Source organism: Porites lutea, chromosome 1 (assembly GCF_958299795.1).
Source record: "Porites lutea chromosome 1, jaPorLute2.1, whole genome shotgun sequence".
Classification (NCBI taxonomy): domain Eukaryota; kingdom Metazoa; phylum Cnidaria; class Anthozoa; order Scleractinia; family Poritidae; genus Porites; species Porites lutea.
Window position 1 is genome coordinate 41,297,398 of NC_133201.1, and position 71,683 is coordinate 41,369,080.

General features: G+C 39.4%; 4 protein-coding genes across 6 annotated transcripts in view; all 4 read left to right on the plus strand.

Moving 5' to 3' along the window:
- Positions 1–7,678: 7,678 nt before the first annotated feature.
- Positions 7,679–25,935, plus strand: LOC140951045 (transient receptor potential cation channel subfamily A member 1-like). Its single transcript, XM_073400270.1, has 11 exons — positions 7,679–7,812; positions 9,110–9,494; positions 11,318–11,658; positions 14,138–14,411; positions 15,111–15,438; positions 15,758–15,960; positions 16,309–16,644; positions 17,482–18,313; positions 19,162–19,371; positions 22,473–22,648; positions 24,629–25,935. The coding sequence occupies exons 1-11, from the start codon at positions 7,764–7,766 to the stop codon at positions 24,840–24,842; spliced, it is 3,348 nt and encodes a 1,115-aa protein (XP_073256371.1). The 5' UTR covers positions 7,679–7,763; the 3' UTR covers positions 24,843–25,935.
- A 3,345-nt stretch (positions 25,936–29,280) lies between these two features.
- Positions 29,281–43,807, plus strand: LOC140951055 (transient receptor potential cation channel subfamily A member 1-like). Of its 2 annotated transcripts, XM_073400282.1 has the most exons (11): positions 29,281–29,429; positions 31,425–31,806; positions 32,713–33,050; positions 33,677–33,950; positions 35,107–35,437; positions 36,105–36,307; positions 37,021–37,356; positions 38,626–39,439; positions 40,645–40,830; positions 41,718–41,893; positions 42,904–43,807. In XM_073400282.1, the coding sequence occupies exons 1-11, from the start codon at positions 29,378–29,380 to the stop codon at positions 43,121–43,123; spliced, it is 3,312 nt and encodes a 1,103-aa protein (XP_073256383.1). In that variant the 5' UTR covers positions 29,281–29,377; the 3' UTR covers positions 43,124–43,807. The 2 variants fall into 2 exon arrangements, with proteins under 2 accessions (XP_073256383.1, XP_073256389.1); XM_073400288.1 differs by lacking the exon at positions 29,281–29,429 and having other exon boundaries at positions 31,625–31,801.
- A 3,887-nt stretch (positions 43,808–47,694) lies between these two features.
- Positions 47,695–61,611, plus strand: LOC140951072 (transient receptor potential cation channel subfamily A member 1-like). Its single transcript, XM_073400298.1, has 11 exons — positions 47,695–47,821; positions 49,537–49,915; positions 50,977–51,314; positions 51,724–51,997; positions 52,853–53,183; positions 53,700–53,902; positions 54,518–54,853; positions 56,463–57,276; positions 58,472–58,657; positions 59,488–59,663; positions 60,582–61,611. The coding sequence occupies exons 1-11, from the start codon at positions 47,770–47,772 to the stop codon at positions 60,799–60,801; spliced, it is 3,309 nt and encodes a 1,102-aa protein (XP_073256399.1). The 5' UTR covers positions 47,695–47,769; the 3' UTR covers positions 60,802–61,611.
- Positions 61,612–63,601: 1,990 nt separating this feature from the next.
- The window catches only part of LOC140951105 (transient receptor potential cation channel subfamily A member 1-like), a 29,750-nt gene continuing 21,668 nt past the window's right edge, over positions 63,602–71,683 (plus strand). For both annotated transcript variants that reach the window (XM_073400342.1, XM_073400334.1), the window contains exons 1-3: positions 63,602–63,775; positions 65,365–65,728; positions 66,347–66,684. In XM_073400342.1, coding sequence (XP_073256443.1) covers positions 63,733–63,775; positions 65,365–65,728; positions 66,347–66,684 — 745 coding nt within the window. In that variant the 5' untranslated portion in view covers positions 63,602–63,732. The remainder of the gene's footprint in view (positions 63,776–65,364; positions 65,729–66,346; positions 66,685–71,683) is intronic.

The window sequence follows — 71,683 nt, forward strand, 5'->3', positions numbered from 1 at the left end:
ATCAGGTTTGTCAGTTGAAGTATACGAGTTACAGAGGTCTGAATGATAAGGACCTTTTACCTTAACAAATATTTGGAATCAATATTAGAGTCTGTCCAAGTTTTGCACTTAAATTTGACAGCTTTATCAACTTTCAAAGATATTCACCGCGTTTGATCCTTTGTTTTAATGGCTAGCTTATATTAATTAATGATAAACGTGCGCTGCACAGCTTGAAGTTACTCCTGAATGGAAGCAGCAGAAAGCAGTATATCATTGACAAATAACAACAACAACAAGTTTATTCAGTATTACCATTTTGTACAGGTGTTATCGATTAAAATAACAATAATAAACAGCTAAGTTTAAGGAAATGTAGATATGATGGAACGGTAGAATTAACTATGTTTCTTTCGTCTTTCAAATGCTTGAAAGATGAAATTAGCAGCTAGCCTGCTGATATGTGAATCAGTATATTGTTAAAAAGAAAACAGACCTTATCATGGATATTGTAATGTGTAAATAATGTATTTCAGTCGTTGATTTTAATAAAAAGAGTCTTTCTCAAATCATTGTATTGATCACAGTGAAATAATATGTGCAGTTCATTTTCAACCGAATTTTGGTTGCAATGATCACAGATTCTAAGGTCTTCAGGAGTTTTGGGGATTGTAAATCTTCCAGTTTCTATTTTGAAATTATGATTTCCTATCCTAAATTTGGACGCTACACGCCTATGTTCAGGATTTCGGATATGATTGATGAATTCAGAGTGATTTGTTTCATTTTTAAAGATGGAGTAGAATTTTATTTTTTTATTTGTTCTTATCAAATTTAGCTGGTGGTTTTTCAGATGTTTTGACAAATTATTCTCAGCTTTGGACAGGAAAGAACAAGGGTTTTTGAAGTTAACTGACTGTTTATGAATATATATTAAGTTGTGTACTCAAAAGATTTATTTTATTTATTAGACCTGATTTATTTTCTTCGGCCATTTTATCCGATATGTTTAAGCAGAGTTTAGCAATGCTGTCAGGGGGTTGATTTTCAAGGTGAATCCAAAATTTGAAAATGTTCATTGTTATTTGTAAATTTAGAGATAATCTACCAAGTTCATTTCTCGATGCAACATTCGGTGAACGTTAGCTAACGTTTGTTTAAACCTAAACACATCTTACAAAAATGTATATGCGTTTTCTCAATCGAGTCTTTATCCCACCGGCTATAATCACTTTTATCATACTTCCCCAAACTTCAGAGCAATACGTTAAAATTGGGAAAAATAGTGTATTGAACAGTTTGTTGATGATGTGAATTGGCAATTTTAGAAAATCTAGATAACGACGACAAAAAAGGATCTCTTTGTTTTTTCTGTTAAGTTTTCCTACCAAGTTGTTTCTAGCAAAAGGAGGTCCGTACTAATACGAAAAAAAATCATGAAAGGCTTTATGTTACATGCTGGCTAAAGGATTTTACATTTATACAAAATCATCTGATGGCCGATAAATTCTAAATCTAAATCTAACTTGAGTGTTTACATCGGGATCAAATTTCTGCAACTAAGAAGATTATGAGGAGGGTCTCAATGGGGTTCACAGTCAGCCGTCAAACGGCCTAAAAATTAACCGCCAACCGTCAAAAAAGGTTATTTTATGTCGTCAACCGTCAAAAATGCAGATTAAGATTAACCGTCAAAAAGTTTCACGGTATTTCAAATCTCACTATTACGGGATTCTGGCTTCTGAATAATCTCTATAAACTGGAAAAACCAGTTTTTTTTGATATCTGAAAATACTCCTAAATTATTTCAAGTGAAAGGCCAAGAAAACCTCCAAAACACAATAGCTGATTTTAATCAAGAGGATTATCCTCACTTGTTTTAATTCCGGCATAGATAAGTTAATTATGTCCTCTAACATTTGGACTACATTCCCATTTAATTAGCAATTAATGAATGAGGCTGAGTAGGATATGAAGAATTAAGCGGATCGAGGAAGGTGTTATCCACCGAGGCCGTAGGCCGAGGTGGATAACACCCTTCCGAGATCCGCTTAATTCTTCATATCCTACGAAAGCCGAATTCATTAATTGTTTTATTATTTATCAAAATATTTTCAAACACTTAAAGGAGAAAATGAGCTTTATTTTCACAAATTTCACACCCTCCAGCAATATACTGAGAGCTAAAGTTATTTTCACTCCGTAAATTTTGATGAAATGTATAAATAAAATCTCTCCGTCAGAAATTTAACAGACATCGAGGTTTAAAAAATCAAACCTGTTTACGATAATTTAATGCGATGTTTACAGAAATGTTACTGTGCGGTTGTAGAAATTAAACTGCTTTGTGCTTTGGTTGCAATGGTTGCGAGTTTGAACGTTCAGATCTCGTAAAATGAATTCTTCTTGGGAATTTGTTAGCAGTCCAAGTTCCTCATTTCGATCATTTTCGCCAGCTTCAGAAGCCACGACATTGTTTTTGTTGTTGTCAATTACAGCCATAAGGCTGCCCGCCATGTTTGTTTTTGTGTTTGTATCGGTTTTGCTGTAAGTTTTTATGCTGCTTTCGTTTCTGTGTCCGCTTACCGACATGATGTGTCGCGCTTCAAATCCACTTCTGTCGAGTATAGTTATGGTCGTCGCTCTGATTGAATGATTTGTGTATATTGTTGACAACTCCGCTTGGTGTGAGATGACTTTCATCTTCTTGCCGAGAGTGTTCTCGCCGACAACCATGTTGTCATACCAAATTTCTCCTTCACCAGCTGACTTTTTTGGTCGCTGAAAAAGGTATTCATTCATTGGATTCAAGACACTCAAATATTTTTCAAAGGACGAGACCGGGCAAAAATTAGGACCATCGTTTGCTATCATCATTCCTCCTTCTTCAGCTTGAACGTCGTGTGCTCTGTGATTTTTTGTTAGTTCATCGGTTGTTTTCACAACACAGCGTTTTCCTTGCGAGTTGACTTTTATTTCGAAGTCAGTCTTTTTAAGCTGGCGAAGATTTTGCCGACCACGCCGACAGAAAAATAACATTATTTCAAAGAAAACCTTGTTTTGAAGAGTGGTAGGGTTTTCAGTATTGAAGACACCGCATCGATACAATTTCTTTATGTCTTCGTCAGCAATTGGAGGTTTGTGTTCAGTTTTCGCTAGTCCTTGCTTCTTCAGCTCTACGCACTGTGCTTCATAAATTCGCCGCGGTTGGCTTCGTTAAATTCCGTATCCTTTATAATGTCTATATTTAGTTCTTGTTTGAAGTGTCTACACAAAGCAAATCTGATGGAACAGAGGGAGTTTTTTGAGTACATCTGTCCATCTTTCTTTCTCGCCTCGGCGTAAAACTTTCGTAAAACTGTCGCTAACTCCACTGCAGTTGAAGGATTTCTGATGTTTTTCTCCTTGAGGTATGACTCAAAAATTAAGCGATGGTGTTTCGTCAACTTTTTGGTATTCTCACTGTCTTTATCATTGAGTAACTGGGTGATATTTTCTTCGCTCAAACTTGTAAACCTACTCGCAGCCATTTCTGATGTTTGTCTGCCAAAAATAACACAAGCTCGTCTCCAGGTCTTCTCGGTTAACGGTGCCTTAACCTGCGAAAACGCTGCATTTTTGACGTCATTTCCTCGTTAAAGTCAAAATTCTTCCAAATTTAGTCATCAGTAACTGGTTATGGTGAATTAAACGTGTGCTTTTAGCCAATCAGAATCGAGGAAATATTTTGAATGAATAATAAGACCACTTAATAACCGTCAACCGTCAAAATTGGAAACAATTTACCGTCAGCCGTCAAAGCACCCCATTGAGACCCGCTATAACTTGGTGGCTAATTTTACATCGTTTTTATCGTAGGCCGTTTTTCAAAATTACCTTTGTAGTATTTACAAAACCTTTTTAGTAACATGAAAGGAGACGGATCACATTCTTTAATACCTGCCGCAGAAAGCAAAGATCATAACCAGCGTTATGGGCTTGAATTAAACACAGGAAATCTACTCTCTTAGCACGCCTTAGTCCTTCCTTCCATTTTTTCACCAAATAATCAGAGTTTCTTGAGAGATATCAGCTGAACCGCAAACTGTATTATAAATTAAGGTTAGTCTTTTGCGTCGGCGATGTTCTGATCTATTGAGGAGTCCGATTTTTGCTTTACATCAGGCATAGATATCATTTTTAATTGTCAGTCACCAGAAGACCCTGGCTCCAGAACTCCGGTCTTAAATTACTTTGGATGAAATAATCCAAGCGCACGGTTTGATAGTAGCATGGGAACGCAGACGTATGTCCGGTCGTCGCTTCTCTCCGTTTGAAGGCTAGGCTTGATAAGGCTTCCAAGACTTTGCACCCAGAGTTAGTCACCGCATGACATCTCTCACACACACGGAGACGTTTCGAGCGAACCTTAGTAGTTCATTGCCTTGAAAGGTCTGCTGCAGATCACCATGCCGCAACGACGAATTAAAACAAAGCTCAAGTGATCGGTAGAATATTTTGGAAAATATTCTTAATCGTGAGGCGAATTTGTTTCATCTTCCAGCTGTAGATCAGAGGATTTAGAGATGAATTCAGCCACGTCAGCGTCAAAGTATATCTAACTAAATGTCTTACCAAACCATCTAAACTGTAAGAACCAGTTATAACCCTGGAGACGTATGAACAATTATGCGGCAGATAACAAGCAAGAAACACCAGGTATATGTAAAATGCTGCTATGGCAGTCTTAAATCTCCCCCGATATCCAACGGTTTCATTTTGTGCTTGCTGCTGTATCTGAAGGGCTTGAATCTGCCTTTTGTGACGTTTTACCGCTAAATAGATCTTGCAGTAAAGGAGTGTTGTGGTCAAAAGGCAAGCTAACTCAATGGTTAGATAAATAGCGTCACGAATGATATCAGTTGCTATCCAAAAGTGAATAGAAGAAATAAATGAGCTTGAAATCCATATTGAAATCACAACAGCAACAACACGCTTGTGGGTTACAAGTTCCTGGTATCTAAGATGAAGATAAATAGACAAAAATCTGTCTACACTAAGAGCTAAAATGTCAAAGAAAGTAGCATAATAAAAGAGATTTACAACGACCCTTTGCACATAGGCTGTGATCTTGTAGGTGGGGTGGCTTTCAGCGTTTGGTCCCATCTCCATGACGAAAAATGCAATGTTTAGAGGCTGTACCAGTAGACCAACACCAAGATCAGAAAAAGCTAGGCTTAGGAGCAATATTCTTAGAGTATTTGGCAAAGCGGAAGTTTTTCTTATGGCATGGATCGTGATACCATTCAGAATGATCGCATTTAATGCAGCACAAGAAACCGTTTAAGACGCAAAGGGCGATGTAAGACGAATAGAAATTTCTAGCTTCTGTCATCGTGTATCTTCCTTTAAGACTGAGAATTTGTAGCCGGTAACAGAAGAAAATATTTCTTTGAAATGAAAATGCAACGCCAGTATAACTTGAGTAAGTTTAAAACGACCTGCAGACAGGTGTGTTTGGTTCTGTCCATACATTAAGAAAACGATGTTTGGATAGGCTTAACTCAAACAAGCAATTTAATGTTAGCGCAGGTGCCTCTCTCGATTCTCCAGAAAGGCTCCCCCTGGGTATTCATTATCCCCTCCCTCCGGCCTCGCACTTTCTTTTTTCTCTCTCCCCAGCCTCCCAACGACACAAAAAGGCCTCTGCGGAGGCAGGAGAGAGCGCAGGTGCTGCCATTATGTGTTGCACTATACTGGGAAATAAATTAATGAGGTCACACGGTAAAACATGTGAAGCTTACCTCAAGGTGGATTTCTACTGTCGCGAAATTTTTACGTGTGAAACCACATAAATTTTACGCGAGTAAATTAAAAGAGGCAAGGAAATGTGGCACTTAAACGTAAAAGTTCACCGAGGTTCGTACTCTTAGGTTTACGGGCGACCTTTCATACATTGCCCCTAGCCGGACCTTACACTGGCCATGAGGATGGCTGATTTTGCTAGTCATATCACCAGCCTTGCATTCAGTAAATATCAAATACGCTTCCACACGCAGCGTATTTGAAATGTTTTCTCCCGTCCACGCAATAGCATTCCTTACGGAGCATGCGAAATGCATGACATCATCGTATTCGAAATGACCTCTGTTTCTTGTGGCGCTTTACCGGGTTCAAAATTCAATCCCGCGAATTTATCGAAACTTGTGAATTTAATTTATCAAAAGCTGTATTTGTACAGCCCCCGAAATGATACCCAGTTCAGGGTTGGGGATCATTTCGGGGGCTGTACATATTCTCCAAGCAAAGGTTTGAATTCATCGAAAAATCGGTTAAATTCATACAACACTCTAATTTGGCATTACATTAATTTTTTTACATTAAGTTATCTGATACATAGTCCATTTTTAAGAAAAAGATAAGGCATATAATATTTGTTGCCTAATCGGGCAGGACAGTAGCTGTAGCTAGCTAATTGTTTCCTTTGTCAAAACTAGTGTAGGTCTTGTATCAGTATTTTTATAACTTTTTAGTTATGACTTAATAACCATTTTTAGCATTTTATGTTAAATGTCATTGGGCAATAGTTTTTAATGTTATTTTAAATATTTTTTGGTGTCATATTTTTTTAGTGCCAACCGGGAAATCGTTTTTGACTTTATATGTTTATATATAGTTTTTAATGCCACCGGGCAATAGCTTATTTTAGCCATTGACGTTGTAGATGTAATATGCAATTGAGTGTATATATATATATTTTCTATCATATAGTGTCTCCAATCAGTGTGTTAACACTAGAACGACTGACACTTTAATAAAGTTACTTGCTTACTTTTTTTACTTACGTATCTACCGCGGCCGTCCAAATGAATTAAGCTATAAGCCCGCGTTTTCAAAACATTACTACACTTCTGGGACCGTTTTCGAAAACCTGTGTTACGTTTTCCGAAAACGCCGCTCACATGTGGACAGAGGGCTAAAACATAGAAAAAAATCTCATTTTTCAAGGATATTCGGATGTGTGTACGTTGCCTGAACTGAGACTGCGAGTCATTACAATGCTAATGATGCTTTCGCACCAGGTCTCGTTGCTTAGCAGCGTGTCAATCAATACGCAAATACGCAACTTTGCGTGACACAACTGGAACATCTTATAAATCGATGACAATATTTGGCAACTCTGGTCTGAAATCCGCGCCATGGAATCCTGTTCACCTACTGAAGGCACAACGGCTTATTTTTTTTAGTTGAAGTTGATAAGACAGTCGAATAGAAATATGTGAGAGCCATCCCGGCAGATACACTTGTAGCGGACTCATATTCTTCTTTCGTCAAGTTGCTGTAGTAATATTGGTACGTACACCGTGTAAAGCATACGAAAATGGCATTATTGATAGTGAAAAATATCATTCCATGATATCCTTGTCGTAATTAATCCTTCTTGTGTTTTAGCGACTTTTGTTTATATGTTTTTTGCCGATGCCTTGCGTTGTAATTAGCGATCGATTGCGATACGGTTGATCGATTCGCCAGCACTCATTCTTGCATAGTGCTTTCATAAACTTTCCTCCCAAATCCGTGAACTTAGTTTTCCTCTCATCAACTCGATGAATTACGTGAGTTTCATTGAAAAAATAAATTTTATCTACTGTTGAATAAATCGATTTTCCATGCTAATGTATGTCGCCAAAACGTCGTTCTTAAATTTACATACGTGTAGGTAATATTGCGCAAATGAATGAAATATTACTGGTATTGTTTTTAGTTTGCGAGATGCAGTGAAAGCTTCATTATCGCCTTTGAAAATGGCCGAAAAAACAAATATTTCTGAGGACAGCTACGTGAGATTTACAGGTACCAATTTAAACTTGTAATTTAAGTGTGAACTAGCTGTAACTAGTGCATAAGGAACGATATTCTTGGTTTTCAACCACGTGAGAAGGCGGCCATGTTGGAGGTCAAAACAATAGATGTTTTCGAATAATTTACATGAATTGAAGTTAACATCCCAGAGGAGAGAGATGCTTTTGTTCTTGACCACCAACATGGCCGCTGTGACATCATGTGCAAACCAGCAATACAGAGGTTATGGGCTCCTGACCCTAGGTACCACTACTTTTTTTTGATGTGCGTTGGAATGTTTAGTTGTGGCCGCAGGATGGCAGTTCTTAGGATGAAGCCATGAGTGGTGTAGTGGATAGCTATAAAGACTTGACCAAAACCGGAAACCGCGCATGAAAAGTCTCTGGCCCCCATGGTTGAAGTGACAATGTAACTGAGAACCTTATTTTGGGGCATTTTAGCCTGCAAATGTAGACGTCAATTATCATGGGTTCTCTGTACCTGAAAATGGTGGAGTAAAGTGATGACCAAAAGTACGTCTGCTTTCGCAGGAAACTTACTTCTTGGTTGGAGAGAAGCGATGAGCGGAAATACTTCTGGGTTGGCAGGCTAGAGGTAGACAGCATTTCTCAACACCCTTATTTATTCCCTTAGGGTTTCAAAGCTGGGGAATAATCCAACTGAGCTCATTGAATAACTAAATACAAAAACACATAGGAAAGTGACCTTGGAGCACTTATTTTTCACTGAGTTCTCCAAGGTCACCACTTTACTATGAATTTTTATATTTAGTTGTTCAATCGGTTCACTTGGATTATACTTATGTCCAAACCAAACTGTCACCTTTTATTTAATAATGTTTCTACATTGCTCATTATGAAAAGACTGGCTGGGCAGTTTTGTTCTTATACAGCCAACTCCCTCTTAGGGAACGGCACCAAGTGTAGCTAAGTAGCATCTTTGAGAGGTGACTGTCTACTGAAGTAATAAAGAGTGTCTTTTGACCCTTTTAGCCCAACATACAAATCCTCCAGACTGATCTCCATACATTTCCTAAAATCATTAGTTGAGAGAATTTTTTGGAGGGTCAAAGCATTTTGCCTCCGATGATTATATTTTATTATTTTATTCTCATAACCCAATCTCGTGATTATCTGTTGATGTCGTTGGGAGGAAAAAAATTGATGTTGGTTGCTCTTGGGGCTTAAAGAGTTACGAGAGAGAGTTGGCTGTATATCTTGTATCTTGTATCTTTTCATTTCCTTTTGATTTCATAAAAGAATTGAAGTCGTTTTCTTTATAATTCCAGACAGTCCAACAATCAGGACAAAACTATTTCCGTCAGGCGCTACAGTAACCCCTCTCAACCTCGGAAAGGGCGACGCAGCCATGGAGCTTAATCCTTCGAAGAAACATCCTGGAAAATTTAACGAGAAGTTTCAGCAGATGTTGTCACAGGGAAAGGGCGTCAGCGTTTTTGAAACCTTAAACCCAGAACGTCTTAAATTAGAAGGCCTACAGCTACCACTGGCAGACGAGAACTTTTTATGTAGCAAAGATTCAGATGGCTTCACGGTGCTGCACCACGCTGCGCGATGTAATCAAGCTCATGTTGTTAAATTTTTAGTAGAAAAAGGTGCAGGTATTGATTTGGTGGAAAATAATGGATACACTCCCCTTCATGTCGCCGTAAGGTAGGCTATGTTATTGTGTCTTGCAGTAGAGTAGAACCCCGATATAAATCGAACTCCCGGCCGCTAACAGTCCGCTAACTCGAACTAAATCTCCTTTCCCTTGATTAAAATTTCACTGACATTTACCCCTATAACTCGAATTCTGTTTCCTGTCATTCCATTCGGATGCCATCACATTAGCTCCTCTGGCTGACGATGTTGCGAAAAAATAAGGGACAACAGTTCGCGAGTTACCGGGGTTCTACTGTAAAACGTTGCGTTTCTCTATTACTTTGTATTCGTTTCATCTTTCATAAAATTTCGAATCAATTTTCTTATGTGAATACGCTCCTGCGGTTTGTCCATTCAAATCATAAAAAAAGCCTGAGCTCAAATCAGGTGGTACGTTGACTTCCCGCGGCGCTTTTTGGACCTCGGTTGTTAAGGAAACTATTTTGCTTCTTTGAAACTATTACACACGAAAGTTTGTCTCAGGGGCACCCAACGGCTGTTTTCTGTAAAATATCTGGTCGGAGAAGCGTAAATTACCTAGTATTTTCTTGTACTTGAGGACGGCTAACAATTTCTAGACGACCTTTCCATTCATGTGCAATCGATTTTCCGAAGTTTAATTTTTCCACATTTCAGATTAGGTTATGTCGAAAAAGGAAACCAAACATTTTCGGATTGGAAAAGGTGATGGAAAGAGGACTCAGAAAAATCCTCACTTTCGTAATACGTTAAATTGCATCTAAAATATTCGGGAAAGTAATACTGAAGCCCATGTAATTTCGAAAATGCTCAATTTGCCCTGTGTAAGGATGAACGAAAAGATACAAATTTATAACGCCGGTTAGAATGTATTTCTAGAGATCTTAAAGTACTCTGGATAGCCTTTAAAGTGTTTTCAATGTATTTTGAAGGAAACCGTCGTTGCGTGCCCCTGTTGTATAGACTTTACTCGTGAACAGTCTGAGGATTTTCGCTTCGCTGCTTTGTTTCAATAAAAGGCTGACTGTCTAGATAGTATTCTCATGGGCCAGGGTCAGGAAGGGGGTTCTGTGAGCCCGCATTCCTGCTCCCTTTTCACGAGCTTTTGTAATCTGTACCCCGAATACCGTCTTCTTTCCCGTGCAAGAGTTCGGCGAATCCCTCTTCCCGAGTCGCAGTCAATTTCCATAGCCCGTCAAGAATTTTTGCATTTTCCCGAATCCCGCTCAGAATTTCGCCCAAATCCCGGATCCCGATGATACCCTTCCAGATCTTGATGGGCAGCAGGCCCAGAATATTCTGAATCATCCATGAAACGACGAGGCCGTTAATGTGATAAAATTCTGTTCATCTTTCCCCAACCCAAATTAGTACTGTACAAGCAAGACATTGTGCACTGCATTGCCTAAGCTCTGTTTACTAGGCATAGAAGACGACCAGGATGAACGAACATTGGCTGTGCCGTGGGAAATACCTATAGCCGCTTTAATGTTTTATCATAACCATGTAATTCCAATGTCACAAAAGGTTATTAGTGAATGTTCAGCCCAGTAAAGGTGCGGGCACCAAAACGCCGTCACATTTGTAAGGAAGAAAAAGGTTAGTAGACATGGACATGGTAAGGGAAGGAGGCAAGCAAAATCTCTAAACGCCCTTACAGCATGGAAGCATGGAAGAATGAACCACGCAACCACGTCACGTGACACCTAATTAGAACCCGAAAGGGGGCAACAATTCAATGAATTTATCTCATTACCCTGTACCACGTAGTTAATAGGAAATAACTGCATTAGACAATAAAAGTCAGGAAAAGAATTAGAGTTCCCATTGGTAAACAGATATTCCTTTTGTAGACACAAAAATACTGAAGCAGTTCAAGCCTTACTTGAAAAGGGGGCAGACACTAGTGTTCCAGACAACGAAAACGCAACGCCTCTTCTTTTTGCTGCTCGAAAAGGCTATGAAGAAATTGCATGTCTTCTTCTAAACGATCCCAGGACAAATGTGAATAATGCCAATTCTGCAGGAATAACGCCATTTCTGGGAGCGTGCTCCAGTGGGGACCGATCTCTTTGTGAAATGCTGCTAGCTCGTGGCGCAAATCTGACGGCAAAGTCTTTGAATCTGACCACGGCACTTCATTTTGCAGTACTGAGCGGAAACGTAGAAATCTGTGAACTAATAATCACTGCAGGTAAGTAATCAAAACGAGAATTGTTAAATACAGTCGAACCTCTCCACAACGGCCACTTTGGGGACAGAAGAAAGTGGCCGTTGTGGAGAGTTGGCCGTTATGGGAAAGTAGGGGTGTAATATGACAATTTTTTTAGGGAGTACAACATGTTTATTGTGCTAAGTTCATGCTTACTGTCTCCCATAATGGTAATAATCCAATGTTTAATAATATACAGAGACAAAAGTACGCAAAAAGTTTCATTGTGGAGAGGTGGCCATTGTAGAGAGGTGGCCATTGTGGAGAGGTGGCCTTTGTAGAGTGGTGGCCGTTGTAGAGAGGTGGCCGTTGTGGAGAGGTGGCCGTTGTAGAGAGGAGGTCGTTGTAGAGAGGAGGCCGTTGTAAAGAGTTGGCCGTTGTGGAGAGGTGGCCGTTGTAGAGAGGAGGGCGTTGTAGAGAGTTGGCCGTTGTGGAGAGGTGGCCGTTGTAGAGAGGTGGCAGTTGTAGAGAGTTGGCCGTTGTAGAGAGGAGGCCGTTGTAGAGAGGTGGCCGTTGTGGAGAGGTGGCCGTTGTAGAGAGGTGGCCGTTGTGGAGAGGTGGCCGTTGTAGAGAGGAGGCCGTTGTAGAGAGGTGGCCGTTGTGGAGAGGTGGCCGTTGTAGAGAGGTGGCCGTTGTGGAGAGGTGGCCGTTGTAGAGAGGAGGCCGTTGTAGAGAGGTGGCCGTTGTAGAGAGGTGGCCGTTGTGGAGAGGTGGCCGTTGTAGAGAGGAGGCCGTTGTAGAGAGGTGGCCGTTGTAGAGAGGTGGCCGTTGTAGAGAGGTGGCCGTTGTGGAGAGGTGGCCCTTGTAGAGAGGAGGCCGTTGTAGAGAGGTGGCCGTTGTAGAGAGGAGGCCGTTGCAGAGAGTTGGCCGTTGTGGAGAGGTGGCCGTTGTAGAGAGGTGGCCGTTGTAGAGAGGTGGCCGTTGTGGAGAGGTGGCCGTTGTAGAGAGGTGGCCGTTGTAGAGAGGTGGCTGTTGTGGAGAAGTGGCCATTGTGGAGAAGTGGCCATTGTGGAGAGGTGGCCGTTGTGGAGAGCTGGCCGTTGTAGAGAGGTGGCTGTTGTGGAAAAATGGCCGTTGTAGAGAGGTGGCCATTGTGGAGAGGTGGCTGTTGTGGAGAAGTGGCCTTTTTAAGGCTCGGGAAATTATTAGGATTTGGACAAAACGCAAACGAAATTATTACCTAATTTCACTCGTCACCATTTGATTACACATACTAACGCCATAAAACAATGAAACTGATTACACAAAGCCTGAATGTGAATTTCAGGAACTATCGCCACACCAAGTAAATAATTTCGCTTGCGTTTTGTCCAAATCCTAATAATTTCCCTCGCCTAAAGGCTCGGGAAATTATAAGGATTTGGACAAAACGCAAGCGAAACTATTCCCTAATTTCACGAGTATACCATTTGATTACCTATTAATATCATGGGTGACGAATTACGTTAGCAATCTTGGATTTTTGACATGTTTATCTTGGATCGTATCGATCGAGAACTCCACTGACTCCACTCTCTCGAACGTTTAGAGCTTAAATTTGACTCAAGTTAAGAATTTTTCGACAAAATACCTGTTAGAATCCTTCTTGATGTGCTCTTTGGTGTGTTCAGGTTTTCTAAAGCGTCTTTATATGCCCTGGCATCTTCATTCATGACATTTTAAAACTTCGTCGCCATCTTTACACTGAGACGTACAGAAGGTTGCCATGGCAATTTTGTAATTTTACAAGTGAAATTACAAATTTTCGCTGAAATTTCGCGCCAAAATTACGGAGTAATTCGTCACCTATGATATTACACGTGAAATCTCATGGCTTTGTAATTGTTATTGCCTGATGGATTATGACAAAACTCAGAATTTTTGCGTTGTGGAAACTGTGGAAAATCTTTATCTTACCTCAGGCCTTAGAAGACTAGTGGCATAAGATGTGTATGTGAAATGTGTGTTTATGCGTTTCTCGTGATCCATACCTTACTTTACGAATTAAGCTGTTTGACAAGCAATAGATTTTATATCGAAACGCTCTAATAGTACCTAAGGTACATATTATTATAAACTTAGGAGTGCTTACCATGAAACTAATAAAAAACCCCGAAAAAAACAACAACAACAAAAACAACAAAATGTAGCTAACCATTCACACATCTCTCGGTTTCAGTTTCGTGCGACACATTTTCCCGCCTCCAGTAAGGAAAATGTTAGTTCTGTGGTGAGCTGAGAAATGGCTCACTCTTGTGCCACCTACCAGGAACCCCATCGAGAGTTTTCTTTCAAATGGCAATTACCTCTGTAAGTAACGAGGGTTGTAGCGTAAAAATCAGTCACAAACCATTGTCTCCCCTCCCAGCTGTCTAAGAGTTAATCAAGGAAAACAAACACGAAAGAAAGTTGCTTAAGTAGGCTAACTTGTGCCGTACCACGCAGTACAGTCTAGCTTTGTTTTTTGTTTGCTTGTTTACAGCGAAGAAGCAGAGCTCATCTCTAAAGGATATTTTAGACGATAGGGATATAGAGGACACATCTGCATTGCACATGAGTAGTGTCAAGGGTTACAGTAGAATAACCGAGCTATTATTACGCCATGGAGCAGACTATGAAGCCGTAAAAGGAGTAAACTCTATCACACCTTTGAACCTGTCGGCCATGAGCGGTCATGCGGAAACAACAAAGCTGCTGATTTCTAGTGGGGCGGGGACTGAATGCAGAGATGGGCAGTTACAGACACCATTGCACATGTAAGCTTGACCATATAAAGTCCAGACCGCGTAACCAGGGCCTCTTACTCATCTCTGCTGAGAAAGATTGACAAGGCCCCCGATCTCTTTAATTTTAAAACGAGACGGAGGGAGGGAGAAGTGGAGGCGAAGAGTTTGACGCTTTATAAAATTTTCTACATAGGTGTGCCACTGAGCGTGATTCTAAACCCAGTTCCCTCCCGCCCCTCATCCGTTTAGGCCAAGTCAACTACTGCTTCAGAACGCTGAATGCTGTAGGCCCAAATAGAAACCTGCTGTAAGACCATTTACCAGTGCTAAAAGAGGTCATGCGAGGAAGTGCCCCCGCGCCCCCGCGCCCCCGCCCGTGTTAAGGTAAATTACAAAAATTTGCCAGTATCAGACTATGGTAGAGCTAGTAGAGATATTGATCATCCCTAAAATTTTTAGTCAATGTTTTTTCAGCTTTTTAGGCAAGGCTTTCCTCTGTTTAAAGGGCAGTTTAATATACGATTTATTACGTAAAACTGGGCTTATGTCATCTGCAAAATCGATTACATTACAAACTTACAGTGTACTTGGTTTTCAAGAAGCCGAATTATCTCAAGGTTGTTTTCGTTTCCTTTTCAGCGATGTAGGTTTGATCTACGATTATTCTTAATATTTGTCTTCTTCAGAAGGACAAAAAACTTGTCTCATATATCATCGCATTTTTCCTAGGTCAGCGATTTATAATCATCCCAAAATAGCAGAGATCCTGTTGGAAAAAGGAGCTGAAATGGAGGTTAAAAATATGATGGACTTGACACCGTTTTTGCTGGCTGTAATTCATGGAGCAAAAGAAACCGCGGAGCTGCTCCTTGATCGTGGAGCTAACCTGTTAGCTCTCGACTTTGCACATAACAGCTGCCTTCATTTAGCTGTGATGCATAAGCAAGTGGCGATGGTTCAACTGTTACTAGAAAGAGGCAAAGAAAAATTGATGAAACTTGAGAGATACGATCACAAGACCGTGATACACCTTGCTGCCTGTTACCAGGAGACTCAGGTACATTTGATCGTACTGCGCATAATTTTCCACTTAACCGAAAATAAGTCAAAATATGCCCTGGTGGTGATTGGTTGATTGAGTGTCAAATAACAGTTAAAATGACGGTCTAAAACCAGCTTCTGTAATGCAAGAAGAAGATTGGCCTATCACGTTTTGTAATGCAAAATTAGTAGAGTATTAAAAGTAAAGGCAGGTGAATTAAGGCTGATCCCAGCAGATTTTGATGGGTTTTGTCCAATACACACGAACAGAGTCGGTTCCTTGAGGAAGATGTAGTAGTAAATGATTTTTGTTAACTTTTTCATCCCTTCGACAGATTCTTGATATTCTTCTAAAGACAAGTTTTGTAACCGGAGAAAAGGATATAAACGATAGGATACCACTACATCATGCAGCAGAAAATGGATCACTGGAATCCATTAAGTCTCTTTTGAGATGGCCTTCCCTACTAAAGCTTGTAAACGCCAGAGATGAAGTTGCAATGACTCCACTACACCTCGCAGCATTGAATAAACACAGGTGAGGAGTCTATTGTGGGTGCTTTGATATGCAAATGTGTCACCCATTCAATAAGGTGTAGATAAACCTTCTTCATTTGGTCGGGTGCGAAGTCGAGACAGCCCATCACTCGATACCAAGAGAGAGAGCGACAACCTTAGACAAAGCCTGTTGAGACGCATTACAGAAAAACCTATTTTTTGCACTCGTTCAGACAAAAATGCTTACCCTCGCAAATTGAAAGACTGTTTCCCAATCAGAAGTGCATATTAAATATGACGTGAAATTTGATGCATGGCATGTATCATTCTAGCGTTGCGAAGTGTTGAGTCTTAATTTTGTTTCTTTTGTTTTGTTTTTTCTTTTCAGTGAGGCTTGTCGGCTCCTGATATCCAAAGGGGCTGATATTGCCGCTCAAAATAATCATCAACGAACACCTCTTCACTTGGCAGTGCAATCAGGCTCACTGGAAACTGTTCAATGTCTGCTAGATCCTATGCTGTTTAATACGTTAGAAATAACGGACGCGGACCAAAACACCCCACTTCACTTAGCTTGCATGCAAAATTGCCTCAATCTACTCAATTTCTTGTTAGACAAAGGTGCTGATGTTACGGCGCTTAACAAAGATAATATGACGTGTTTGGATATGGCAATCGAGTGGGACTCTGTGGAAGTTGCAAGGACGCTTGTTAAACACGAGAGGTAAATGTGAATGTGAGGATGCGTAACGTGTGACCCGGGTTCGAATCCCGCTCGGAATAGTAACTGGAACTGTTTTTCGGTCTTTCCGATTTCAAATCCTCGGTTATTCTCGTAAATAGCCATAAGAACTTGCGGGGTTTTTTGCCGTTTTCAGGCAAGCACGAAGCTCCTCCCCCTCGGTCTGAAAAACCACTCGAAAAACATGGCGCCTGTTCTGCAGGCTAATTAACAATTATTCCTCGAGCCCGAACGGGCTCTGAGTTCGGCCGAATGGGCTGTTGACTCAGAGGCCATGAGGGCGAGAGGAATAATTGTTTTAGTAAAATCCAACTAGTTGGTTAAAAAATATCGAGACAAAACAACTTTAAAACTGTGAAAGAACGTGCGGGTTTTTTTGCCGTTTTCAGGCAAGCACGAAGAATTAAATCATTTTTTTCCCGCCAAATTGCCAGTGCTTTTCGCTACTAGTGGGCTATAACATATAGCCTAGTAGTAGCTCAACCAATCAAAATGCAGCATTGATAATAGACCACTAGTTGGATTTTACTAATAGCAAAAATCCTCCTGTCAGATGAGCTCTTCAATTAATTTTATTGTGTTCTGCAAAACCTGATTTTTAATGGTTTTGGACTGACCAAAATCCATGCATGAAGCCTGCTTAAAATAACCCTTATCATTATCATTACTATTATCATTGTCATTATCATAATCGTTGTCGTTATCGTTATTATTATCAATTTAAGCCCTTTTGGACGGGTTATCGTTCTCGTTATCATTATCATATCCGAACACCTTCGATCTGTAACAGCTAAAATATTATCATTTTTTTTACTGTAGGTGGAGAGAAGTGCTTTGTGGTCACACATCTAAAATTCCTCCAATGGAAAAGCTAATAATGAAGCTTCCAGAAGTCGCAGAAATAGTTTTGGATCAGTGCATCAGCTACTCCACCCTTCCCACAGAGCACACTGACTTTACGGTCACCTTCACCTTCTCCCCGCTCGATCCACCCACTTCTTTATCATCAAGTAGCCACCACTTTTTCGCTCCTGCTACCATGGCGAACTACCGGAGAGAAAGCCTTTTGAATCACAGTGTCACACAGGTGCTTCTTCGATGGAAATGGGCTGTTCTGGGAAAGTTTCTCTACTACTTTAATTTCACCATCTTCTTTATATTTCTCGTCCTGTTTTCTTTCTTTATTGTTGACCAGAGGAGCCAAGTGAGGGATTTGTCCGGGAGTGACATAAATGCTACGACGAATGTGACCAGTGGCGACTCCAAAGGAATCCCGGCTGTGATTTTTACTTTTTTAATAGTCAGAATTCTGATTGAGATAATTCAGATGTTTTTGCAACAACTAGAGTACTTTACAGATTACACGAACGTTCTGGACTCGTGTCTTTACATAACCACGATGATTTTCATATTGCCTTATGTGACAACAGAAGATCTTTTTGGGGACGTTCGAGTACACTGGACCGCTGGAGTACTTGCTCTTCTCCTATGTTATGTGAATTTTTGTCTGAGTCTTCGTCGCTTGAGTTCAGTGGCAATTTACGTGACCATGTATGTTGAAGTGTTGTTAACATTTCTTAAGGTAATCGCCATCTTCGTTGCAGTCCTTATTGGCTTTGCATTGGTTTTTCACGTTCTACTAAAAGAAGAGGTGAGCTAAGGTTTGAATGTGTCTTTTCCCCCTTTCTTTCTGCAAACTGATCAAACCGAAATTTTCCGTTAGATACCCAGGGATACAACTAGACTGTTCTGTTTTTAAAGTATTAGTATCACCTTATGAAGCGTCCAAAACGTTAGGCTCTACAAACTAGACGTTGCATATAATACTTACGTTAACGCTATCGGTTAATGATTCTATCAATGCTTCCAAAGATCCCAAAATGGAAACTGAGGCGTTTGGTTTTATCAAATATCTTTGCTATAACGATGTCAAAGCACAACCCTTTTACTGACAGAAGTTTATTGCAAATTCTCGGCTATGAAAGTTGTTTAATTTTTTTCTTGAAAAGATGATACTGACCGTTTTAAGGATTGATTGCCACAGAGAAGCAAATGAAATGGAAGTGCAGTGCTGAGATTGTATTCATTTTCCGCAAAAGCAGTCAGTCTGGTACCCACTTTGGTACAGATTGGGTGTATCTGACATTTTTTGCTCTACTTTTAGCAAGTTGGAATTTTTTGATTTAGATAATAATGTTATTGCCCCAAGACATGTCTAAGTCGTTTAGCTTCATGGAACGCAGTTCATGACTTGGTGACTGTTATCTTGCGGATGCTTGACCGGCACAGTAACAGTCCAATAAATTGATTGTTGTATGATTTTTTTAATCTGTAAAGTCTCGTGCTTTTATGTGGTAGTGTTGGTATAACAGAGTGAAGATAACCATTGCTATTTTTTGGTTGCACTTTAAATGTGTCCGGTAACGTGCATGGCTAACAACAGTTTTAACTGATTAATAGCATTCGTAATTTGAAATTTTCTTGTTTTCTTTTTTACAGGACAACTTCACAACATTCTGGTTTTCCTTCGTTAAAATTATCGTTATGATGCTTGGAGAAATGGACTACTCCGATTTATTGACTAGTAACGTGGTGGGCGATGTCAAGGTCCCGGGAACTAATTTCCTGTATGTACCTCTTCCTAAGCTGTCTTATGTCATGTTTGTGCTGTTTGTGCTGGCAGTGTCCATTGTCCTTATGAATCTACTGGTAAGTGACGTTTGTGTTAATGGAACGATATATATTGATGGAATTGTTTTTATTCTTTAAGGGGGTTATTCTACAATCCCGGGAAAAAGTCGTTGGGACAGTGATGCAGTATTCATAATTTTCTGTAATTTCTGGTTGCCTTTATAATACAGTGCATCCTTTTCGAAACTTCCTGGCAGTTCTCCCTCCCCCCACCCTATACAATTCTGAAACTCGTAAAAAATAATTCTGGATACACGCGTCCAACGTTGTTTATGGGGTGGGGCAAGGGGTTGGGCATCTGTCAATTGAAAAAAAGCCCCACAAATTCAAAGACTTTGGTCTATAATTGTAGCTTTTAATTACTTATTTTTCATGAAGATTATTTGTTCTCGTCACACTATCACCCTTCTAGCCACCTTATCCTATTAGCATGTGTTCCCTCCAATGCTTCCTACACCACACGACCTTCCAACCCTTTCTGTTCCATTTTATTCAATTTGATCTCGTTTGTCATCTCATCCTATCCAATAGAGACCTTCAGATTCTAGGACGAGAACGACTACGAGTACGGGATTTGACTTAAGTTTTTTCGAGTATTCTCCAATTATAGACACCCCGGAAAGCTTCATTGCACTTATTTTTCACCAAAAAAATTAGCACTATTATCTTTACCGAAGGAGTGTAAGCCATATCCCGGCCACAAAATGATAAAATCTTTAACACTTTAAAACTTGTTTCCGTTACCACTACATTCTCGCTAAAACTCGTAGTGGAATGACGACAGCAATCATATTTTCCCGCCAAAATGACGCTGGTTCACGCACAAGCACTATTTAGTATTGAGAAAATCTCGCACTCGGCTCAGAATCTACAGCTCTCTAATGCCACCACATCTTTTAAAGCGTTTTCACATGTCGTCACGTCCACCATATTAGTGTTAAAAAACAGTGAAACGGCAGTCATGTTGGTGTTCCTGTGGGAGTTAAACCTTTATAAACGTTATCTCATGTAACAACTTTCGTTTGTTCCGATTTATTTGCAAAGCTACTGACCACGTGAGTGAAAACGCCCTATATCGCCTCCGCAGTTGTCCCTGCCATTTTTACGACACTTAGAAAATTTTTGACCTGTTATTGAGAGTGTTTCTATGAAAAAGAAAGAAAATCGCGACCTAGGGTCAAACCGGGCCTCGAACCCGGACTCTTCGTATCCTAATCTCTCTCCCTTATCACTACACTACCTCACAGACCCGCCAAATTTCCGAAAAATTTAAAAGTAAATACACTAGCAAACTTTCCTTCTTAAGTGTTACATCAACAACAGGTGACTCTAACCCTTTCGTGAATTTTAACGAAAATTCAACTTGGGCTCCAACGTCGTTCTTTCTGACACGATTCGAAAACGCATTTTTTGCCTTTTTGTAACCAAATTCAGGGAATATATTGCATCTCTCATGACTTAAAGTCTTAAAGGGGCTATGTCAGCTGGAGAGCATGCGCTCTGAGGTTATGCAAATTACTTTCAACTGTCAAAATTCTATTGTTTTTAACGCGTGACTTTCTCCGTGTGCGCTCTGAGGTTTTGCAAATTACTTTCAACTGTCAAAATTCTATTGTTTTTAACGCGTGACTTTCTCCATCTTCTCTGTCACGTCCAAGGCTCCGAATTTAGAGAGGTTAACAAGCGAAATGGGTTTAGATAAGGGATATTTCGATAGAATTTACGGAACGTTTCTTCTCTGGTTATGCTAGATCAAGAATAAAATTGTGACGACAATTTTAATTGTAGTTTTGAAGTAAAAACGAACGCCATTCATAAAATAGAGCGCAAACAAAAATTCAACAACATATTGTCTTATTCAACAAAATAAATCGAAGTTGTATTTTACAAACGGGCAACAAAAGACGGTAGACCGAAGATAAAGACTAAGACTGTTTCAAATCATTAACAATTAGACTTGTCTGTCGCTAGTGATTTTATAATTTAGATGCTGATAGAACAAGAGACATCAAGTCTTTGTTTTGATCTTAGGGAAACATACATTATCGCGCAAAATTGTTCGATCGTGCCCAATCACTGCGACGTCGAGAAAAACAGAACCAAGCATCATTGGTATACTACTCCACTATAAGCAGTCCGTTGATAAAAAGGGAAAGTAAACTCTGCTATTTTCCAAAAATATGCTCGAACACAAACAGTTCAAAAACATGGCATTTACAGGATCTAACTCGTACTAAGGTGCCTCTCTAAGTCCGTTGAGAACAATCTGGACGAGCAAACGGTCGTGTTTATCTTTGCTGTGAATCCAGATAAATACAAGAAGGAATCTAGCCGAATTTTATAATGTTTCCTTCGCCAGGAGTTTAGTTTCGTCACGAAACTCATGGCCTGATGCTCTTGTAATCGTTTACAAAAAACAGCCGCCGCCAACTCGATAGCCGCTTCATTAGATGTCCACATACTTTGAGCACAAGAAAAATCCAAGAGCCAGCAGCCTCTAAAATAACTCAATAGAAAGGTTCTGTGAACTATAGGGAAGATTCCATCAAAGATTCCATCACTCATTGTGGAGTAGCCGTCATTAACTCTGCCATTACAACAGCCGCTGATAAGAGGACACAGTAAATCCACGTAAAAACATTCCACAGGCAAACAATTTCAAAATAACGCCAAAAAATTATTCTGTAATCACCATAGAACGATTCTTAATACAAAACTTCGCTAACTATCGAACGATGGTTGAGATTTAGACAGATAAAAACAGCCTTCCAAAATCTCCGACAGCCGGCCGACTTTTTCAAGTTTGTTTTCTTTGGCTCGCGCATGCGTGTGGGGTGACATAGCCCCTTTAAAGCTAAAAATGGCAGAGACCGTTTACGAAAGGGACATAGGCATCGCCTCCTATCCCATAGTATCCTACATATTCCACTCTTCAGAAGTGGTTGTTATTTAATGAAGGTAAAGGTCGCTGTTATTTGTAACTGAAACTTCTAGTTTCTAATAAAATTTTCTAATAAAGAATTATACTTGCAGATTGTGTAATTGGTAAGAAGAATTTTTCAGGAACAATAGAAACCAAGCCAACATGCAATGAGAAACTTATTTCTTGTTTTGCCTAGGTTGGTCTGGCGGTTGGAGATATTGACTCAATTCAAAAGACAGCGACTCTACGAAACTTGATGGACCAAGCTTCGTTAGTAGATAGCATACAGAGAAGATATCCCAAATGGGTCCTGAGACGTGCTTATAAAACTTCCCTGGAAATAAAACCAAACCAGAATCAGTTGTTACACAGGTAAGTTAGTTTTTCTTGGGCAAAAAAAAGAACAGTATATGAATAGTAATAGAGAGCCTTTCGAGTGATGATATACACTTAATGTCAGATCCCGAGGGAAACAGTTAGTTTTGTTTTCCCGAGAGTCCTGATGTTTCCAGAGACGAAGTCGAGGGAAACAACAGGACTCGAGGGAAAACAAAACTAACTGGTTTCCCGATTGACCTGACATTAAGTGTTTTCTTATATTTCTAGACTTTCACTTCAACAGTATAACAAAAGAATAACCGGAGCGAACCAAAACAGTCGACTCGGTACTTATAACAACACAAATTTAATTCTCAAAACCACTGGATGAATGATTTACAAAGTACCTTCCTTATATTATCTGCATCATTTTCCTCCACTAGCTGCTGCTTTTCTTCTGGTAACTTCTTGGATAACTTTAAAAATCGTTGCGTTATAGCTTGAGGTTTCGTGTTGTTGTGTTCATTCACCAAAAAGAAAACTGGCAGGACCTGGCAGTGTTTTTCCCGCCTTTTGTCACGCCACTTTCCACCATGCTTTGATCACGTGCTGTAATGTAGCCCCAGCGGGGTACATTGCTTAATGTATCGCAATCGGGATACATTTGATTTAGTCAAGGCCACGTGACCAAGAATCAACCAATCGCAATCCCTGTTTAGTTGAGTGAAAGTCTAGGAATATAACAATTGGTGATTGTATCTACTGATTGCGTACTACATGTACTGCGGATCTATGCCATGTTTTTTTGTCACGTGACGTAAGGTTAGTCACTTGGATCTAGAACTGTTTGTTAAATTCAGTGATCTTGTAATCTTGGCGTAATTTTGTGCCCTAACTACTGGGAACGTACCCATGTTCCAAAAATGTGCGTGTCAAAGAAGTTCCGGGTAAGGTCACTGTTACAAAGATAAATATCGAACTCAAACTAACATCTGTACGTATTTCATTCTACCAGTTCTATTCCACTGATTGTTCAACTTGCTAAGCATGCATAATGATTAGTTAGGTTTTTGACTGTTTGTGATATATCAAGATGCTGCAAGTTCCACAAGAAAACGATCAAGAGTGTAACCTGTACGTCTCGGGCTTACCACCTCCAATGACCACCAGAGAGATGGCGACGGTAACGAGAACGACAATCAACAACAACAACAACAAAACAAAAAACAAAAACAAAAACAAACAAAAAATCTGTTGGGTTAAATTAGTAAAAGAAAGTGTATCACGTGATTTTGACTGTAAATTTCTTTACCGTCGTTGCACGACTACGACGCGAAACTTTACAAGTTCACGTTTTACGGACGATGTGAACACAAGATAACTTTTCTCTTTGTCCAACTTAGCTACAGATCTTTAGAATTTACCCCCAGAAAAATTCGCCAACATTTTGGACAAATTGAACGAGATAGAATAACAGCGAAGAAGTTTGAGACAACGCCAATGCTCTTTTTAAGTGACGTTTTCGCTGTCGTCGCCGTTGTTGTTGCTTGAGCTCTCTTCTAGTTGGGGTATTAATATTTCAGATTTTAAATTCGTCGCCCTTGATTGTGAATAGCCAACTGGTTGCCCCGCCCCCATCCCCCCTACTAATCAGGATTCCCGCTCTTATGTTTTGTTTTTAATATTTGCTCAAGCCTGCTTTAACATTTTTTTATTCCTGTTGTATAACTAAACGAGCGTAGTTAGCTGTCTGCGAAGATTAGTTTTATCAGTTACGTAGGTTAATACGGCAAATTGGTCACGGTAAAAATCGAAATCCAGCTCTTTTCTTTATAGGATAATTAACCTCAATACTAACTGATAAAACTAATTTTCATCTTCTGATTTATGCGTAAGTCTGCATGCTAAAGGAAAAGTTTGTATAGCTTGGGTATGTCTTTCCTTTCTCTTAACAATACACAATCCAGTAGACTGGGTTATACTAGTCCTCCTATATTATTCTGACGCTTTTCATCAATTTTGTTTTTCCTTCAGCTTAGCCCTTTCAGGGTCTGGTCTCGTTGATAGTGACTTCATGAACACGCTGCGAAAGCAACAGTCCGACTCGGGAGACAACGAGAAAGAGACTAATGACTTCCAACAACGATTAGAAAGACAAGAGGAAAGCATCAAGAATTTACAGGCTGCAGTCGATGCTCAAACGGAATTGCTTAGAGCAATAGCTGATAAATTGGACATTGGAAAATAAAGTGGAGTCATAATTGGTGGGGCGGGGGAGGGCACTCGACAATGTTCTGTAAATAGGGAGGCTCTGTTTCTAGCTCTTATCCCTTATCCTTTCACAAATCATTCCTCGCAGTTCACGATATCAACTTTAACTTCAACTTTATTGAAATTTGGAAATATATTACAAAAATACTTTGGGACTTAAGCTCCCCTACTAGTTGATATTCCAGATCACTAGCGTTCGTAACCTCATTCCTGGGTCAATTTTATAAAACTTCTACGTGTGTAATTTACAAGTGTAGACATTGTTTTAGAGTCTGAAAAGAATAGCTACACTTGTAAATTGCATTTGTGAAAGGTTTATTAAATTGGCCCCTGGGGTTCTCCTACCAGGGCCGAGTCGGACGAAACTCATGGAACTTGGTTCATTTGGGGTCGAGAATCATTTTCACTCTAGGAATCATTCGCGGCGTTGTACAGATGGATTTCCAAATTGGAATATCGAAATTGAAACAGTTTCTATTTTTAGTGTCGGTAAGATAGTGTACAGATAGTGTCTATTGATACTGCGGCGTCATCAAAATTCTCGTTGTCGTATCATTGTTAACCTCAAGTGAATCAGTGATCATCAAAGGTGACATGCATACCCCATAATTATTTAATTCAGTACCTGACTTCACTACTTAAGCGATATGTTGAAATGGAAACGACAAGAATTCTGCTGTGCTGGTTAACGAAAGATGTCATATCCGTTTAATAAAGAGGCAATATTTTTTTAAAGACAAAGAACAAGAGAATTACAAGCACTAAGGATTTCGCCCCATACAAAGGAATCTAGATTCCTGAATCCTGAAAATATTTTGCCTGTGAAATATGAAATCTGCGAAAATTTTGCTTCTGGAATTCGGAATCTTGGACTTTGGAATCTGGAATAAAGCTCAAGGAATCCGGAATCCAAGTTCCATTGGCGTAGACTGGAATCCACGGCATGGAATGCGGAGTACCTTGCATGGGGCGAAAGCGTCTTTTAAATGCTGTTTGAAACTGGCGCTTGTATGTTATATTTAAGTATATTTATTTTCGTATCTCTACACTAAATATGTGATATATATCTACCTGGAGTTTTGAAAACCGGGTTGCCTGAAATCTTAAGTCAAGTCCAGCACATTGCAGGCAATCTTTTAAAACTTAATTTGCTTAAAGCCCTGATACTTTTAGTGTAAAAATAACAATCTCGCTCTTCAGGACTAACCACCCTCACCTCTTAACCATGGGCTTCAAATAACTTCCTGGAAGTGACAGAAATCAGTGCAAATTCCAGAAAATTTGCACGAGGGGGGCAACAGTCCGTCCCGTAGGGACGGGCTGTTGCCCCCGTTGGCCCAGATAATATTTTTTGAGGGGGGCTTCCGTCAAACTAAGTGTCATGTTGTTGCACAGACACAGGGCTATCATCTGGTATGCATTTGGGGTAGCCTGGTTAAATTCCAGGGGGGTGGGGTTGTTGTAAAGACTATGCTTTGTGCTAGAGTGCAGATTCGCTGGGTTTTTGTACCTGGGCTTACCCCTGTCTTTCAAAGGTCAATGTCTCACTCAAATTAAGGGGGGGTTGTGTCTGGCTGGGTGTCATGTTGTTGCACAGACACAGGGCTATCATCTGGTATGCATTTGGGGTAGCCTGGTTAAATTCCAGGGGGGTGGGGTTGTTGTAAAGACTATGCTTTGTGCTAGAGGGCGGATTCGCTGAGTTTTTGTACCGGGGCTACCCCTGTCTTTCAAAGGTCAATGTCTCACTCAAATTAAGGGGGGGTTGTGTCTGGCATGGTGCCATGTTGTTGCACAGACACGGGGCTATCGTCTGGTATGCATTTGGGGTAGCCTGGTTAAATTCCAGGGGAGTGGGGTTGTTGTAAAGTTTGATGTGTTTTTGCACTCTTATGCAGTTTGTTTGTGCTGTTTGCATGCAAGCAATGACCCACCCTGTTGATAATGTTCCTAGTCAGCAAGCAGTTGAACTGCTGGTTTTAGGACTTGGTATTGTTGAGCAGTGTTGGCTTAGATTGTTTTTGGGAGACCAGCTTCAATTAAAAATGGGGTGAACTGGGGAATTGGCTTTGCAATCGGTGACACCGACACTAAAAATTGCTTCTTAAAATGCCTTATTTTCCAGATTAATGAGGAAAACTTCACTTTTGTTACTTTCAAGACAGATGATTCTATCAAATGGAAGCTCATGTATTCAATAATTTCTTTTTGAGGTGAGATTTTACTTTTCAAGTGACAAGGGCCATCAAATTAACAATCAGTGTGAGAGACTGACATTTTTTAGTAGCCCGGTTTTCAAAAAACCAGGTATATATATATATATATATATATATATATATATATATATATATATGTATATATATATAAAAAAGGCAAATTGTTCCAGGTTTTGAAATGGAATAAAAAAAAAATGGTTTTCAGAGCTTACATAAATAGAGAAAGTTCGCTGAAAACGACTAGCATCGGAGTACGAGGGAGGGGCAATGGGAGCGAACGCTTTCCTTGAATATAGCAAAGAGATTTTCAACAAGGCTACTACGCAAATTGAGAAAACTTGGAACAGCTACTATATTGTTGAGTTATCAATTCCGAAGTAAATAAACTGAAAAAACGAAGCTGAGTCGTGTGTGTTACAGTAGCGCCCCAGGTAAGTTATAATTCCTTCATAATAAACGATTTTTAATGAGGATACAGGCTTGACATAAGAAACTGAATGTATTTTATCACCTGTCACCTGTCGAAAAGTCTATTAATAAAACTCTACGAAGGGCAAATAAAATAGCTAATTAATAAATCTAATCCAAATATTGCATGCTTCATCTCAGTCAAAGCTGTTGAACAAAACATGCAACCCAAGTATAACCAATCTGGGAAACGTGATTAGAATGAAGGAGCTACGTCACGCAATTTGTTAGCTTTCTAATTTAAAAAAAAGCTGAAAAGTTTCCTCGAATCAATATATTTCAAAACCAATGAGCCAGTTTTCAGGGTTTGTTATTTACGAAACTATTTAGCAATTAACTAACCAGTTTCCTCGGGAGACCCAACGACAGTTTCCTCCTAAATGCATTGAAAAGTCTTTTGAAGCTTAGATCTCTAGAAATGCATTCTAAGCGGGCTATAAAATATGTATCTGCTCGGTCATCCGAGGGAATTTGAGGCTTTACGAAATGACAAGGGCTGCAGTGTTATTTGCTCGAAAATTTTAGATACAATTGAACGTTTTACGAAGGTGCGAGTTTCTCTTATTCGTCTCTTTATCACATTTTTGATTCCGAAAATTTTAGGTTTCATTTTTCTACGAAAATTAGCCTAACAAGGGGAGTAAAATGTGAAAAATTAAGCTTCAGAAAATCGTAGGGAATTTTTTAGATAAACCTCGAAAATTGTACCTGAATAGAACGCTCATCTAGAAATTTTTAGCCATATTCAAGTAATAGATAATTCTTGGCAATATTCACTTCTCCGAACAGATATTTTACCGAACACAGTCGTGATGTCTCCCTGTTTCCTCGTCTGTTGCTAAGGAGGACAATGATGGACACAGATTGAAACTTGAAAAAATTGGGCAAACTTGAATATTCAAGTTTGATAGCTATGCCTGAAAAAGCACTAAAAATGTTATATTTCATTTTCTTCATAACTCTATAGGAGCATTTTGTGAATGTGTAAAGGCACCAAGTGGTGACTTCAGCTCAGAATTCAGCGGCACCCAACGAGAATATAGTTCAAAACCACTTAAACATAGCATTGTTAGACGTAGACGTAGACGTATTTATCCCCTAAAAATTTTTCATCTGTTCGGATTTCCTAGCTGAAAGTCTAGTGATCCGAAAATTGTAGGGAGCAAAACTTACCTTTCGAAAATTTCAGCCAGAAAAAAGGCTCCGGGAAAATTTTAGGGGACCTTTTTAGCGTAAAAATCCGTTAAAAATGGGCAATTATACCATTTTGTAGACGTTGGAAAATGCTAGGAGAGGCAGGCAAGCAAGAAATTTTACAACAAATGTTCCGAAAATTCTAGATCTCAAATCGTCTTCCGAACAGATATTTTCCGAAAATTGACGTTGGCCGGGTGCCCCAGAGAATTGACCAAAAACAGTACTATCCTCGTGGCAAAGCCCAAGTAACTCCTCGAACTTATCTTATTTCCTTTAGTTAAAGACTTTTCAAAACTTTAAAACCTTGATGTCATGCAGATATTCGAACATGACAGACTTGATTTTGGCTTGAAAATATTATGTTATCGAGCATAAAAGTATAGGTAATAACTACTGGGAATGCCATTATTATTATTTTTTGACAAAAAGTCGGTTCTTAAATGGTTTAGTAATAGTTTTCTCATTGATGTATTTATTATTGCTCTGTTGACAATTTTATTATAAGACACGTGATTGGCTATAACAATTACATGAAAAAGATTGGAATTTGTCATGTCACGCAAAATCAGCGTAAGTGTGATCCGGTGTAGATCAGAAGATGAATACTGAACTCGTGTTAGGTTGAGACGCCATGAGCAGCTTGATGTCCACATATCGCTCTGTTGTTGACAAGAATGGCAAAGGTTTGTTATTTTACTTAGGTTAATCGTACATATTTAAATTATCGATGATTCGAACTTTATACGTCCGAGTGGCCAGTTCAGTCACTCGTTTGACTTGACGGCGACTGAATCGTGATCAAATATACCGATAGTCCAAGACTAAAACTGCCTAAAACAACTGTCTTGAACTCCGAGCACACTAAATTTCTGCTCTTCAGATTAAACTAGTAGTCGTGGACGCTCACGTACCCGCCATATGGGATGATCGCTGATTGCTTTTCAAAGTTGAAAGATGCGACAATATTAATATTAATTCAAAGATTCAATACTTTGATGTTTTTCCGTAGGGATGAAGTTTAAAGGTGATTTCTTAATTGAAGTAAAATGAACATGTTTATTTCACGATACATTCCAATCATCTTTCTTGAGCCCTGGTTATTTGATGTTTGATATTTCTACCCATTCAATAAATATACTCTGACTGTTAAGCCACATGACGTAATTACTTAATCATACTAGGGATAATTACTCTGCATGTCACCTTAACGACTGAACGCCACTGAAAAGAAAAGTCAAAATAGCAACAAACATAGCCTAAGAAGGTCGATCAGCAGTCAAAACAATACAATAAGGACATCAATTTTTTATGGCAAGGATTCCTAAATGTTGTAGATTTGACCCTTACTTAGGTGCGAAAAAATAAGCCAGTTTCTTAGTGACACGTGTACTTATTACATCATTTGTAATTTCCACACAATATAAGTCATTTCTCTATAATTCGCAGAGGTTTTGGGGTGAGGGGAAGGGGCAGGCGGGTTATGGTGTCAAGAAAGCCTTTGTGGAGACGACTATTTGGAAACAGAACGTGTTTACACACAGACTGCACAGACTGTTAATCACGATTTGTTAAAGTAAACCAATCACACTATTCTATAAATAGTCTGGATTTCTGAGTGTTGGATCAATATATGCACTTACTTTAGACAGCTCCGGCTTTAGACGACAGTGTCGTAGCAGGAAAGGCATAAAACAAGCAATGCATCTGGCCGCAGTTGCGTTTTTAGCTGTTCTTTTTTTTCCCCATGTAAGGGAATCCAAGACATTCTTGGATTCTGGATTCCACGCCGTGGATTCCGGATTCCAAGTACTGGATTCCAGTGATTGTCAGTGGAATTTGGGATTCCAATCGTTAGTCGGATTCCGGTTCCACAAGAAAAAGTTTTCCGGATAATCGGGAATCCGGATTCCTTACAAATGGCAATTTGTAGTTTAGTTTTCTACCAGTCTGGACAATAAACAAGGCCAAATGACCAATGTTTTACACGGTATTGTTAATATTAAATTTTCTTTTTATATTCAAACTTGAAAGACAATTTTATAATTTATGAAACCAGCTCCACGATTATTGATTTGGGCAAAATTTGATATAGAATGTTTTGATTATTCAGTCACGGAGAAGGAAAAAAATATGTACACACATTATTAGTGGAATATAATATGATTAGTTCTTTTAGTCCAGAATTACTTTCATTGGCATACTCATTCAAAATAGTCCACAAAAATATGAATATCTCGTTTATACTTTATATTGTCCAAAACAATATTGTGATGAGGAATACTTTTATGTTTATGATATGGCACTTACGTAAGAAAAATGGCAAACTATTGTCAGGAATGTATCATCTAGTATTCCTGAGAAGACAGGTGCCTTGCTTCATCTGCCTTGAGTGTCTCTTTAAGTGTTTACATTGTAAAAATTGTACTGAAAAAATGTATATGTTTCGAATGAAAGTACACACACACAAAATTATATATACGTGTGTAGTATATAATGTATTAAGAAAAACCGGTGGTTTATACTAGAGGGAGACCGTTTTGGACATTAATGATCATTGGAGGTTCAATGAAGCGGATCAATGGCAACTGAAGATTCAGGTCTTGCAACTTCCATCATTCACGCAAAAGTACATACACGTACACCCTATAACGTATTTGCCATGTTTTGTCATTCATCAGGTAGTCCCAAACCCTCCTCTGGGGGTACACAACGTAGCAATACCTCTCTGTCGAAAGTGCGGCCATTGATTTACGGTGACACGCTCGAACTCATTTCGAACCCAGGAAGCACCAAATCAAGTCGTAAACCTATTCATCCAATTGATAGCCGCGATGTTCAAGCCTTTGAACCAGTCAAATCTGGCTTGCCCCTTTACTTTGCAAATGGTGCCTTAGAAGAAATGGCGGATAATTTAAACACCATTGACCGCGATGGACTATCTGCTCTTCATCGAGCTGTTCGTGTTAATAATATCCAGGATGTCAAAAATATGCTGGATTATGGGGCGGATGTTAACTTGAAGGACAAAGATGGTTTCACGCCAATTCATACTGCTGTAAGGTATCTGCGATTAATTAATTAATGTATGGAGCAAATAATAGAACACTGATACATTTCATATATATGTACGAGCTGGGTTGTACCCTTGTCATCTGGCATACTAAGGCGCATAGTGCTTATGTGCGTACTTAAAAGATGGAGATTGTTAAAAATAAATAATTAAAATAAAAAGAGGGAGCAAGAACAACTGAAAAAAGAAACATTCTCTTATCTATCTCCCCTTTAACTGCTTTAAGAAAAAGTGTTTTCCTTCACTTTTTCATACTGCCCTTCGACAAAGAAAGATAATTGATTGACCTCACCCGACCGATAAAGAAGAAAATTTTTTAAAATCCCTCGCAAGGTAAATGATTAAGGAAACGCCGCGGGTAGGTTGGCTTAGCAAAACTGTGAGTTCTGCGTGACTTCCTAGATGCCCCCTTGGCAATCACCTAGATACTTATTTCATCGTTGTCGCTCTCTGCGTTTGTGCCTTTCTGCTCTCCTCTTAGTTACGTGGGATTAAAATTATGTCCCCAAACTAGGGGCTGTTCATGTGAGTAACTTTGTCATTCCTTCAGGAATGGGTTTTGTTTCAGAATGGCCCTATTTTTGGAATCCGTTTTTATCCTGGTCAAAAAAATACGCTGTCTTCCTTGGTTCCAATTTTTTTAGAATTCTAAAAATATCCCAAAAACGTGACACAACTCCTTTAAGAACTACTGAAACGAGCCTTGGACTCAAAAATTGAAACTGTTTTTAGCCAAATATAAACAGAAAGCCAGCCTTTGCAGTGTGCCTTGTCTACTTTTTCGCACTCTTCAGTTTGATTTATATTTTTGCTGCCTACTGCTGTTACAGACTAGATGGGGAAAATATGCAGGGTTGATTCTCATCGTACTTTCGCAAATATTTTATTTATTTAAGGTTCGAAAGAACAGAGATGATCAAGCTTCTGCTTGAAAGGGGAGCGGACCCACTTAAAGCGACCGAAATTCAAACGTCACCACTGGATTCAGCTGTACGTACCAGCCTCGTGGAGATATGTGTTCTTCTTCTTGAAGACCAAAGGGTGAAAAATTACCTAAACCAAGGAAATTTAAAGCCCTTGCTTCTAGCCTGTTATGAGGGAAGGCGAGAAGTTTGTGAGTTGCTTTTAAGGTATGGAGCCGATTTCACCCGCACGGTATTTGGGGGAAGCACTCCTCTGCAAATTGCAGCTTTTCAGGGACATGAAGACGTGTGTGAACTATTCATTGAAACAGGTAATATAACCTATGAAAAAATGAAAATTGGTAACGGTTAAAAAGATGGGTTAAGAATAATCTAGGGATAGTGAAATGTTTTGGTCAGTTAAAAGTTATAATGAGTATAATTTATGATTGGCTGTTCTAGACTGAAATAGCCTAAAAATTATCCGAGAAAACGCTTTTGAGTTGGAGCTAATCGTCCTTCGAACAACTGAGCTCCGTTGAATAAATGGGAAATATGATACATTTGTGCTTATATTTGTCCAACAATCAAGCGGGCCCCATCCTTAGGAAACTGTTAATTTAATTGCCATTTTTACATTTTCAGGCTTAAATTTACAAAACTTTTCGCACTTCCTTTTTCTGTTCAATGATCATTTTCACCGAGGCCATAATGAACCATGTTTACCCCAAAATTTTACTTAACCTCTGTTGCAAGGTATGACGTCGTCCCAAGAGAAATCCCAGACAATATTTCATATGCAGAATTGGTTGTGGTGGTTAGGGGAGGGGAAGTAAGCAAGGCGCATTTTGGTCTCTGTGAAAAAGGTCGATACATATATCCACTTATCATGTTAATTTCTTAGCTTTTGATAATGATGACATGAAACCAAGCGCCTTAAATTTTTTTGTTCAAACAGCATCCAAAAAGCTGCAAGACCTTGGTGGATTTGTGAATTCAAAAAACGCAGAAGGCAACACTCCTCTTCACTACGCCTGTATCGGAGGCCACCTGGGAGTGGGAGAACGTTTACTACGACACGGCGCGGATCATAACGCTGTTAATTCTACAGCATCTGCTTCACCGCTCCATTTGGCGGCAAAACACGGCCACTTTTCAATGGTACAGCTACTTATACTGTATAATGCAGTTACTGACAACAGAGATGGCAAACTAAGGACACCGCTACATAGGTATAGTGGGTTGGGATTTATTTTCAGTGTTATTGCGGAAATGAAAGTTTTAAATTATTCTCAAAAGTAGTTAAAAAAAAAAGCGTCTTTTGATAGGAGTAATGCTTATGTAAACGTATGGAAGAATGTCCAACCAATGTATTACTAACTTTATTATTTCTATTATTTCTATTATTATTATTATTATTATTATTATTATTATTATTATTATTATTATTATTTTATCATTAAATTGATTCAATATGTAGATTAGACATTGATAAAAACGAAGCTCCCATAAAGACACTCAATAAATTTCAAACAATTAACTTAAAGACATTGCAAAGAAATCCATACTTAAATTTTAAAGGAGCAGTGTCACGAAATTCAGCCAAATTAGGAAGTTACAAAGTGCCCGTTAAATTAAGAGAACATAAAAATAACCACTTAAAACCTTAAAGGAAGGTTGAAATAACATAACAGAAACAACAGATGCCACAGATGGGCAAAACTGTAGAAGATTAAAACGGATTGAAATGAGGGTTTTTGAAAACTGTTCAGCCTAGCAGTTTTTCAACGTTGATCCTTACTGCTTGCAACTTCAAAAATAATGCTCAGGAGACATATTTGTTTGTCTCGGATCTCTGATTTTGTCATTTACATGTAATGTCTTTGCTTACTTTAAGTTCCATAGCGATTGAGGGAGAGTGATTGGCAAAATTAAACAAAATGAACTGGACTGCCGTGACACAGCCCCTTTAAGGTGCACCATTTCCCTTTTGTAAGAAGAGCTGGGTGAGTTTGGGGAAAAATATCTGTAAGTAGACCTGGAACGTGCAAAATCTTGCATCGAGTTAAGAGTCTTATATTTACACCCCGGACTCCCATCGCCTGGCTCCTACCCACAGGCGCCCACACTAGCTACATTGGCCTTCCTGTGATGCGGACGGATGGGCGGACGCCTGAGCTTACTACCAAAGTTTTCTTGGGTGAATATATAGGCTTATATGGAAAACCATATTTCCATACTTTTGGGGTTACGTAGCTAACGGGTATCATTTTTACAATAACCATATTCAAATTTTTAGATGCAAATTTACTCGAATAGGATTTTTTTTATCAGTGGATAACACACAGGCGTCCAGCAGTAGGCTTTTAACTCTTATTTCATTTCTAGCGCAGCAGAGTTTAATTACAGTCAAATAGTAAAGTTTTTGATCGAGTGCGGAGCTGATTTAGAAGCGAAGGACATTTTGGAGATGACACCTTTTCTAATGGCTGTGACGCGTGGAGCTGTGGAATCTGCCAAGATGTTGGTAGACCATGGAGCGGACATTTTTGCAACTGACTCTTCATTAAATAGTGCTGTTCATTTGGCTATTACGTACAAAAAACCTGAAATGTTGAAATTATTGATAGAAGTGGACAAAGATCGAGTTTTAGTTCAAATGAAGGACAAAGATAAGAGGAATGTGCTTCACCTTGCCTGTGGACAGGACAATTCTGAGGTATTCTTCTGTTATTATTTCGTTAACTTTGTCATCAATTTATTTATGGTATATTAATTTGGACGAGAGAATAGGCAAAACTGTTTTCTTTAGGTTATCATTTCACCTTTTAGAAACTAAGGTTAAGGGTTCCACAAGTGAAGAAAAATGTTGAAAATTTCTTATACCATAGAATACCACACATTAATCTCCATAATTTACAGTCATTGCCCTGGTCCAGAACATGAGGTATGGAACCGTAAGGTAACTATTTTCTAAGCGTTTCTCCTCCCTTGTTTTTGCTATTGGTAACGCGGCACTTGAATTAAACAGGCCACTTCCGAGTTCCAAAAACCCTCACTTCTTGTGAAAATGAGTTTTATTTGCACGAGAATGAAAAATGATTTCCATATCAAAGGCTGAGCACCTACCCTCGTTTTGAAACAGAGGCCAGGGGGAAATCGGAAATGGCCTAATCCTCCCTCTCTGTTAGCCTCCCTCTCTGTTAAGCCCCCCCCCCCCCCGCCCTCTAAAACGTGCTTGAAATAAATAAGTCACCAGGGTAGAGGATTACGGTATTTATTTTGCATTGGGCACGAACCTCATCAAAAATAATAAAACAAAAACATCGTTTTTTACGCGTTTTTTTTTAATTGTATACTTCTCGGTCTCGAATTTTCTTTTTAAGATGTTGACAATTCTTCTGGAAAATAAAGTGTATGTAAGAGGGCGTGACATGCAGGAGAAGATACCCATTCACATCGCAGCTGAGAATGGTTCACTAGATTGTGTGGTGACGCTCGCCAAATACCCATTATTTGCAAGTTATGTAGATCAAAGGGAAGCTCGTGGAATGACAGCTCTTCATTTCGCCGCCAACAATAAACACGCGTAAGTTATGAAGAAACAAATACCCAAAATCTATACAATACTTTGCGTTTTTCCTGCTTATGCTCTCTGGGGTACAGGGAAGACACTGAGCGCAGAGGAGGGGGGAACTTTGGAGTTAGCATTTGTTACCTAACTTGGTGTGATTTGTAACTAGTTGGCAAATCCATACATCCGGCAGGAGACTGCGTGTATACTGTTTACAAACATTGTTTTTTTTTATTTGAATTTGTAACGAATGAAACAAAATAATCTTTTGTTACAAAAATTCTATGGGCTTCTGGCTGACCATTGATATCAATAGGTGACCTCTTGAGCTTGTTATGGTTTGGTTTCCCCATGAAGGTCTCAGGGCAGGTGTCAGGGAGGCTGGTTATTTTGATTCAAAGGTGCTTTCAAACAAAAAAAAATCATATAATCCCGTACTTAACCCCGGAGGTTTTCCCGGACGTTTCTAAGACGCCTTAGGGATAACGTAACTGGTCTCCCCCCCGCCCCCCCCCCCCCCCCCCCTTGGGATCTCACCCACAAACTGTCATTTTCTCTTATATTTTCCCTTTGGGCAAGAGATTCCACCAAAACTGATTTTTTAGCCAGCGATACCCCATCCCTGCCTATGAAAGAAGTAACGGCCAAAGTGTACCTTAAGCCTTGGCTCATGAACATATTTTTATTTTTTTTAATTGTGTTTTTCCTGTTGAAAATTTTGATTTCAGAAAGACGTGTGAATTCCTGATTTCAAAGGGTGCGGATGTCTCAGCTAAATGCATGAACAATGAGACGCCTCTTCACTTGGCTGTGACGGTGGGATCCTTAGAGACAGTCATTGTTTTAATGAATCCCTTTTTGCCGAGTACACTGGAAGAGAAGGACAGTGATGGAAACACTCCTCTTCATCTCGCATGCAGATACAACCGCCTTGATGTACTGCAGTTTCTTTTAGACAGAGGTGCTGACGTCACAGCCAGAAATGAGAGAAATATGACCTGTATAGATGTAGCGATCGAGTGGGAAGCCGAGCAAGTAGCAAAGACACTTGTGAAACATCAAAGGTACATTTTAAGAGAAATCTGTTAGAGACATCTCTCATATCCAACCCCGGTGGGGAAGGGGGTATTCCGGATTTCAAGTGACGGGGATGATCGAAGGGGGCGAAAATCAAAACCCAAAAAAATCCGTAGGGCTTCCAACAAAACCCCAAAATATTCCTGGACCAAAAATTAACTCCCAAACATCCCATGCCGAGTTTCCGAGCCTTAAAAACCGCAGCCGCAGAACTACGCGGCCGGGATATGCAGGTACTACCAAGAATCTTCGTGTTCGTATTAAGCGGGTGTCCGTAAAGACAGGTTTGACTGTATTGGATAATTCTCTGTTAAACGCACTTACAGGATACTTTCCTAAAATATTTCAGCTAATCATTTAACATATATATGTTTATTAGCCATAATCAAACCGAGGGGACTGCGTTCGGCCACCAAGCGGTTCCCAGTATCTGCAAGCTGTAGTCATTCATTGATGCTGAAACGAAAAGTACCAAACTTTCTTGCTGTAAATGCTTAAAGAATCATATCAATTTTAACTGTCTTGACCACTCGCCGCCGCCCCACGGCCCGTTTTTTAAAGCTAAATCCAAAAAGAGAGAGCAAAGATGACATCTCTTTGATTCATGGCCTACTTCGCATGTTATCAAGAAAAAGAAACTTTTTTGCCATATTTGGAAAAGATATATAAAAGCTCCAAGTTTCGTTAAGGACGTAGGATGAGATCGCGCCGCCAGTTTATAAGTAAATTATAACCTGGGTTTTTGGTTTTACTCAGTCCATTAGGGAAAAGTTGCTAGAATGATGCGGGTTTATTCTTCTTGTCTACTTCTGCAATTTTCTTTTAGTCCTCAGGTTTTGCCCCATCTTTGGCCTATCATGATCAGATCTTATTGAAAAAAAGATTTGGTACTACATAGTATGCTTGTTTTCAAGCTGACAGCCCATGCCCCGTACAATGACAAATACAAAAGGAATTAACGTTTAATGAGTGTTTGGAAATCAGATGAAAAACTTGTCATTTTTGCATCCTTGATTGATCCTTCTAAAATCATTTTGTTTGAGAAGTAATATCAAGTATTCGACACAGTGTTTCATCACCAGATCATTGACCTCAAAGCTCGTCAGAAATACTCCGCTGCGCGTTGTATTTTCAACTCTCCTTTCAACAGATGAAACACCGAGTCTTCATGCTTGATATATTACTTATAGCACTGACCACACTTTCATTAGAAGTTTCAGTAGTGGTAAGACTAATATGAAATTTTCTCATTCTAGGTGGGAGGAGGTACTCGAAGGTTCTGCATTTAAGAAGTTAATAGAAAAGCTCCCAGATGTTGCAGAAATTGTTCTTGATCAATGTGTCACCTACAGTCCTTTGCCCCCATCGCACGAGGACTTTACTGTCAAGTTCAACATGAGATATATTGATCCGTACACGTATTGTTATAAATATACTGACTTCCCCCCTGCAATCATGGCCAAACATAAGCGAGAAAGACTGTTGAATCATCTTGTTACACAAGTGTTACTTCGTGTGAAGTGGATGAAACTTGGAAAGTTTGTTACTATTTTTAATCTTGTTTTTTTCGCCGTTTTTGTCATTCTCTACTCTATTTTCATTTTAAATGCAAGATCTAGAAGTACATTGCTGTCCGGGAAAAAGGCTGAAGAACTAAATCAAACATCAGAGCTAGGAATAGCAACTCCTATCGTACTTCTTGTTTTGCTGCTTTCCCAATTTATAAAGGAAACGATTCAACTTACTTTGATGCGATTGGCCTACTTCCTGGACCTCTCAAACTGGATGGAGTCGGTAATGTTTGTATTGGCGTTGATTTTTATCCTTCCATTCATATTTGGAGAGAATGTCAAGGCTGTATACAGTGAAACAGTACAGTGGAATTCAGGGATTGTTGCTCTGCTGCTATGCTATGTCAATTTGACATTAGCTATCCGTCGATTCGGCGAACTTGGTTTATACGTGACAATGTACATTGAAGTGCTCTGGACTTTTATTAAAGTAATAACCTCCTTTCTCATCACTTTGATCGGTTACTGCTTGGTGTTTTACGTGTTACTGAAAGGCCAGGTAAGAACTGTACTGGAAAGATCGAAAGTAAGCATTATTGACCCCTTCTTTAGAGATAGTAATTATAACAGGGAGCTTGAGCAAAGGCGTTTTTGAGCGACGCACGTCAATGGGAAGTCGATTTATTGCATTCTTTTGCCAGTGATTTTGCCCAAAATTTCATCTGGGTGAAACACCGCTTCTATGAAAGTAAAAATAATTAGCAGTTCATATTTGTTAGCTTAAATATATTAAAAAAAAAAAAAAACGCCTCACTTCCCATTGACTATCGCCTTTGCTTAAGCTCCCTAATAACGTAATTGCATGCGGTTCCAAATGACTATCTGTCTCCCTTCGAACACTCGTGGAAGATAAGTCACGTGTTTTGCATAGCGCACTTATGCTTGTTTTCTGGTGCTGGGGCTATTTCACATGATCTTTTTTAACCCTCTTAATTTTTTCCACTTTGTTATAAGCCAAATTAACTAAGCTGGCATGCGCCATTCGTTCACTTTAACCAATGCGTATATAGCCCTACTGGGTACTAGTCTCACTATCATTAAGGGCACGTGCAGATGTATTTAGGTCCACCTCATTCAAATGCATTGGTTCCGACGAAGGAAATACCTGTCGATTGAGTTTTTCAGTTAAGACAAATTTAACGTCCCCTGCTGGAGATAAGATCGCGAGCAGGTCATTTTCACGAAGACGACATATGACTAGAACTACCAGAATCTATTTCCTTTTTTTCTCTGTTATAAATTGATCAATCCCGCTGAGGTTAAAAAAAAAACCGAAAGCCTTTATTTGCACAAGGAAACAACAAACTGAAGCATTCTGGTAGTTGTAAGGCAATATTGCGTCATCGTGCAATTGTCCTATTCAGCGGGTCACCCGATCGGCGTGAGGGGCCTTCTTCCGCGCTGTTTCAAGACCCAGAGCGATCGGGATCGGAGACGAGACCTCCCGCTCTGCAGGCCAGATTTCTACCGGTTGTATTGACTGCGGGGGCGTCGCTACCCGTACGGTTGTTTGCACGGACGAAGCTGAACAAATGTCAACTGAAAAAACTGGGTAGGGTTGACCTGTTAAATGTGCGCACCTCTGGAACATTCCTAGCTCCGCCCCTAAAGCGTACTTGGCATTGGACCCTTTATCCTAGAATAGAGGTGATATCTGACAAAGTACCTTATTAACGACGAATGATCTCTTTTGTCACCTTGCAGGGTAATTTCTCCACCTTTTTGTTTGCCATGGGAAAAATCCTCGTCATGATGATTGGCGAACTAGACTATACTGATATTTTGGTGGTCGACTGGTCCAATGAAGCCACGGTACCATTGCCTATGATCACCATTGGACTGTTCTTTCTTTTTGTCTTGACAGTCTCTGTTGTACTGGTCAACCTGCTGGTAGGTACAGCGAAACTACGTTTGTCAAGAAGGGCAACTTTAATCAAGACTCTTTGTACCGATGATATTCTTAAGTGACAATCTGGATACGGTTCGGGTGTCAACAAGTAGGGTAGAGTTGTTATGACGGGTGACCCGACGGGTGTTGAGACAATGGAAAAAAAAATAGAAACGCTAAATAAAAAAAAAATACATTTGGAATCCGGCATGAACAATTTTTTTTTTCGTTTCTTTGTTTTTTTTTTTAAGTTTAAGTACAATGCTTCCTGTGACGAGTTTTGGTCACGTCCCCGTCACCCCACCTTTTTATTGAATCGCATAAATCTTGACCCCATTTTGGCAGTTTTTCTGGCAAGTGGCGAATATCCAAATCGCGGATTTCAAATCGCCCTTTTCTGAATTTATGAAGCAGTTTCCAGTCATGTGAGGTCGCAACATGTGATATAATTGAGCTGAGACAACGTTGGTCTGCGTCGAAATCTTCAAGTTTCAACGCTTCCATTTCTGTATGATATCAGGGCAAACACCTTAACAGCCCTCACAAAAAACTGGTTAAACGTCAAAATTGGATAACATGTGCTTACTTGGAATCACGAAATCAACAGCCGTCTTGGTTTGAAAGCAGAGGGAGTGTTACAATATTTTTAAAGTACTATTCATCATGCAAAGAGTTCTGAGACTAGGGTACTTTAGTTTGTAGTCTTTGTTAGAAAACGTCCAGGAATAGAGCCCTGCGGTACTCCGTGCATGATTTGAAGTGGGCTTGATAGTTTGTGTCTAATGTGCATACATTTTGTATTGTAAGAAGCCTAATAGAAGTTCACTTAAGTACGTATTACTATCATTATCGCCATGGAAATTATTGAATTTTGTTTCGTGTTTTGTAGGTTGGTTTGGCAGTTGGAGACATAGATTCTATAAAAAGGACAGCATCTTTACGATCTTTAATAGATCAAACGTTAATTGTGGAGAAGCTTTTAAAATACTACCCGAGGTTTGTTCTTCGACATACACATGACAGCGACATGGAAATAAAGCCAAACCGTAATACTATGGTCAAAAGGTGAGAATGCAGTAAATTTGTCTACTGCGTAATGGTATCTACATAGACAGCTGTTTTTTGGGCTTTCAGTACTATCCAACGTTACAAAACTTGAAATGTTCATCAATCCTTGTTGTATCCTCGAAATCAATTCAACCACCATCCATTGTAAAAGGAGGAAAGGTTGTTGGACCTTTTCATGTAAACATAGCCAGACAGACACGCTACAGCGAAAGGGTAAATATGCAAGTACGTTTGTCTAGTACTTCTGATTATACATCTACAAAGACATCACGTTTTCTTGGTCGTGTAGTGCTATTCAACTTTAAAAAATTTAAATGCACAAATCTCGTTACTTTCTCAAACGTAATACTCCCACCATGGAATGTAAAATAAAGAGGAGCTGTTGAAACTTTTGGTGTTGCCAAAGGATGCATTTTTGTTTTGACCTAAAGCATATTTAGACTGTTCACAGTCCCTAATTTTCTTGAGATCGTCGAGATCAAGCGCTCACCGTCACTGGTAGCCATTTTGTAATTGGTTTCAAATGTACCGAGGGAAGGGTGTCGGCTTTTATAGCGGTAGGGAGAGCGAGGGGAGAAAATTAAAATTCTCTCCTTCTCCCAAATCATCCCCTCCTCCCATATGCTGGACACCGTCAAAATGGCCGCCTGTAGCATTAATCGCTCTCGACGATCTTACAGGAAAATAGGGCGGTGCTAAAGCAAATTAACATGAGATATCTGATAATCACAGAAATCGATTGTCACCAGCGAAGGTCCCGTGGTTGTCCGTCTAATACAGGTTTCACTGCATTCTAAAAAACAACAACAACAACAACAACAACAACTTCACATACCAGGTAGTTTAGAAACGACTTTTTTGTTCCCCTGTTAACAGTTTTACTGTACACCACTAATACTTGGTCGCGGGATCACGATCAACGGCACTTTGAGCATAGCTTTGAACAAAAATTAAAACATTAGTTATTGATGTAGAGCTTTACAATAATTCTTCTTTTAATTCCAAAGGATTGTTCTGGCTGGCAATGATCTTTCAGATGGAGATTTTATGGAAAAGCTTCTCAATTACAGAACTGGAGAAAGCAGTCCAGGAGACGAACTTCACGGAACTTGCGAGAAATTGAGACAAGAAAAGCAAGAGGAAGCCATCCTTAAACTACAAGCCATAGTAGAAGCACAAGGCGAAATTCTCAAGGCGATTGCCGATAGGTTAAAAATTACTGACTAGGATTAAAATTTAAATTAATCAAGAAGCTTGATCTTTTCACACAACAATACGCGGGTTTTACATAAACATATCTGGAGTTTCTATTTCATCGTCAGCGAGTTCGCGCTCCTAAAAGAGAGAAATGTCAAGAGTGAAAACTTGAGATAGAAATCTACCAATCATGATTGAGGTTCGAAATACACCAATTACAAGTAATCACAGATCGTTTAAAGTCCTGCACAGCACATCGACAGCATAACCTGAAAAAATGAACCAGCGGAGCATTCAACACGTTGCGATCAATAACAAAGTGAGCGTCGCGCGGAGAGAAAAGATAAATCAGGTCCATCATATGCAAACCATGGTCAATATCACCTCTTGTCATACCTGAAGTAGATTTGTGAATTTATTTGCAATGGTTTACAATTGCTTCAGGTAAACGTGAAAGTGGAGCTCTGCTTTTAAAGCTTGATAAAGTGAGGTTATTTTATGAACAACAGCGTATTGATAAATCACAAATGGCTCGATCGAGTCTCGAGAGTTGTACATCCATTCACGAAAAGAGCCTAGTCGTGTACGCCGCTTGGTGTACCGCATTAGTAAAAACCCGGTGGTAAATGGGATACTGAAATAAAACAAAGGTAGCGAGAATCATTGTTGTGTAACAATGCGTTTGTAAAATTCCGTGCCTTTTTCTGTCTTTCATTTATTACTGTCCACTGTCTTTCATTTATTGCTTGTTGTTGGCATTCTTGGCCGTTTTAGAGCGATTCCCGCCAATATTTACGCGTGCCATTGTCCTTCCTCTATACCGAGAGAAATAGCGCGACTTAAACTCGAAGTGAAAAAAAAAAATCCTATTCATGCTATAAAGAATTTTCCCAGTGTTTTAAAAGACTTGAGAATGTAAGAGATTAGTCTATTTTGACACCTGACATCAGGTGACATCAGGAATTAAGGCATCTATAAATAAAGCTCTTGAAAGGCAAATAAAAGAAAGAACAGGTAATGAAAATCAATGCAAAAAGCTAATAGCGTATTAGAAGCAAAGCTGTGGGGAGCGAAGGAGAGAAGGTATTTCCAATTAAATCATCTACTTACGCAATGACCTTGTATGTCACTTGAGGTCGCCTTATTGCGTACATTCATCTGATTTATTCTTACGCAAAGGGTGATTTTTGTTAAGGTTAATTTGAATTAGCACGTAATTAAAACTTTTATTCCAAAAAGAATGATCATGCTACCGTAATAAAGGAAAAACAAATTTAAACCAAAAAACCGTCCAGCAACTGTAAACTGTTTGGAGTTTGCTTCGAGGAAACCTTTTTATTTTTCTTTAGAGGAAGTTGTCTCAAATATTGATGTTGATAAGTGACACTTTAAGTTGGTAGAGCTGATCAATGTCATGGTGAACGTGTTCTTTATTATGGCTATGATTAGTTAAATAGCTGAAAACAATGTAACTCCTCCGCACGAACGAAAACTTAAGACATCACGTGCCACTTACCTACAAAATTCTTGCTTTCTCGTTAATCAATTATTTTACCCTGTTTACCATTTAATTAGGCACGTCATAAGCGAAAACGATGCCATCCGAAACTTTGACAAGCGACGCATTTGTCAACCAAAAACCCAATAAACAAACCTGCCATGAATAACAGAAGACTCTTGATAGAAGCTGTATTTCACCTTTCCTTGCCCATTTCCAAGTTCTTAGCTGCGTTCGTATTTCTACACTTAATAATATACACGAACAAATTACTCAATTCTGATTGGCTGAGAAAGGAGTGCAGTTCTTCTGTAACACGAGTGCAAAGTTGTAACACGAGTGCAAATTACAAATGGTTTCTGATTGGCTGAAAACACAAAAGAAACCACCAAGAAGCAATCAGATTAGAGCTGTTTTAAACACAAAATTCAAGAAAATGGCCTTTGTTTTCAGCAGACGACGACGGGATTTAATTTAGTAAGCAAGACAATAATAGAAAAGTTAAAAAAAAAATTCAAAAAACCCAAACACACTAAAAAGTACGTTTTTCTGGCTAAATGTATTGAAAATGCGTTGCTAAGAGAAAAATACTGTCGACAAAATCGAGGAAAAAGTAAAAAAATGAGCCAGAGATCTAAAAAACAAGCTACTTATAGACTACGCTTAAGTAAAAAAATAAAGAAAAAAAAAACGGTCGCAATTACATGCAAACCATGACAGCTACACTTTTCAGACAGTTAAATGAACAAGGATAAAAGTTTCCATGATAACAACAGGGATTTCAAGTCACGTACGTTAATTGTTGGAGGAGAAAGGTGTCCGGTTGCTCTTTTTCAATCTTTTGTGGAGCGGAGACCTCTGTTAAAACGTCCATGCGATGGTCTGTTTTTTCTACCTCAGTAGCAAACGAAACCGAAAATTTAAACATCTGATCCAAACTAAACCAATGGGCGAAAATACCGTAACTCACATAATGAAAGGCATTGAAAGTAACCGTAGCGGGTACTAGCCCTCAAGAAAGTGAGAAAAAAGTTTACGAATCATTGTGCAAGAAAAACAACACTCAGGAAGCTGAATAAAGCAAAGATTGTAAGTTCAGAACTTATCGCCAATGTCACAGGCCACCGAGGTATAAATTTCCTTAACGACTGCGGTGAAGCCGACGAAGAAGAGCTACGATGACTCTTGCAGTAGGCCAAATGAAATAATGAAAACTCCTGCGCTGAGAAAAAGCAAATATTATATTAATACTGGCAGTTTCCAACATCGCAACAACTGTGGCTCCACTCACCCATCGATGGCAGCGTCGAAAGAAAACAAATTGCGTCCTTCATTTTCGGGTTTTAAATCTCAAAAATGTCTGCATGAATACAGCTATGATGGGGTCTCATGAACAGACAATGATGAACAGTCGTTAAAAAACCTTAGCAAGTGTCTTTCATCTTTGGCTGCTCGAAGCGTTCTCCCGATTTCAAAACGGCAGTATGCTTCTTGTAAACGCTTCTTGGTAAACGCCGAGCTCTCGTAATCGAGGATGAATTTAAAAACACTTACTTTTGCTGATTATTGTAAACCAAATTATCTTTAACAGGCTGGTGACCATACAAAAAAATCCTTGCACATTTCCAAGTTCTTAGCTGAACGATTTTGAAAGCGTTGGTCTCGAAAAAGTTTGAATTTGACAAAGGTAGTAAGACCACCAATTGCACTACGGGCTCGTGCACTTTTGTTGGTCTTTGAAAAATTTACTCGTGCTTATTTATTCCAAATTGCACTCGAAATCATGTGATTACCTATACAAAGATGTGATATATATAAAAGAAGGCAAACTGTTCAAGGTTTTAAAATGGAAACCAAAAAAATTGGTAAGGTGGTCGTGTCAAGGGAAACTGATGTTTAAAGGGGGCTTGTCATCTTCAGGGTTTTCAGAGCTTACGTAAACAGAGAAAGTAGCGCGCAAGACGGTTCGCTGAGAACGACGAGCATCGGAGTACGAGAGAGGGACAATGGGAGCGAACGCTTTCCTTGAATATAGCAAAGAGATTATCAACAAGGCCACTACCCAAATTGAGAAAACTTGGATACAGTTAATATATTGTTGAGTTATTAATTCCGAAATAAATAAACAGTGAAAAAACGAAGTTAAGTCGTGCGTGTTACAGTTGCGTCTCAGGTAAGTTACAATTCCTGCATATGAAACGATTTTTAATGAGCATACAGGCTTGACATAAGAAACCGAATGTATTTTATCACCTGTCACCTGTCCAAAAGTCTGTTAATAAAACTCTACGAAGGGCAAATAAAAAAGCTAATTAATAATTTTAATCCAAATATTGTATGCTTTATCTCAGTCAAAGCTGTGGAACAAAACATGCAACCCAAGTAACCAATCTGGGAAACGTGATTAGAATGAAGGAGTTACGTCACGCAATTAGTTATCTCTTTAATAAAAAAAACTGAAACGTTTCGCTCGCATCAATATATTTCAAAACCAATGAGCCAGTTGGTTTGTAATTTACGAAAATATTTAGGTATTACGACAGTAATCGGCTCCTGATTACGACTGTTTCTCGTCTGTTGCTGCGCAGTGATAGACACGGATTGAGACTTGAAAAAGTTGGGCCAACTTGAATATTCAAGTTCGCAAGATTTGATGGCTGTGCCTGAAGAATCACTAAAAATAATGTTATGGTCAAAAATTTGTGATGAAATGATTTTTTTCATCTTCTTTTTTGTGAATGCGTAAAAGCACCAAGTGATCACTTCAGCTCAGAATTGACCAACAACAGAAATATCCTCGTGACATAGCCCCAGTAACTCCTCGAACCAATCTTACCTCCTTTAGTTGAAAACTTTGTAAAACTTTAAAACCTTGATGCCATGCAGATATTCTGCAGACTACGACCATGACGGACTTGGCGCTTGAGTATCATTTATTTTGGCATCCTGCATGTAAGTATGGGTTATAACTGCGAAAGCCATTATAATTTTTGGTTTGTAAATGGATTAGTAAACGTTTTCTCATTGGTCCATTTAATTATTGCTCTGTTTACAATTTTAATTATAAGACATGTGATCGGCCATATAATAATTACATGAAAAGATGTCACGCAAAATCAGCGAAGTGTAGTCCGGTCTAGCAGCGATGAATACTGAACTCGTGTTAGGTTGAGACGCCATGAGCAGCTTGATGTCCACATATCGCTCTGTTGTTGACAAGAATGGCAAAGGTTTGTCGTCTTACGTAGGTTTTTCTTTAAAATGAACGATGATTCGAACTTGAGTTCGAAGTGGCCAGTTAAGTATCAGTCGATTGACTTGAAGGCGACTGGATGATGATCAAATATCCCGCTAGGCTTCTACTTTACTTAATTTTACTCGCTATCAACTAAAACTGCTTAAAAAACTGTCTTGAACTACGAACTACGAACATGGCAAATTTCCGCCCCTCTGTGAAAGCGCTCGGTTTTGAAGTCAGTTAAAATAGTCGGTTATGGACACACACGTATGCTTAAGAATGAATCACTGATTGCTTTTCAAAGTTGAAAGATATGACAATATGGATTCAAAGATTTACTTTAACTTTTAACCATTGGAAACAAGTTTAAAGTTGATTTCTAAAATGAACTCAAAACGTGTTAATTTCGCGAAACATTATTTCCAGTGGGGATATTAAAATTTGATGTTTGATTTTTACATCCTCAATATTTAATTTACTCTGACTGTTAAGCCATTTGACGTAATTACTTAATCATAATGATGATAATTACTCTGCATGTCGCCTTAACGACTGAAAGCTACTAAAAATTAAAGTCAAAATAGCAGCAAACATGGCCTCTGATCTGAATAGCCTACGTGCAGGCATTTCTTTGGAATGAGGGTGTGTAACACGACTAGACTGAAAAAGTCGTACGGTCGTACCACTCACTGGGCTAATCACACTTTATTGAAGTAAATTAGTCGCAGTATTGAGGATGTGTTAGCCGGGTCTGTGAGGCCCTGATTACAAGGAGGAAGGGTAACCCTAGTGCTACGGTTACCCTAGCGCTCGCACATTTCTTACTTTTTCACACGACGTGTTTACAAGGCAGGTAGAGTTACCCTAGCGCTTGGGTAACCCTAACTAAGTACTAGGGTTACCCCAGCAAGAGGGTTACCCTACCTGCCTTGAAAACGCTCAGCTAGGGATAACTCGCCTACCCGGGTCAACTTTCCGCCCTCATGCGTGACCAGTAATCTAGCCAATTTGAACCGTATTATCCAATTTCTGAGCTTAATTCAAAACATCTGCAAGATAAAAAGGCATTTCCTGTCTACGATGATAATATTTTCCCTTCTTATTTTCCTGAATTTAACGTGTTTTCCATAGAAAATTAAGGACTTCAAGATTATTTTAAATTTTGGACCGTTACAAAGAATAAACTTTAACCCGCTTGCTAAGGGAACGGCCAGCACAAGGGTAACCCTCTCTCCTGAAACAGGCCCTTAGTGGTAGGGTAAAATTCCGACAGTAGGGTATGGCCTTGAAACAGCGACATAGGGCTGGATGAAATGGCGACAAACGACATAAAGATGGGTTAAATGCCGATTCCGACTAAGGACATACGTACCTTTCAGTGTTTACATTGTAAAAACAGTAACAAAGCATGTATATATTTAGACAAAAGTAGAAAACAAAACAAAAAAAATGATAAGAAAATAATAGTATTAATAATAATAATAAAACATATACACACTGTGGAACTGTCAGATTAACAGTGGTTAGCTAACCGTTTCAGACATTAAAGATCGTCAGGGTTGGACTGAAGTGGCTCAGATGGCAGGTGAAGGCCGGTTAGATCTTGCGTTCCATCATTCAAGCAAAAGTACGTACACGTATACCCGCAGGGGTATACAATATAACAACTTTGTGCTAATGATCCTCTTCCCACCATGTTTTCATCAGGTAGTCCCAAACCCTCCTCTGGGGGTACACAACGAAGCAATGCCTCTCTTTCTAAAGTGCGGCCATTGATTTACAGTGACTCTCTCGAACTCATCTCGAACCCTGGAAGCGCGAAATCAAGTCGGAAACTTATTCCTCCAAATGATGATCATGTTGTTCAAGCCTTTAAACCAGTCAAAACTGGCTTGCCCTTGTACTTTGCGAATGGTTCCGTAGGAGAAATGGAGAACTTGAACACGATTGACCACGATGGACTATCGGCTCTTCATCGAGCTGTTCGTGTTAATAATATCCCGGATGTAAAAAATATGTTGGATTGTGGTGCGGATATAAACTTGAGGGACAAAGATGGATTTACGCCAATTCATACTGCTGTGAGGTATGTGGGATTAATTAATGCACGGATTCCTAAAGGGGCGATGGGGGAAATGCAAATAGGATACATACTAGCTTGGTGTGCCCTCGTTATCTGGCAGGCTAAAGCGTACTTTTAGTGCGCACGTGCGCACTTAAAGAGACGGAGATTGATAAAAACAAAAGCAAAAACAACAAAACAGAAGAAAAGAAACAACAAAGGAAAAGAATAGAAGGAGTGAGCAACAGGTAAAAAAAAATACATTCTCCCATGTATCTCCTCGAATTTCCGTTTCAACTGCTAAGGAAAAGCAAAATGCAGTGTTTCCCCCGATTTTGCTACATGTGAACACGCGAAGGCCGTGGCTGCTACCTGCCGCATACTGCCCTACGACAAAGAAAGATGATTTATTGACCTCACCCAATTGATAGGAAAGAAACTTAATTAAAATCTCCCGCAAGATAAACGATTAAGGAGACGCCGGGTTGGATTAGGAAAAACTGTGCTGAAAAATTCCTAGCTACTGCACAGCCATGGCAATGTCCGAGATAGTTATTTCGTCGGTCTTTGAGTTTGTTCCTTTTACCTCACCTCTTACGGATAATTTATATTATGTATCCTTTCCAGTAAGGGCTATTCGTGTGATTGACCTTGCATGTCTTTCATTCAGGAATGGGTTTTGTTCCAGAATGGCCCTATTTTTTTCACGTTGCAATCTGTTTTCATCTTAATCAAATTTCTGGCCATAGAATGCCAAAGGTATACACTTTTTTCCTTGATTCAAACTTTTTCAGAGTTTTAAAAATAACCCAAGAAACCGGTGACACAGCTTCTTTAAGAACTACTGAAACGAACATTAGGCTCAAAAATTAAAACCATTTTTTGGCAGCGGTATTCATCAACCTGCAAAATAGAAACAGGACGACCAGACTTCGCTGTGTGCGTTGTCTATTTTTTCTCTCTCTTCAGTTTGATTTACATTTTTGCTGCCCACTGCTCTTACGGACTAGATGGGGAAAACAATTTTTTTTGTACGGAATTTCATTAAATTTTCATGGTACATGGTAATATTTGATTTATTTAAGGTTCGAAAGAACAGAGATGATCAAGCTTCTACTTGAAAGGGGAGCGGACCCACTAATAGCGAACGAAGTTGAAATGTCACCACTGGATTCTGCCGTACGTACCTGCGACATGGAGATATGCATCCTTCTTCTTGAAGAGCAAAGGGTGAAAAATTACCTAAACCAAGGAAACTTAAAGCCCTTAATTATAGCCTGTCATGACGGAAAACGAGAAGTTTGTGAGTTGTTTTTAAGGTATGGAGCCGATCTCACCCGCCCAGGATTTCGGGGAAGCACTCCTCTGCACACTGTAGCTTTTCAGGGACATGAAGACGTGTGTGAACTATTCATTGAAACAGGTAACATAACCTTTACTAAAATGAAAGTTGATATTACGGTTAAAAAAAAAACCCCGTAAAATTCCGAAAATACCCCCCCCCCCCCCCCCCTATGTACAGAGCCCCTCCAAATATAAACCCCCAAACTCGTAACACAAAAAACCATCCGTGAACGTGAAATCGCCCCTCCGAATATAAGCCCCCCGGGGGCTTGTACTTGGAAATTGTCCCCAAGTACAAAGTAACACAAAGCACAAACGGTAACTATAAGGCTAGCCCAATCGATTTTGGAGGGGAAGTAAGCAAGGCGTATGTTGGTCCCTGTGAAAATGGTCGATGCATATATCCACTTATCATGTTTCAATTTCAATTTCTTAGCTTTTGATAATGATGACATGAAGCCAAGCGCTTTAAATTTTTTTTTAAACAGCATCTAAAACCCTGCAAGACCTTGGTGGATTTGTGAATTCAAAAAACACAGAAGGTAATACTCCTCTTCACTACGCCTGCATCGGAGGCCACGTGGGAGTGGGAGAACTTTTACTACGACACGGCGCGGATCGTGACGCTGTTAATTTCACAGCATCTGCTTCACCGCTTCATTTGGCGGCAAAACACGGCCACTTGTCAATGGTAGAGCTACTTATGCTGTATAATGCAGTTACTGACAACAGAGATGGCAAACTAAGGACACCGCTACATAGGTATAGTGGGTTGGGATTTATTTTCAGTGTTATTGCGGAAATGAAAGTTTTGGATTATTGTCCAAAAGACAAGTAGTTAAGAAAAGCTTTTTTTGGTAGGAGTAATGCTTGTGTAAACGTATGGAAGAATGTCTAACCATTGCATTACTGGTTATTATTATTATTATTATTATTATTATTATTATTATTATCATTATTATTATTATTGTTGTTATTATTATTATTATTTTATCATTAAATTGATTCAATATGTAGATTAGACATTGATAAAAAGCGAAGCTCCCATAAAGACACTCATAATAAATTTCAAACAATTAACTCAAAGACATATTGCAAAGAAATCCATAAAACCTATACTTCACTTTTGAGCTGTTCCATTTCCCTTTTGTTTGAAAAGCTGGGTGAGATTAAGAAAATATGAATCCGCAAATAGACCTGGAACGTGCAAAAATCTTGCATCGAGTTAACAGTCTTGTATTTTCACCCTGGACTCCCATTGCCTCCTTCCTACCCACAGGCGCCCGCACTAGCTAGCCTCTCCTTCCTCTGATGCGGACGGATGGGCGGACGAACTTACTACCAAAATTTCCTCGGGTGAATATATAAGTTTATATAGAAAACCATATTTCTTGAACATGATTTGAATGTATTTCAGAACACTCAACTCTAAGAGGAGCATTGACAATTGTAATAAACTGTTTCATACTTGTGGGGTTACGCAGCTAACAGACATCATTTTCACAATGATCATATTCAACTTTTTAGATGCAAATTTACTCGAATAGGCATTTTTTTATTCGGTGGATAACACACACGCGTCATAGTCGGCCTTTAACCCTTTTATTTCATTTCTAGCGCAGCAGAGTTTAATCACAGTCAAATAGTAAAGTTTTTGATCGAGTGCGGAGCTGATTTAGAAGCGAAGGACATTCTGGAGATGACACCTTTTCTAATGGCTGTGACCCGTGGAGCTGTGGAATCTGCCAAGATGTTGGTAGACCATGGAGCGGATATCTTTGCAACTGAATTTTCATTAAATAGTGCTGTTCATTTGGCTATTACGTACAAAAAACCTGAAATGTTGAAATTATTGATAGAAGTGGACAAAGATCGAGTTTTAGTGCAAATGAAAGACAAAGATAAGAGGAATGTGCTTCACCTTGCCTGTGGACAGGACAATTCTGAGGTATTCTTCTGTTATTATTTCGTTAACTTTGTCATCAATTTATTTTTATTTATGGGACGAGAGAATAGGCAAAACCGTTTTCTTTAGGTTATCATTTTACCTTTCAGAAATTAAGGTTAAGGTTTCCACAAGTGAAGAAAAATGTTGAAAATTACTTATAACACAGAATACCACGTACACATTAATCTCTATAATATACAGTCATTGCCCTGGTTCAGAACATGAGATAGGGAACCGTAACTATTGTCTAAGCGTTATTCCTCCCTTGTTTTTGCTATCAGTAACGCGGCACTTAAATTAAATTAGCTTCCCCCTCTCTTAATCCCCCTCCCCCTCTAAAACGTGCTTGAAATAAATAAGTCACAAGGGTAGAGGATTACCGTGTTTATTTTGCATTGGGCACGAACCTCATCAAAAATAATGAAACAAAAACAGAGCGTTTTTATGGCGAGATCTCTCATTTCTCGTTTCAAAATTGCCGGTCTCGAATTGTCGGTCTCGAATTTTCTTTTTAAGATGTTGACAATTCTTCTGGAAAATAAAGTGTGTGTAAGAGGGCGTGACATGCAGGAGAAGATACCCATTCACATCGCAGCTGAGAATGGTTCACTAGATTGCGTAGTGACGCTCGCCAAATACCCATTATTTGCAAGTTATGTAGATCAAAGGGAAGCTCGTGGAATGACAGCTCTTCATTTCGCCGCCAACAATAAACACGCGTAAGTTATGAAGAAAAAAATAACCAAAATCTATGCAATAATTTCCATTTTTTCTACATATGCTCTCTGGGGTGTAGGGAAGACACGGGGCGCAGACGAGGGGGGACTTTGGAGTTAGCATGTGTAACCTAACTTGGTGTGTTTTGTAACTAGTCGGCAAATTCATACATCCTGCAGGAGAATGCGTGTATACTGTTTACAAACATTGTTTTCTTTAGTTATTTATTTGAATTTCTAACGAGTGAAAGAAAATAATCTTTTGTTACATGCGCTTCTGGTTGACCCAATAATATCGATAGGTGAACCTCTTGAGCTTGTTATGGTCTTAACCCCGGCGGTTTTCCCGGACGTTTCTAAAACGCCTTAGGGATAAGGTAACTGGTCTCATCACCCCCCACCCCCCTCCTCCTCTCCTTCGGATCTCACCCACAAACTGTCATTTTCTCTTATAGTTTCCCTTTGGGCAAGAGATTTCACCAAAACTAATTTCTTAGCTAGCAATCCCCCATCCCTGCTTATACAAGAAGTAACGGTCGAAGTGTACCTTAAGCCTTGGCTCATGAACATATATATGTTTTTTTATGGTGTTTTTCCTGTTAAAAATTTTGGTTCCAGAAAGACGTGTGAATTCCTGATTTCAAAGGGTTCGGATGTCTCAGCTAAATGCATGAACAATGTGACGCCCCTTCACTTGGCTGTGACGGTGGGATCCTTAGAGACAGTCATTGTTTTAATGAATCCCTTTTTGCCGAGTACACTGGAAGAGAAGGACAGTGATGGAAACACTCCTCTTCATCTCGCATGCAGATACAACCGCCTTGATGTACTGCAGTTTCTTTTAGACAGAGGTGCCGACGTCACAGCCAGAAATGAGAGAAATATGACCTGTATAGATGTAGCGATCGAGTGGGAAGCCGAGGATGTAGCAAAGACACTTGTGAAACATCAAAGGTACATTTTAAGAGAAATCTCTCATATCCAACCCCAGGGGGGAGGGGAGGGGGTATTCCGGATTTTAAGTGACGGGGATGATCAAACGGGGCAAAAATCAAACCCCCAAAAAATCCGTATGGCTTCCAACAAAACCCCAAAATATCCGTGGACCAAAAATTAACCCCCAAAAAAATCCCATGCCGAGATTCTGAGCCTTATAAACCACAGCCGCAAAATAAGTTTGGTTTTACTTTTTACTCGCAGAACTACGAGGCCGGGATACGCTGGCACTACCAAGAATCTTCAGATTGTTTTGAATACCCCCCCCCCAAAAGAAAATATATATATCCCTACTTAGATCAAGCCACACAAAAAAATACTTGCCAAATTTTCCTACCCAAAAAATTCCAAAATCGAAAGTTTCAAACCCCAAAAAATCCTTCCATCATCCTCGACACTTGAAACCCGGAATACCCCCCTGTGTATCCAACGGGATGTCCGCATTAAGGGGGTTGAATTTAGAGAAAATGTAAGGGCTTTCTTTCTCCACGGACAAAGCAAACTGTCCGTAATAACGAGGTGTCCGTATGAAGCGGGTGGACTGTATTCGATAATTCGCAATAACAGGATACTTTCCTATAATATTTCAGCTTATCATTTATGTTTATCAGCCATAATTAAACAGACTTAGGGGCTACTTTCGGCCACCAAGCTGTTCCTACTATTTGTAAACTTTGGCTATTCATTGAAACTGAAACGAAAAGAATCAACTGCTTTCTTGTTGTAACTTTAAGAATCATATCAATAAAAATGTGTCTTGACCACCCGCCTCCACCCCGGTCCGTTTTTTAAAGCTAAATGACATCTCTCTGATTCATGGCTTACTTCGCATGTTAGCCAGGAAAAGAAATAGTTTGCCGTATTTGGAAAAGATATTAAAGCTCCAAGTTTCATCGTCACAAAGCATCATTAATTTCTGAGAGATGAGGACGTACGATGAGATCGCGCCGCCAGTTAATAAGTAAATTATAGCCTGGGTGATCACGGTTTTACTAATTCCATACAGGGCAAAGTTACTAGAAGGATTATTCCTCATATACATGTATTTCTGCAATTTTTGTTCATTCGTCAGGTTTTTACCCATCTTCGGCCTATCTGATCTGATCGAAAAAAAGATTTGGTACCAGATAGCATGCTTGTTTTCAAGCTGACAGCCCATGCCCCGTACAATGCCTTGATGCCTGCTCTCCTTTTCCGAAAATGTTTAAAAATCATTTCCAAGTTCTCAAACTCATTAACAATCCATAAAGAAAATACAAAATAGATTAATATTGTGTGTTTGGACATCAGATGAAAAACTTGTCATTTTTGCATCCTTAATTTCTCCTTCAATAATCATTTTGTTTGAGAAGTACTATCAAGCATTCGATACAGTGTTTCATTACCAGCTCAATCACCTCAAAGTTCGTCAAAAATACTCCGCTGCGCGTCGTATTTTCAACTCTCTTGTCGGTGTTTCATCTGGTGATGAAACACTGCGATTTTGATATATTACTTATAGCATTGTCCACACTTTCAGTAGAAGTCTCACTTGTAGTAAAACCAAGATGAAATTTTCTCATTTTAGGTGGAAGGAAGTACTCGAAGGTTCTGCATTTAAGACGTTAATAGAAAAGCTCCCAGATGTTGCAGAAATTGTTCTTGATCAGTGTGTCACCTACAGTCCTTTGCCTCCATCGCACGAGGACTTCACCGTCAAGTTCAACATGAGATATATTGATCCCTACATGTATTGTTATAAATATACTGACTTCCCCCCTGCAATCATGGCCAAACATAAGCGAGAAAGACTGTTGAATCATCTTGTTACACAAGTGTTACTTCGTGTGAAGTGGATGAAGCTTGGAAAGTTTCTTACTATTTTTAATCTTGTTTTTTTCGCTGTGTTTGTCATTCTCTACTCTATGTTCATTTTAGAGGCAAGATCTAGAAGTACACTGCTGTCCGGGAAAAAGGCTGAAGAACTAAATCAAACATCAGAGCTAGGAATAGCAACTCCTATCGTACTTCTTGTTTTGCTGCTTTCCCAATTTATAAAGGAAACGATTCAACTTACTTTGATGCGATTGGCCTACTTCCTGGACCTCTCAAACTGGATGGAGACGGTAATGTTTGTATTGGCGTTGATTTTTATCCTTCCATTCATATTTGGTGAGAATGTCACGGCTGTATACAGTGAAACAGTACAGTGGAATTCAGGGATTGTTGCTCTGCTGCTATGCTACGTCAATTTGACATTAGCTATCCGTCGATTCGGCGAACTTGGTTTATACGTGACAATGTACATTGAAGTGCTCTGGACTTTTATTAAAGTAATAACCTCCTTTCTCATCACTTTGATTGGTTATTGCCTGGTGTTTTACGTGTTACTGAAGGGTCAGGTAAGAACTGTACTGGAAAGATCGAAAGTAAGCATTATTGACTCCTTCTTTAGAGATAGTAACAGGAAGCTTGAGCAAAGGCGTTTTTGAACAACGCACGTCAACGGGAAGTCGATTTATTGCATTCTTTTGCCAGTGGTTTTGCCCAAAATTTCATCTGGGGGAAACATCGTTTCTATGAAAGTAAAAATAATTAGCAGTTCATATTTGTTAGCCTAAAGATATTTTAAAAGAGAAAACGCCTCACTTCCGTTTGACTATCGCCTTTGCTTAATCTCCCTAATACCGTCACTACATGAGGTGCCAAATGACTATCTGTCTCCCTTCCAATACTCGTGGAAGATAAGTCACATTTTTTGCATAGCGCACTTATGCTTGCTTCCTGGTGCTGGGGCTATTCCACATGATCTTTTTTAACCCTCTTAATTTTTTCCACTTTGTTATAAGCCAACTTGACTAAGCTGGCATGCGCCATTCGTTCACTTTAAGCAATGCGTAGTGAGAGTCCTAAATGGGTGCTAGTCTCACTATCATTAAAAACACGTGCAGATGTATTTAGGTCCACTTCATTCAAATGCATTGGTTCCGACGAAGAAAATAATTGTCGATTCAGTCTGGACAACTTCAACGTCGCCCTGCTGGAGACAAGATCGAGAGTTGGTTATTCTCAAGGTGACGACATTTGACTACAACTACCAGAAGCCATTTCTTTTTTTTTTCTTTCTCACATATTGGTCAATCCTGCTGAGGTTAAAAAAAAAAACCGAAAGCCTTTTATTTGCAGGAAACAACAAACTGAAGCATTCTGGTAGTTGTAAGACAATTGCGTCATCGTGCAATTGTCCTATTCAGCGGGTCACCCGATCGGCGTGAAGGGCCTTCTTCCGCGCTGTTTCAAGACCCAGAGCGATCGGGATCGGAGACGAGACCTCCCACTCTGCAGGCAAGATTTCTACCAGTTGTATTGACTGCGGGGGCGTAGCTACCCGTACGGCTGTTCGCACGGACGGAGCTGAACAAATGTCAACTGAAAAAAACTGGGTAGGGTTGACCTGTAAAATGTGCGTACCTCTGGAACATTTCTAGCTTCACCTCTAAACCCTACTTGGCATTGGACACTTTATCCTAAAACAGACGAGGTGATATCTGACAAGTACCTTATTAACGACGAATTATCTCTTTTGTCACCTTGCAGGGTAATTTCTCGACCTTTTTGTTTGCCATGGGAAAAATCCTTGTCATGATGATTGGTGAACTAGACTATACTGATGTTTTGGTGGTCGACTGGTCCGATGAAGCCACAGTACCATTGCCTATGATCACCATTGGACTCTTCTTTCTTTTTGTCTTGACAGTCTCTGTTGTACTGGTCAACCTGCTGGTAGGTATAGCGAAACTACTTTGGTCAAGAAGGGCATCACTAATCGAGACTCTCAGTGTACCAATTATATTCTTAAGTGACAATCTGGATACGGTTCTGGTGACAACAAGTAAGGGGTAGTGTTGTTATGACGGGTGACCCGACGAGTGTTCAGACAATGGAAAAAAATAGAAACGCTAATACATTTGAAATTCCTCATGAAAAATTTGTTTGTTGGTTTTTTTTTGGTTTTTTTTTAAAGTACAATCCTTCTTGTGACGAGTTTTAGTCACGTCACCATCAGCCCATCTTTCTATTAAATCTTGACCCGATTTTGGCAGTTTTTCTGACAAGTGGCGAATATCCAAATCGCGGATTTCAAATTGCCCTTTTTTGAATTTATGAAGCAGTTTCCAGCCATGTGAGGTCACAACATATGATATAATTGAGCTGAGACAACGTTGATATGCGTTGAAATCTTCAAGTTTCAACGCTTCCATTTCTGTATGATATCAGGGCAAACATCTTAACGACACTCACAAAAAAATGGTTAAACGTCAAAACTGGATAACATGTGCTTTACTTGGAATAACGAAACCAAGAGCCTTTTTGGTTTGAAAGCAGATGGAGTGTTACAATATTTTTTAAGTACTATTCATGCAAAGAGTTCTGAAACTAGGGTACTTTAATTTGTAGTCTTTGTTAGAAAACGTCCAAGAATTGAGTCCTGCGGTACTCCGTGCATGATTTGAAGTGGGCTTGATAGCTTGTCTCTAATGTGCGTACATTTTGTATCGTATTACTATCATCATCGCCATGAAAATTATAGAATTTTGTTTCATGTTTTGTAGGTTGGTTTGGCAGTTGGAGACATTGATTCAATAAAAAGGACAGCATCTTTGCGATCTTTAATAGATCAAACGTTAATTGTGGAGAAGCTTGTAAAGTACTACCCGAGGTTTGTTCTTCGTTATGCACATGACGGAGACATGGAAATAAAGCCAAACCGTAATACTATGGTTAAAAGGTGAGAATACAGCAAATTTGTCTACTGCGTAGTGGTATCTACATAGACAGCTGTTTTTTGGGCTTTCAGTACTATCCAACTTTACAAAACTTGAAATGTTCATCAATCCTTGTTTTATCCTTGAAATCAATTCAACCACCATCCATTGTATAAGGAGGAAAGGTTGTTGGACCTTTTCATGTAAATATAGCCAGACAGACACACTTCAGTGAAAGGGTAAATATGCAAATACGTTTGTCTAATACTTCTGATTATACATCTAAAAAGACATCACGTTTTCTTGGTCGTGTAGTGCTATTCATGGAATGTAAAATAAAGAGAAGCTGTTGAAACTTTTGGTGTTGCCAAAGGATGCATTTTTTGTTTTGACCTAAAGCAAATTTAGACTGTTCACAATCCCCAATTTTTTCGTGAGATCGTCGAGATCAAGCGTTCGCCGTCACTTAGTCATTTTGTAATTGGTTTCCAATGTACCGAGGGGAGGGCGTCGGGTTTTATATCGGTGGGGGAAGCGAGGGGAGAAAAGTAAATTTTTTTTCTCCTCCCAAATCATCCCCTCCTCCCTAATTAGTTGAAATAGTCATATGCTGGACTCCGTCAAAATGGCCGCCTTTAGCATTAATCGCTCTGGACGATCTTACATGAAAACAGGGCGGTGCTAACAGTCTAAAGCAAATTAACATGTGATATTTGATAATTACAGAAATCGATTGTCACCAGCGAAGGTCCCGTGATTGTCCGTCTAATACAGGTTTCACTGCATTCTAAAAAACAGCAACAATAACAACAACAACACATACCCGATAGTTTAGAAACGACTTCTCTGTTCCCCTGTTAACAGTTTTACTGTGCATCACTAATACATTACATTAGTTATTGATGTAGACCTTTACAATAATGCTTCTTTTAATCCCAAAGGATTGTTCTTGCTGGCAATGATATTTCAGATAGAGATTTTATGGAAAAGCTTCTTAATTACAGAACTGGAGAAAGCAGTCCAGGAGACGAACTTCTCGGAACTTGCGAGAAATTGAGACAAGAAACTCAAGAGGAAGCCATCCTTAAACTACAAGCCACAGTAGAAGCACAAGGCGAAATTCTCAAGGCGATTGCCGATAGGTTAAAAATTACTGACTAGGATTAAAATTCAAATTAATCAAGAAGCTTGATCTTTTCACACAACAATACGCGGGCTTTACATAAACATATCTGGACTTTCTATTTCATCGTCAGCGAGTTCGCACTCTTAAAAGAGAGAAATGTCAAGAGTGAAAACTTGAGATAGAAATCCACCAATCATGACTGAGGCTCGAAATACACCAATTACAAGTAATCACAGTTCGTTTAAAGTCCTGCACAGCACATCGACAGCATAACCTGAAAAAATGAACCAGCGGAGCATTCAACACGTTGCGATCAATAACAAAGTGAACATCGCGCGGAGAGAAAAGATAAATTAGGTCCATCATACGCAAACCATGGTCAATATCACCTCTTGTTATACCTGAAGTAGATTTGTGAATTTATTTGCAATGGTTTACAATTGCTTCAGGTAAACGTGTAAGTGGAGCTCCGCTTTGGGCTTGGCTTAATCTATTTATTAATTGATAAAGTGTGGTGATTTAAGAACAACAGCGTATTGATAAATCACAAATAAATTTACTAAAATGGCTCGATCGAGTCTCGAGAGTTGTACGTCAATGCACGAAAAAAGCCTAGTTGTGTACGCCGCTCGGAGTACTGCATTACTAAAAACCCAGTGGTAAATGGGGTACTGAAATAAAACAAGGTAGCGAGAATCATTGTTGCGTAACAATGCGTTTGTAAAATTCGGTGCCTTATCCCTGTCTTTCATTTATTGCTTCTTGTTGGCATTTTTGGCCGTTTTAGAGCGATTCCTGCCAATTTTTAGGCGTGCCGTTGTCCTTTCTCTATATCGAGAGAAACAGTACGACTTAAACTCGAAGGACAAAAACAATCCTTTGCATGCTATAAGGGAGGGTTGCCCCGGTAGTTTCGAAAACGAAGCACTCGAAAACGAAGACCGAAGCACGAAGCACCCAAAGTTCGAAAACGAAGCACCCAAGTTCGAAAACGAAGCACCCAAAACTCGAAAACGAGGCACCCAAAACTCGAAAACGAAGCACCCAAGTTCGAAAACGAAGCACCCAAAACTCGAAAACGAAGCACCCAAATCTCGAAAACGAAGCACCCAAAACTCGAAAACGAAGCACCTAAATCTCGAAAACGAAGCACCCAAAACTCGAAAACGAAGTACCCAAGATCGAAAACGAAGCACCCTATCTCGAAAACGAAGCACCCAAAAAACTCGACACCGGTCTGTCCTTTATAAACACGAGACCAATGTAAATACAGCAGAAATCAAGCGCGATAACGAGTATTCGATAACGACTCCAATGCAGTTCAAATCTACTCAAGTTGTAAATGCATTTCCGCCGCTGCGTGGGAGGCCCCATTGGGAGGCTATGTTTTGGACGTGATCAGAAAACCGAGAACGCGCAAACTATTTCTAGAATGTTACTGTATTGCCAGTAAAAGCCAATCAGGCGTTAGTCTCCTACACACAGCCGTTCTTTGTCTAGTCACGGCTGCGTGGGGGACTAATCAGATGTGAGAAAATCGCAAACACTAACGGAAATTGATTTTGTTGTAGTTGAAATTTTGTATGAATAATAATAATACGCGCGAGCCTCACACTCCGTTTTCAGCCTCGTTTCAGACCTTTTGTGTTACTGCTCACGCGTACTTGAATAAGCCAAAATCTGCTGACGGACAGTTTTGAAGTCTACATAAACATGCATGTGTACCGAAAAAACGCATATTAAGGTAAGATGTATCAAGTATAGCGAGACCAATAATAAAAGTAATACATTATATCCCATCTAGAAACGTTCAGTTAAACAGTTGGCAGGCTCTTATAAAACCTTGGGATGGATTTTGTGGACCTTTGGAGGTGCGGACGCATCCGCTGCCTCCACCTGATTCGCATTGCGTCATGCAAGACGTACAGCCTACAGTGGTTTCGAGTTTTGGGTGCTTCGTTTTCGAGTTTTGGGTGCTTCGTTTTCGAGTTTTGGGTGCTTCGTTTTCGAACTTGGGTGCTTCGTTTTCGAGTTTTGGGTGCTTCGTTTTCGAACTTTGGGTGCTTCGTTTTCGAGTTTTGGGTGCTTCGTTTTCGAGTTTTGGGTGCTTCGTTTTCGAGTTTTGGGTGCTTCGTGCTTCGGTCTTCGTTTTCGAGTGCTTCGTTTTCGAAACTACGGGGTTGCCCTAGTATTTTAAAAGGCTTGAAATAATAGTGTCACCTGACATCTATAAATAAAGGTCTTGAAAGGCAAATAAAAGAACCAACAGGTAATAAAAATCAATGCAAACAGCTAATTCCTTATTAGAACTAAAGCTGTGGCGAGCGAAGGAGAGAAGGTATTTCGAATTAAATCACCTACTTACGTAATGACCTTGTATGTCGCTCGAGGTCGCCTTATTGCGTACATTCATCAGATTCATTCTTACGTAAAGGGGTGATTTTTGTTAAGGTTTGAATTAGCACGTAATTAATACTTTTATTCCAAAAAGAATGATCACGGTACCGTAATAATGGAAAAACAAAACTAAAACATCCTCCAGCAACTATCAACTGTTTGGAGTTTGCACCGAGGAATTCTTTTTATTTTTTGTAGGGGAAGTTGTCTCAAATATTGATGTTGACAACTGACACTTTCAGTTGGTAGAGCTGATCAATGTCATGGTGAACGTGTTCTTTATTATGGCCATGATTAGTTAAATAGCTGAAAACAATGTAACTCCTCCGCACGAACCATAACCAAAACGTAAGACATCACGTGCCACAGTACCTACTAAATTCTAGATAACTCGTTAATCTATTATTTTACCCTGTTTAACATTTAATTAGACACGTCATAAGCTATCATCTATTTTCATCGGTTGGATTTAAATAATAAGGATTGCACTGTTTGACGCAAATTCGGTGCGTTCATGACTGAGACCTTATGAGTGATGAACTGGTGTTAGCTTTGCCATAAAAAGCTTGATGTCGTCCACATATCACTCGATTGCTGACAACAAGGGGAAAGGTAGGTCTTTTATCTTAACCTTCGTTCTGTGGTTCTTGTATATCTAAAGTGGACAGGTGAGAAACAATCGATTGACTGACGGAAAATTAATCTACAGTAACACAATTTCCTTCTGTACTTTCTAACGCTGTCTTCTAGAGGTAAAAAAATACGAAATGCTGACAATTTTGAGCAAGCAACCTGTTTGGAAAGACCAAGAGTTTAGGTGGTGTCATAATTAATTTAAATAATGCAGGTAATTTTTCGGCATTTGCATTTATATTAATTTCTATCCCAGTCAAGAAAACTAGTTGCTTTCCAAAGCCCAGTCAAAATCAAAAGAAAGACCGGGCAATAAGAATTGAGGTGAGTTTTACTTCGCTAAAAGTGCAAGGTGTAACACAGGTAAAGAAATCGTTGATCCGTTTACTGAAAGAAGCGAATGATTTATAACATTATATTGCGTTAACGATCATGTTCCTAATATGATATGTCATTCAGTAGCAGCTGGTAAGCCAAATAACGTAATCAGTTGATCATCTCCTCGATTTTACACCCTGAATATCCTCGCAGCTTAAAAGCTGGAATGTAAAAGTCAAAATAGCCACAGCCCAGGGAATAAAAGACGAAATAACGATATTTTGCTGATGTCAGTTGGGCAGTGAATGTCGTTTTTTATTTTTTATACAGGTGTTTGTTAAATAGGAAACGATGTACATCTAAATGAAACAATAAAATTCACTGAGTAAGCTATATCTTGTACTTCGGGTACGATATTGGCCCTTTCATTTTACGGCGCCGATAGCTTTTATTTCCAGCCGGGGTATTTAGGCTCTCGACCAATGCTAATAACATCTAAGAGGCGGCCTAGTTTGCAAAATAAAATTGAAATGAATACATTAAATTTTTTAAGCAAATTATACACGATCCCAACTATGTTATTTCGTGACTCTAAAACGGTGCAATCTACTGCCTACAAATTGGAAAACAAAATTTCTCGGGGTGCTTCCCTAGTCTGTGTAGCAGGCGGTTTTCCTATGCGTCCTTCGTTTGCGTTTTGTGAGTAGTATTAAAGTATACTGCCGCGCGAAAGCTTACCTGAGCTCAGACGTAAAAAAAGAGAGGAAGGGGCGAAGGAAAGAAGACAGACCCTCCCGCATCGTTTTCTCGGTTGATCTCAGTTGAGCTATTCCTGCAGCTGATCTCTTTCTTAACGATGGGCACGAAAGAAAACCAACCAAAGAGTGTGTTGCCCTGACAACCCCGCAATAATACTGATGATGTAGCAAGTACTAAGTACCAGCTAGGAGAGTGTAAAAACTGGGGATAAGGGTCAGGATTGGACTGCTACAGAAAACCACGCGATTAGGAACAGCCAGGATTCTGAGAAGGGAGCTTGACTTCTAAGTACCAGGACTCCAGGAGAATGTCCCCAAGGGACCCCTGGTTATTGGTTATGACTCGCTTCCTTGTGATGGATATCGGCATGAGAACAGCCAACCCAAATAGACAATAATGATGATGATATTTAAGATATGGCACCAAAGAAGAGTGTTGAAGAGCTCATCAAGATCATAGCCTAATGATCGTCTTGTTCCTTTATTCATTAGGTAGTCCCGAACTTTCTTCGATGCGTACGCAAGGCAGTAATATGTCCCTTTCTAAGGTGGGACCTTTGCTTTACAGTGAATCGATCGAACTCCTTTCGAACCCAGGAAGCACTAATGTAAGAAGGAAATTGATTCACCCAATGCAAACGAACCGGGATTTTCAAAATGGCTTGCCCCTGGACTTTAACAATGATGCCCTAGAAGAAATGGAGAATTTAAATAAAATTGATCGCGACGGTCTCTCTGCTATTCATCGAGCTGTTCGTGGTAATAAGATTCAGACTGTCAGAATTTTGTTAGATTATGGTGCGGATATCAACTTGAAAGACAAAGATGGATTCACGGCACTTCATGCTGGCGTGAGGTATGTGCGTAAAAAATGTTCAAGTAAAGGGCTTAGAAAAACATCTAATGGTTCTTCACACTAGCTGATTCAAGAGTGCTAATGTATGCCAGAATATTTTTTTCAGTTGTATGAATGAAGGATTCAGCTGTTGGGACCTGATATTACAGAGAAAGTATTGGTGATTGAAAATGGTTCTCTATAATTTATTTAGTTGTGTTGTTGTTGTTGTTTTTTATATCTGTTCATGATAGAATTACCCGCCATTCTTTGATAACTCCTACAAAAAACACTGTATATGAACAAGTATTGTTTTTTGGCTTACTTATTGATCAAAACCTAGTTCCAAGTCATCGAAACGCTACACGATGAAACAATTTATCCAATTAAAGGAGATGTGTCACGAAATTTATAAAACTTCGATCAAATAGCGGAAATTGCCAACAAATTGGGTGAAACGTAAAACTAACCTTCAAAACGTTAAAAGAAAATACAATTCACCCAGCAAATACAGAAGGAGGTGCGGACGGGCAAACATGAAGAAGATTGAAACGGATTGCAATTGTGGTGTTTGAAAACTTGTTAGCCTAACTTGTTAGCCTATGCAGATTCTCAGACGCACGGTTTGGTTGATTTTAGGTTTGAGAGGACAGAGATTGTTCAACTTTTGCTTGAAAGAGGCGCCGACCCAATAATAGCAAACAATAACGAAATGACACCGCTGGATTCAGCTGCACGTACAGGGCTCGTGGAGTTATGCACTCTTCTGCTCAAAGAATTGAGGGTAAAATATCACTTAAACCATAAAAGCATAACTCCGTTCTTTATGGCCTGTATCAATGGCAGTCGAGAAGTATGCGAGTTGTTTATTAGACATGGGTTTGACGTCACTGCCCACTGGATGCAAAGAACCACTCCTCTCCACATTGCAGCATTTCAAGGGCATAAAGAGGTTTGTGAGCTACTGATTGAAACAGGTAATATCTTGCTGGACATGTATCATGACTACATAGAGACGGAAATATATAATGATGGTATTATTTCTAGGGATGCTCTAAGCCTCTTAGACTGTCTTTGGGTGTTTGCCTTACCCCTATTCAGACGGAGCTTTAATTAGCTTCCTGAGAGGGCGAGGGAGAGAAAGGCCTTGACTTCATGTTTTTTTCTCAAATCAGTCACCGAAAAACTTGGATTACACCAGCAGTTATAAAAATAATAAATTTGTTGAAATATTGCCAAATTAAAAACATGGCTATAAATTCGTTTGCCACGGTAACGTCAAAGTTAATGTACACGTATTCCAACTTTAATTAGTATATACACACTCAGTGATCTTGGTGATTTAAGAGCGGATGTCAGTAAATATCGACCAGAGGTCTACAAAAGTGAAAAATCGAAAATTCTCAAAAACATTCACAAAGTAGCACTAGCAAAGCTATTAACATAAATGTAATTTTTACTTCGATCCGATAATTATTTTCCACGTACGGGGGGGTTATTGGTTTCGCGGCTCTCGGACCGGGTTTTCCAGGCCCGAGACCATGTGTCACAAAAAAATCGTTTTAAAATTCAAATCCATTGTAATGTGGACAACAAATAACTTATTCAGAAGAGTACTTAATTGCACACATTCTAAGTGGTGATTTATTCAGTTTGAACAAAAGTGTAATATTTTGGAGATTTTTCGTTATTTTCAATATTTTGAACGTTTTCGTTCAATGAAAAAATGGCAAATTTCAAAGCCCAAAATCGTCGACTGGTACCTCGATTTCAGTAACGAGTCTTATACCACGTTAAAGAGCGTTATCTCTTCTTTCAAAATCTGTTTTCAAAACTACGGGCAACTTAAAAGAAAATTGTTGAGGCCAAAAAATACAAGTAGTACTTTTCTGAAATTTGAGCTTTCCAGACGCGGCGGGCCGATGCTAAAAACTTGGAAAAATACAGTAAGAAATCAGTTTGAGCAATAGTGGTTTCATGTTATCAGCTTTCAGAAACCAAGACGTGTTTATACACCGATCTGATATAAATTAATGCCGTTTGCTATCAAGAAAGGCAGATTTAAGCTGTCAACTCCTGCCAAGTGCACCAGTCACGTGAAGTTGTCAAAGGGAGGGCAAAGCACTAATATTAAAAAGTCTTAAAATTCAAAACGTTTTACGTCCATGAAATCAGATTTTAGCGTACAAAACAATGTTGTGAATGTCTCTTGTTCGTACCTTAGCATGGTGTTTCCATTTATTGGAAATGTCAAGTATCCACACCGGAGAACATACCAAACAACAACGTTTCAAATCCAGGCACCGAAAGATCGTAAACGGCAAAGATTGCGTTACATTTCACAGAACGACCGCTTACCACTGTTGTCACTCCTTCTTTCGCTGGAAGCTACGAGGAGTTTTCATTCCGTCATGAGTGATTCTTGATCAGCGTTTCCTTGAAAGTACGACCCAGACAGGTGATAACTGAGGACGTTTCGTCAAGACTCCTATTGTTCAGTTTCAGGCTTTAGCAGGTGCGTAGTCAGGATTTTTCCGGAGGTATGCCCAACTTTTTCTACATCTTCTTCCCCCCCTCCCCCCCCCCCCACCCCAAATCTCAACATTTTTTGAAGGTGCCTTTATTAAAGGTGGGGTTAACGGTTGTAAGCAAAAGCATTTTTGCTGTTTATGAAACGACACAACCTCTAAAATTCTTTAATTCTGTCGGCTTGTTATGTTCATTGACGTCAACCGTTTATCATTAATTCAGCTATTAAAAATCAAGCTTGTAGTACCTCCGACTTTAGTTTACAAATTACTCTTTTTACCCCTTTTTGTCACATTATTTTTGACAAAAGCACCACATATTGACGTAATTGTGCCCTGCTTCGTCTACTCCGAAGACAGGTCGTGGAGAAAACAACGCGTTCACGCTTTACATCATCAAACTTGCTATATACGTAAATCATCCAAGATTCGGTTCTCCAATTAATGTCGTCGCTTCTCTGGAAACCGATTTTTTTTAGTTATGTTTATTTCATTCTATTTTTCTTCCTGAACGTTTTCGGGTACGCACGTGCAAACCGTGCGTACAAGTAGCTACGCCCCTGTTTAGTCTCCTTAGCCCTGAGCGTTTCTCTCTTGCGGTTTTCGCGGGAGTTCAGGATGTGGTCCACCCAGTATTTCACGTCTCTTTTAAATGAGAGGCAGCACTTCTTGTTTACCGTTTCGTTATCAGACAGCGCTTAGGCTCTTAGCCTTTCATTTAATTTTGATCAAATTTTTATCATTTAGTTACTCAGTATACGTTCGATCCTGTCCTTGTAAACTTATACTTTTATACTTTAAGGGAGCTTAATACCTATATTAATTTTTTCTTCGTTTAGTGTCGTCCAAAAGACCCAGTTTTTTGGCATTTTTTTAAAAAGCAAGAAAAAGAAACGACAAGGTTTATTTTTTTTGGACTTAGATTTATTCGTTTAATCTAAAAAATTAGCATTATAACATCATTTCGAGGCATAAAACGTTCGGTGGTGTATCCTCTTTGCTTTTTACCCTTTTTGGGCCTTTTTTTATGAAATTGACCATCAAATTTTCCGCCATATTGAGTTTGTGTCGATTTGGTGACCATGTCTTGTTGTTTTCAGTCTCCACGGCAATGATGCTGGTGTTTCAAGCCTCCCGTTCTCAGATTTCTTGTAATTTTTTTTTCACCCCACCGACCGACGCACCCAAAACCAGGAAACCTATTCGACGCTAAACGAACGAAAAGGGGATGACCTAAGCCTTATGGTTTCTTTTTGGGCTTCCTCACCACATTGCTTCTGCGTGTTTCTGTATACTTGTCTTTTGCTTTGTTTTGTTCTTTTTTGTCGGTTAAATGAACTGAAACAGTACAAATACCCTCAATATTCCCTTTGGAGGTTCTCGAACGCCCATAAAAAAAAATGAAAAACGCGATGATTTATTGACCGCAAGGGCAATGGGGTGGGGTTAGGGCTCGTTTCTGCGCTCCGGTTCACTCGTACGCTGTCAAATGGTCCCGAAATACAAAATGAAAAATGACTGTGGACAGACTATTCACGTCTAGACATCAAGCATCTTTTAAGATGGGACTTATCGCCTCCCCCTGTTCATGGAGTTGATTCAAGGTGTTGACGTTAATTTCGTGATGCCCTGCAGTGTGCCAGGACATGTTTCAAAAGGGCCTTTCCAAAGGTACGGAGTCCGCCGTCACCTTGTCAACCGTGCGAGAAATGATGTACTTCACAAAAACAAAGAAAAGTTATTTTCGATTTGCCCCGCCCCCTACCCCCGAAAGTCCCCGACAGGACCGCTTCAAAGTACTCCCCATGTGGCTGCGCGGGGGATAGTAACAGGTCTACCTAATTGCACCGTGCATCAATGACAGTTTAGCTCAATCAGAAACCCCTTTTCCCTGGCTAGTTCAAGGTGTGTGCACCTCCTTTAAGCTGTTGTTTTCGGTTCTTACTGAAATTTTTGATCTTGAGGAAATTCACACCGACAGGAGCAGGTTATGGGCTTTTTTCCTAGCCCTTATCCTACATCACGGGAAATCCCTCAGGTTAGGGAAGAATTCGATAATCCTTCCATAATCATCCATTTTTTCACCGCGTGAATTAGGTATTTTTAGCTTATTTCGTGGAAATACTTTTTGCTTCAAATCCAGGGTGAGCTTTTAAACACATTTTTTAAGCCAAATGGTTTTTGCGAGAATCTGCTTACCCGAACTTTTCGCATAAAAAACGACAAATACCCGAAAAAAGCTCATGTTGGTGGTGGTGGTGGCATATTTCCGATAAATTCAGTTCAATGTCTCGTGAAGAAGAGTTCAGATCCGTGCCGCGCGCCACTCGAGGCAAGCGTTCCGTCGAAATGCGAGCCCAAAAACAGGTGGTAAGCGGTCAATCTGTGAAAAGTAACGCAATCTCCGTCGTTTGAGAGCAGCCGAAGATGCTCCTGCCGATGCTGTCCTTGATGTTTTTTATTTCCAGTATCTAGGAAACCCATGCTAAGGTATGAAACATACACTCGTAGGCATTGTTCTGTCCGCTAAAGTCTAATTCCTGGACGCAGAAACGTTGTGCTTTTTGAAGTTTATTATTGTGCTTTGCCCTTTGACAACCTTACGTGACCGTGCGTTTGGTAGCAGAAGATGGCTAAACTCTGCTTTTCTTGTTGGAAAACGGCTTTAAATTTTATCAGATCGCTCGATAAACACGTGTTGGTTTCTGATAGCTGATAACGTTAAATCACTGTTGCTCAAACTGATTTCTTATTGCATTTTTCTGAGTTTTTAGCATCGACCCACTGAGTCTGGAAAGCTCAAATTTCAGAAAAGTACTACTTGTATTTTTTGGCCTCAAACATTTTCTTTTAAGTTGCCCGTAGTTTTGAAAACAGATTTTGAAAGAAGAGATAACGCTCTTTAACGTGGTATAAGACTCGTTACTGAAATCGAGGTACCAGTCGACGATTTTGGGCTTTGAAATTTGCCATTTTTTCATTGAACGAAAACGTTCAAAATATTGAAAATAATGAAAAATCTCCAAAATATTACACTTTTGTTCAAACTGAGTAAATCACCACTTAGAATGTGTGCAATTAAGTACTCTTCTGAATAAGTTATTTGTTGTCCGCATTACAATGGATTTGAATTTTAGAACGATTTTTTTGCGACACATGGTCTCGGGCCTGGAAAACCCGGTCCGAGAGCCGCGAAACCAATAACCCCCCCGTATGTGGAAAATAATTATCGGATCGAAGTAAAAATTACATTTATGTTAATAGCTTTGCTAGTGCTACTTTGTGAATTTTTTTGAGAATTTTCACTTTTGTAGACCTATGGTCGATATTTACTGACATCCGCTCTTAAGCAATCTGATTGGTTCGCTATATCGGACTATTCAACAATATTCACCTCCTGGCGAGTGGATAATGTGTGAGCTCGGTGTTTTTCCCATTTTTTTAGAGA

Bases quoted from the DNA above. Each gene is read 5' to 3' on its own strand.
- LOC140951045 (XM_073400270.1), top strand. From the start codon at position 7,764: ATGGCCGAAAAAACAAATATTTCTGAGGACAGCTACGTGAGATTTACA. The intron at 9,495-11,317 runs GTAGGCTATGTT...TTCCTTTTGTAG, and splicing joins CCCCTTCATGTCGCCGTAAG to ACACAAAAATACTGAAGCAG. The intron at 15,439-15,757 runs GTACATTTGATC...TCCCTTCGACAG, and splicing joins CCTGTTACCAGGAGACTCAG to ATTCTTGATATTCTTCTAAA.
- LOC140951055 (XM_073400282.1), top strand. From the start codon at position 29,378: ATGAGCAGCTTGATGTCCACATATCGCTCTGTTGTTGACAAGAATGGC. The intron at 29,430-31,424 runs GTTTGTTATTTT...GTCATTCATCAG, and splicing joins TGTTGACAAGAATGGCAAAG to GTAGTCCCAAACCCTCCTCT. The intron at 37,357-38,625 runs GTACATTTTAAG...TTCTCATTCTAG, and splicing joins ACACTTGTGAAACATCAAAG to GTGGGAGGAGGTACTCGAAG.
- LOC140951072 (XM_073400298.1), top strand. From the start codon at position 47,770: ATGAGCAGCTTGATGTCCACATATCGCTCTGTTGTTGACAAGAATGGC. The intron at 53,184-53,699 runs GTATTCTTCTGT...TTTCTTTTTAAG, and splicing joins GTGGACAGGACAATTCTGAG to ATGTTGACAATTCTTCTGGA. The intron at 53,903-54,517 runs GTAAGTTATGAA...TTTTGGTTCCAG, and splicing joins GCCGCCAACAATAAACACGC to AAAGACGTGTGAATTCCTGA.